At 41.9% G+C, this 72,089-nt stretch overlaps 1 pseudogene; it reads right to left on the reverse strand.

The window, feature by feature from the left end:
- Positions 1-26,275: 26,275 nt before the first annotated feature.
- On the reverse strand, positions 26,276-32,794 carry LOC144752487 (uncharacterized; annotated as a pseudogene).
- Between the last annotated feature and the right edge of the window lie 39,295 nt (positions 32,795-72,089).

A 72,089-nucleotide genomic window follows, 5' to 3' on the forward strand; every position in this document is an offset into this window, starting at 1 on the left:
CTTCACAAGTCTACGGAAATTGTGCTTGGAGCGGGCTTTGCAGCATACATATTAAGCATGGGCTGAAAATTCGTTCCGCTCGCGGAATTTGTGGATTTTCTACGATTTTGCGATCCGCGAATCTCGCGAAATCGCGGTAAAATCCGCAAATCAGCGGGGACGACTTTTCAGCCAAGCACTTACAGGATTACAGCAGCAGGTGCAAAAATTGAAGCTAATTTTTTGTAACCTTTTACAAAAGGGTTACAAAGAAAATAACTTCAACTTGGGCAGCTGCTGCTGTAAGCCTGTAAGTGCTTCCTGGCGCCTCGTTGCCTAATGCAACTATTCTCTGACCCTGCTCTGACCCTTGAAGCAGGGTCAGAGAATAGTTACAAGTAGGCAATGAGGCGCCTGTCACAAAAATTAAACCTCAACAGGAAGCACTGACAGATATAAAAACAAGCATTTGCAATGCAATAGGTCTCGCATTAGGAAAGTTTGAGCTATTGGTCTTGTAAATGACAATTTTTTTTATTTATTTGTTGGTTTTGAAAATATCTAAATTAATAGCTTTGTCATTTACAATGCCAATAGTTATAACTTTCGCAAATGTGACACCTATAGCATTTGTAATGCAACATGTTTTGTATTTACGTGACTTAGCTGTATTGATATTACAAATTACAATGGCTTTTAATTTTTTAAAATAATTAATACTTAAATAAAAGTGATTTTAATTTATAATGGCAATAGCTTAAACTTTTGTAAATAACTTTTGTGAAGATTATGTTCAGTGTATTTTATTGTGACGAAAATCCAAGAACAGAAGTGAAATATTAACATCTTTTTGTGACATTTGTAATAAAGTTTGAAACATTGAGAGAACATATTTGAACCAGTTGTTGTTGAATGGTTGTGCAGATTGAAGCTGGGGTGGTGCTGAGTGGTGCTGTGGTGGTGCTGAGTGGTGCTGTGGTGATGCTGAGTGGTGCTGTGGTAGTGCTGTGTGATACTGGGATGGTGCTGAGTCATGCTGGGGTGGTGCTGAGTGGTGCTGTGGTGGTGCTGAGTGATGCTGTGGTGGTGCTGAGTGATGCTGTGGTGGTGCTGAGTGGTGCTGTGGTGGTGCTGAGTGATAATGTGGTGGTGCTGAGTGATGCTGTCGTGGTGCTGAGTGATGCTGTGGTGGCGCTGAGTGGTGCTGGGGTGGTGCTAATTGGTGCTGTGGTGGTGCTGAGTGATGCTGTGGTGGTGCTGAGTGATGCTGTGGTGGTGCTGAGTGGTGCTGTGGTGGTGCTGAGTGATAATGTGGTGGCGCTGAGTGATGCTGTGGTGGCGCTGAGTGATGCTGTGGTGGCGCTAAGTGGCACTGTGGTGGTGCTGAGTGGTGCTGTGGTGGTGCTGAGTGATGCTGTGGTGGTGCTGAGTGATGCTGTGGTGCTGAGTGATAATGTTGTGGTGCTAAGGGATGCTGTGGTGGTGCTGAATGATGCTGTGGTGGTGCTGAATGGTGCTATGGTGGTGCTGAGTGATAATGTGGTGGTGCTGAGTGATAATGTGGTGGTGCTGAGTGATGCTGGGATTGCGCTGAGTGATGATGTGGTGATGCAGAGGGCAGAAAGGCACAAAAAGCTGTCTAACAAAGGGCAGAATGGCAGAAAAACAAGGGAAAAACAAGTCTAACAGAGGGCAGAAGGGCACAAAAAACCAGTCTAACAGGACAGAAGGGCAGAAGAACAAGGGAAAAACGAGTCTAACAGAGGGCAGAAGGGCACAAAAACGAGTCTAACGGGGCAGAAAGGCACAAAAACGAGTCTAACAGAGGGCAGAAGGGCAAAAAAAACGAGTCTAACAGAAGGCAGAAGGACACAAAAACAAGGGAATAACAGAGGGCAGAAGGGCACAAAAAACGAATCTAACAGAGGGCAGTTGGGCAGAAAAACAAGGGAAATATGAGTCTAACAGAGGGCACAAGGGCACAAAAAACGAATCTAACAGACGGCAGAAGGGCAGAAAACAAGGGGAAAACGAGTCTAACAGAGGGCAGAAGGGCACAAAAAAATAGTCTAACAGGGGGCAGAATGAATCCCGCCCTGCGTGTTTGTCCCCGAAGATGCCACCTTTTTGTGCAATACCTCTACTCAACTGGAGTACTTTCTACTGTCTAATCAGTAAGTGCTCCCTCGTTGGCTAAATGTATTGGGGCAGATTTACAATAACTGGCGCATCCCCAGGGATGCGCCAGTTATTGTGCGCCGCAGCTCCGCCACCCATGGTGCGCCGCATTTACAATGCGGCGCACCATGTGGCAAAAACGGCACAGAAGCGTCATGCATCTGTGCCGTAAAAGCAGCGCATTGCTGGAGCTGCATCGCGCTTGCGACGCAGCTCCAGCAATGCTCTGGGGGGCCCTATCTCCCCAATGCTGCATCAACCCCTGCGCCTGCTTCAAGCAGGCGCAGGGTTTTGACGCAGCATTGGCCTAAAAGTGACTGAGTGAAATCTTGTAGATTTCACTCAGCCACTTTTAGGAGGCGTTCCTGCGCAGGAACACCCTCCCCTGCTCCGGAACGCCTCCTGATGGCGCAGGGCTTTACAACGTGACGCATCTCTCAGATGCATCACGTTGTTAATACCCAGCACAATGGCGCATCTTTTGTGCTGCCGCTGCGTCACAAAAGGTATCGGTAGAGGGTGGCAGTGGTGAACCAGAGGGTGGCAGTGATGAACCAGAGGGTGACAGTGATGAACCAGAGGGTGGCAGGGATGAACCAGAGGGTGGCAGGGATGAACCAGAGGGTGGCAGTGGTGAACCAGAGGGTGGCATGGGTGAATCAGAGGGTGGCAGTAGTGAACCAGAGAGCGGCAGTGGTGAACCAGAGGGTGGCAGTGCTGAACCAGAGGGTGACAGTGGTTAACCAGAGGGTGGCAGTGGTGAACCAGAGGTGCTGTGATGAACCAGAGGGTGGCAGTCGTGAACCAGAGGGTGGCAGTGGTGAACCAGAGGGTGACAGTGCTGAACCAGGGGGTGGCAGGGGTGAACCAGAGGGTGCTGTGATGAACCAGAGGGTGGCAGTGGTGAACAAGAGGGTGGCAGGGGTGAACCAGAGGGTGGCAGTGGTGAACCAGAGGGTGACAGTGCTGAACCAGAGGGTGACAGTGGTTAACCAGAGGGTGGCAGTGGTGAACCAGAGGTGCTGTGATGAACCAGAGGGTGGCAGTCGTGAACCAGAGGGTGGCAGTGGTGAACCAGAGGGTGACAGTGCTGAACCAGAGGGTGGCAGGGGTGAACCAGAGAGTGGCAGTGCTGAACCAGAGGGTGGCAGTGGTGAACCAGAGGGTGGCAGGGGTGAACCAGAGGGTGGCAGGGGTGAACCAGAGGGTGGCAGTGATGAACCAGAGGGTGGCAGTGGTGAACTAGAGGGTGCTGTGCCCATACACGACCGCATGGGTAACTTCACCATGCAAGCGGCCCGCGAACACGCAAAAAGCCCCGCGAACACGCAAAAAGCCCCGCGAACACGCAAAAAAACCCACAAGCACGCAAAAAACAAAAATTCGCACGAATTCGCGGATTTTGCGGATTTCGAATTCAAATTCGCGAATTTCGCCCATACTTAATACATATACATATATGCATATATATGCATGTTATGTACATGAAAGTTTGAAAACACTAATACAAGCAAAGCTAAAAAGCCACCTGATTACAAACAGAATTGCTATAACTTAAACAAGGGTGAGACCTATTGCATTTTCAATGCTTGTTTACTTTGGTTCCATCAAGAAGGCATGCAGATGTGTCACACATTTGCCATAAATTCTGAATGTTAGCACTCTAACTGCTCATTAGATCACTGTAGTCAATCTACTGCTCACCAGGGAACTCTAATACTCACTCTCTACTACTCACTCTCTACTACTCACTCTCTACTACTCACTCTCCACTACTCACTCTCTACTACTCACTCTCTACTACTCTACTACTCTCTACTACTCTCTCTGCTACTCACTCTCTACTACTCACTCTCTACTACTCTACTACCCTCCTACTCTACTACTCTCTCTACTACTCACTCTCTACTACTCTACTAATCACTCTTCTACTCTTCACTACTCTCTACCACTCACTGTCTACTACTCTGCTACTCACTCTCTACTACTCTCTCTACTACTCACTCTACCGCTCTTTACTACTCTCCCAACTACTCACTCTATACTACTCTCTACTCCTCACTCTCTACTACTCACTCTCTACTACTCACTGTACTATTCACTCTCTACTACTCTCTCTACTACTCGCTCTCTACTACTCTCTACTACTCACTCTACTACTCCACTACTCTCTACTACTCACTCTCTACTACTCTACTACTCTCTACTACTCTCTGTCTACTACTCACTCTCTACTACTCTACTACTCTCTACTACTCACTCTCTACTACTCTCTACTACTCACTCTCTCCTACTCTCTCTCTCTACTACTCACTCTATACTACTCTCTACTACTCACTCTCTACTGCTCTCTGTCTACTACTCCCTGCTACTCTCTACCACTCACTCTACTACTCACTCTACTACTCACTCTCTACTACTCACTCTACTACTCTCTAATACTCACTCTCTACTACTCTCTACTATTGTCTACTACTCACCATAGTACTCACTCTCTACTACTTTCTATTACTCTCTCTCTGCTACTCACTCTCTATTACTTACTCAACTACTCACTCTCTACTACTCTCTACTACTCACCCTCTACTACTCACTCTCTATTACTCACTATCTACTACTCTCTACTACTCACTCTCTACTACTCACTCTACTACTCTCTACTACTCACTCTCTGCTACTCTCTCTACTACTCCCTACTACTCACTCACTATTCTGTATACACCTCTACCTCTCTCTACCTCTCTCTCTACTACTCTCTACCTCTCTATCTCTACCTCTCTACCTCTACCTCTACCTCTCTACCTCTACCTCTCTACCTCTCTACCTCTACACCTCTACCTCTATCTATCTATACCTCTCTCTACACGCACACATACGCACATATATGCAAATGCATTTATATATATATGTATGTGTATATATATTACCTACTGGCGGTCGCCAGTAGGTATATATAGTTAGGATGTTTTCTCTATGGGATTTTTGAAAATTCTATGTCTAATAACTTTGGCGTTTGTGGACGGAATTGGCTGAAACTTTCAGGAAAATGGCACATTTTGTTTCTGAGCAGCCCTTGAAAATTTGGGGGGGGTTCGTCAAGGGGGGGCCGAGAAAAAAGGGGGGTCCCAAAACGTGTTTTTAACATTGAGTTTTCCATAGGGCGGTTGGCCTCACTTTTAGCCCGAACGGCTGAATGGATTTGCACGAAACTTGGCAAAATTGTAGGGACTGGTAGCCCGATGTGCCTTTGCTAGGTCTCAATATATGTGCTCCAGTGGATTTTGAGAAATTAACGTTCAAAAAAGATATATATCTGTAACAGCGGACCGGGCAGCGCTCCGGTTCGCGGACTTTTCGCGGTACGGAGCTTTGTGAAGCGAAGCTGATTGGTTCTCCGGCGTCTGTGAACATTCCAAACAGTCCGTAGCGGCCGCCATCTTGTCTCTCGGTAGAGACAAGAGGAGGCCAAAGCGAAGGGGCAAATGACCATAAGGGGGCATAGTAGATCCTCGCTGACCCCCTAGGTTTGATGTGGAGGTTTTAAAAGGGTCCCGCGGGGCAAAAAAAAAAAAATTATAATAATAATCGAACGGCTGAATGGATTTGCATGAAACTTGGTAAAATATTAGGGACTGGTAGCCCGATGTGCCTTTGCTAGGTCTCAATATATGTGCTCCAGTGGATTTTGAGAAATTAACGTTCAAAAAAAGATATATATCTGTAACAGCGCTCCGCTTCGCGTAACGGAGGTTTGCGAAGCTGATTGGTTCTCCGGCGTCTGTAAACATTGCAAACAGTCCGTAGCGGCCGCCATCTTGTCTCTCGGTAGGATCGAGAGACAAGAGGAGGCCAAAGCGAAGGGGCAAATGACCATAAGGGGGCATAGTAGATCCTCCTTGACCTCTTAGGTTTGATGTGGAGGTTTTAAAAGGGCCCCGCGGGGCAAAAAAAATAATAATAATAATAATCGAACGGCTGAATGGATTTGCACGAAACTTGGCAAAATTGTAGGGCCTGGTAGCTCGATGTGCCTTTGCTAGGTCTCAATATATGTGCTTCAGTGGATTTTGAGAAATTAACGTTCAAAAACAAGATATATATCTGTAACAGCGCTCCGCTTCGCGGAGATAAAATTATATCTGTATTACCTAGCTGTTGCTAACACCAGTTAGCGACGGCTAGTAGGAGATAGCGACCATCTTGGGCCCCACTTTGCATGTGAGTGATATTTATCACTAATGACATGCAAAGTGGGCATGCCAAGATGTTAGCGACTGGAAACAGTCGCTAACATTGCTATCTCCTATTATCAACTTTTGGAAATATTCGCGATAAGCGCGAATATCTCCAAAAGCTAGCACCTGCCCTGAGCAGTTCTTAGCCATGTTATCCAATGGGAGGTGGATAACATGGCTAAGAGCATTAGCTCGGTAATGCATGAATATCGCTGAGTTTTCAGCGATATTAATGCATTGCGGTCGTTTTTTATCGTATTTGCGATAAACCTTGATAATAGCAAGGTTTATCTGCGATAATTTCTGACGATGCTTAGCGGTAAAAAAATCGTTGCTAAGCATCGTTAGGGATAAATATCGCTTAACTTTGGTAATATGCCCCAACGTCTGTTAACGTTCGATTCGAAGGAAATCAGGAAGTGTTGAAAAACATTGTCTGCGCCATCTTGTCTTTTTTCAAATGCCACACTTTTGTCGTGCACGGCAGTCATTTTAGATGCCTTGACCAGACCCACTCTGTGCACGCTGTCGATCCTTAGCATGGCTCCCCACCCTCGCAAGCATCTCCCCCAGGCAGTGGTCACCCCCGCTCTCTGTCTTATGCATGGGTAATAAACCTCCCCCCATCTGCGCTGCTCTTCCCTGAGAATCACACCCTGTGCCCGCCCGACACCTCCCTTTCGCCCTATTCACTACCGCACCCTCTGACACTCCTTTTCCTCTGTGTCCGATTGTCCAGGCCGGTCCTAGGGTATCAGCTAGCCCTGCAGATGTAGTTTATGGCCCCAGCTGTAAAGATTCTCCCCTCTTCAAAGGAGTTATAGTAGATCAAGGCCCACACTCGATGAGATCCGTCACAGCAGACGCGTTCCTATTATCTGAAAACCATCCTGTATTGTGATTGGGGAGGGGACCGAGCCTGAAGCGGAAGATTCCAGGGATGACTCTTTGTACATCAAAGTTTTTACAATTATGTGTCACATTAAAAATATATAGCACTCCGACAAAGTAGTAAGATTATAAAACTTTAATAACTTATAAATATATACAAGAAAACAAAAACAGTAATGACATATAAACATTTTTAGGGAAAAACAACGAAGTAGCGGTCGGCTGTGCGAATAGTCCCAACGCAGCACAACGTCCAGATTTCTGGCGTGGGGCGTCGCGGGGGGTGGGTCATCAGTAGCAAACTGTTGTGCAAATAGTTCCAAGGCAGCAGAACGATGGCACCAAGGTGATGTCCAGTAAGTTGCCGCACTGGTTTTGGTATCCTACAATGCTGCTCCGAATAATGGCGTGGGGCGCCCCGGGGGAGGCGGCGTGAAAGGGCCTCTCCAGGTGGAGTCTCATCTGTTGTAGTGGGGCGCCCCTTTACCGTTTGAGTTGCCATTCCGTCCGTTTTTGGTCCACTGTGTCAAAAGCCGCAATTCAGCTGAGTTGCGCCCACTCTTGCGGTGCAGCGATAGGCTGCTGTCACAGGACTCTCAAAATGGCGGCAGGCTGTTTCCTTTTTGGGCCTGGTCCACTGAAATGGCCCTGGGACACCTTGGAAATCGGACGCTTGTCTGCTAGGTCTTGGACCCCATTCTCAAAAGCGTCCCCTCCGCCTTGAGGATTCATCAAAAGATTTGGGGGCCCCCGACTCCTGTAGGCTTCTGGTGGGGAGCGGCTGCCATGATTGCTCGTGGAATGACCACGACGGAGCTACGAGATGGTGGTGCTCTCATGCTGACGCCAGCTTCAGTCTGAAACATCCAGAAACAAGGTGGGGCTTTCATCGTTTGGGAAAAAAAAAAGTTTTCATCCAATGAAAAGTGTTGTTTTTAGGTCATATGATCAAGCCTTCCATCATTAGGAAACCAAAAGTAAAATGAACCAATGAAAAGTTTTATAAACAAGTCACATGACCTTTTATGCGGCATAGGGTATAAAATGCGGAGAAAATACGTTGGCACGTGAGGTGGCGTCAGTAGCGGACCGATGTGCGAATAGGCCGAAGGCAACACAACGCGCCAAGATCCGGATGGCACCGAGGTGGTGTCCAGCAAGTTGCAGCACTGGTGTGGCCATCCTACAATGCTGAAAGTCGGCGTGGGGCGCCCCGTTGGCCTGTGAGTTTGCGTCAGTAGCGGACCGATGTGCGAATAGGCCGAAGGCAGCACAACGCGCCAAGATCCAGATGGCACCGAGGTGGTGTCTAGTAAGTTGCCGCACTGGTGTGGCCATCCTACAATGTTGAAAGTCGGCGTGGGGCGCCCCGTTGGCCTGTGAGATGGCGTCAGTAGCGGACCGATGTGCGAATGGGGCCAAAGGCAGCGCAACAATATTTTCGGAATAGAAGACACCACAAGGCGCTGAGATGCCAAGATCCGGATGGCACCGAGGTGGTGTCTAGCAAGTTGTGGCACTGGTGTGGCCATCCTACAATGGTAAAAGTCGGCGTGGGGCGCCCTGTTGGCCTGTGAGATGGTGTCAGTAGCGGACTGATGTGCGAATGGGGCCAAAGGCAGCGCAACAATATTTTCTGACTGACACCACAAGGCGCTGAGATGCCAAGATCCGGATGGCACCGAGGTGATGTCTAGGAAGTTGATGTACTGGTGTGGCCATCCTACAATGGTAAAAGTCGGCGTGGGGCGCCCTGTTGGCCTGTGAGATGGTGTCAGTTGCGGACCGATGTGCGAATGGGGCCAAAGGCAGCGCAACAATATTTTCTGTATGGAAGATACCACTAGGCGTTGAGATGCCAAGATCCGGATGGCACCGAGGTGATGTCTAGCAAGTTGCTGTACTGGTGTGGTCATCCTACAATGCTGAAACTCGGCGTGGGGCGCTCCATTAGCCTGTGAGATGGCGTCAGTAGCGGACCGATGTGTGAATAGGCCGGAACCAGCACAAGGCGCCAAGATCCGGATGTCACCGTGGTGGTTTCATAGTTGAGAGGCACTTCATCTGCAGTGGGGCGCCGAGATCCGGATGGCACCGAGGTGATGTCTAGCAAGTTGCTGTACTGGTGTGGTCATCCTACAATGCTGAAACTCGGCGTGGGGCGCCCCATTAGTCTGTGAGATGGCGTCAGTAGTGGACCGATGTGCGAATAGGCCGAAGGCAGCACAACGCGCCAAGATCCAGATGTCACCGTGGTGGTTTCATAGTTGAGAGGCACTTCATCTGCAGTGGGGCGCCGAGATCCGGATGGCACCGAGGTGATGTCTAGCAAGTTGCTGTACTGGTGTGGTCATCCTACAATGCTGAAACTCGGCGTGGGGCGCCCCATTAGCCTGTGAGATGGCGTCAGTAGCGGACCGATGTGCGAATAGGCCGAAGGCAGCACAACGCGCCAAGATCCGGATGTCACCGTGGTGGTTTCATAGTTGAGAGGCACTTCATCTGCAGTGGGGCGCCGAGATCCGGATGGCACCGAGGTGATGTCTAGCAAGTTGCTGTACTGGTGTGGTCATCCTACAATGCTGAAACTCGGCGTGGGGCGCCCCATTAGCCTGTGAGATGGCGTCAGTAGCGGACCGATGTGCGAATGGGGCCAAAGGCAGCGCAACAATGTTTTCTGAATAGAAGACACCACAAGGCGCTGAGATTCGGTTACCACCGAGGTGATGTGTAGCAAGTTGCCGCACTGGTGTGGCCATCCTACAATACTGCTCCGAATAACGGCGTGGGGTGTCCGAAGGGGGGGGGGGGCGGCGTGAACGGGCCTTCCTAGGTGGAGGCTCGTCTGCTGTAGTGGGGCGCCCCTTTACCGTTTCAGTTGCCATTCAGCTGAGTTTCGGCTGCTCTTGATGCTACAGCGACAGGCGGCTGCAACAGGACTCTCAAAATGGCGGCCTGTTCTTTGGATTTGGGCCTGGTCCACTAAAATGGCCCTGGGATACCTTAGAACTCGGACGCTCGATTTTTTTTCCTTTCCTGTACATGCAAAAAAAGGTAAATGCCCGGTACGTTACACGCTTCATCTGCCACGATGAACTCTCCAGAGGAACCGAAAAAAAATATAGTTATGGTAACTATACCATGCATCGTCATATGGAGAGGTGGCACCAATTAATTATAGTGCTGCATAAAAGAGAGATTTGGAGGAGAACCCCTGACCTGCTAGTACATTCATCAAAGAAGTGGCACTGACAGCATCAGAGGCAAGGGAAACGGTCCCAAATATTTAGAAGAACTTTGGAAAGATTAAAATGACATGTTTAGATTGTGGCAAATTAATTTCATGTGGACAGATGAGTGTTACTCTAATAAATACAGCATATGAACATCATCATAGTCGATGGTTGGTAGAGACATTTTGACTATATCCTGGACCTGCCCGTCCTCGCCCAAAATGGCGCCGGAATAAATGGGACTCGTAACTCCTTGTTGTGTACTGGTTGCAGAACCTTGAAATCACGAGATACGTATGCAGTTTTGAAGCACATGGCGGGCGGGGACGAGAATTGATTGAATATTTCGACATCCCTATTGATATTAAGTTCTGATGTGTTATTGATTACTGTACTATTGAAAGTTCGAATTAACGTCACCCATGGTACTTGCCCGCAAATGTATATCTAGATAATTTTATTGTAACTGGCCCTGTCGTATTTTAATTATAAAATGTACGTCCACCGATTCCGTAACTGTTAGACACCTTAGTTCTTGCAACCTAATGGCCCGCCCGTTACGTTCCTCTACAGTGTAAATGTCTACTCATCATATACGATTACAGTTTGCTCCGTGGCCGGCCCACGTGGTTATAGGCTCGTATTTGTATAATGAAATTTTCACAATAAAGGTTTTTAAAAGAAAACATGGTAGTAGTATATACATTGGTAAAGTTTTTAATAATAGTCACTGTTTTAGAATCATTAAAAGGCAAGTGAAATAAAGCAGACCAATTACATGAAGGGTAAAAGGTATAATACGAAGGAACGCAGTAAAGATAAATGGTCAAGGGCTGTTGTGTTTTCTATTCCTGCAACATAAAGTGATCGATAAGAATCTCATATTCAGGCGTATCGGCGACTAAGACAGCAGGTCGACCCTCTTTTGCTCAACGGCTCCGTCATGGGACGAAGAAACGCTCTTTTTCTCGAAAAAAGAATATATTTTACTTGCAGGACAGTTGTAAATTTTCCGGGAAAGTACATTAGCCTGGAACATTATAACATATATTTAAGAAAAAATAATGTTCGGAAGTAATAAAAAGCGTAATTTTTAGGTCATATGACCAAGCCTTTCATCATTAGAATAAGAAAAGTAAAATGAACCAATGAAAAGTTTTATTAACAAGTCACATGACTTGTTATGATTACGTTACGCGCTGCGCGCCCCGGATGACTTCCGGATGCGCTAACGCGGCGCGTCATATGACGCATTACGCGACAACGCAGGTCCAGAATATAGTCAAAATGTCTCCACCAACCAGCGGACGGAACACAACCCCTTTCAGCAGGCTAAATAGTTCTGTTAAATGACAACAGAAGGGACAGGCAACAAGAACCATTAGTCAAAGAGGGGAGGGCTAGTTCTTCTCTACCGGGTTACATTGGGGCGCTACCGGAACTGATCGAATTGGTAGTCTACAGTGTTTCTGGATGTTTCAGACTGAAGCTGGGGTTAGCATGAGAGCAGCACCATTTCGTAGCTCCGTCGTGGCCATTCCGCAACCAATCATGGCAGCCGCTCTTTATCGTTATTTTGGGCGGGGTGGGTGGCGGAGCCGAACTGTTTTGCAGCCATCATTGTGTGGAGTTCAGTTCATTTCACTAGTTTTGTATTTGTCATGAGGGGTTGTTCCTAATGTTTCTATTTTAGCGAGGTCAAAAAGAGATCCCATTAGTGGCCTACTGATTTTGCTCGATTCCTTTTCTTTTTTTTTTACACGATTTTTCGTTATCTGCAAAGACTAAACAGAGTATTGCGACTCTGTGTTTGTTTGTAAATAGAGAATGAACCAAAGAGAACCAATTCTAAAACAGTAAATACTTGGATAACAATCAATCAAATGGAGAGAGAAGCAGGCACGACGTATTACAACGGGGGCAAAGGCCTGCGTTAACTACCCTTCACTATGTGCAAAGAGAGAGTACTCCTAATAGAAATGAGGGGGGGGGGCACCATTCAAAGCAGATCAGTGTGCATAAACACGAAAAAATTTTCACTTACCACGTACTTGACATTCGACAGCTTATGATATTTGCTATTAAAAAACCATTGAAATTCACTGAAAAAACCATAGGTTATAGACCATATATAGTTAGGAATTAGCATTTACAAAACCTTGAAAATTCACTGAAAAAACCATAGGTTATAGACCATATATAGTTAGGAATTAGCATTTAAAAAACCTTATTTTACTCACACAAAACCATTGAAATTCCATATATAGTTAGTTGCACTAACTATATATCGCGCACCCGCAATCCACTGCTGATGATGTCACATATTACATCATTCATGACATGGTCAGTGACATCACTGATGACATCACTGATGACATCTCAAATGACATCACTGATGACATCTCATTTGACATCAATGACCACATCACTGATGATATAATTCATGTGACAATACAATGCATCTCCTCACATTTTAATATAACCTCTGTTTCACCCAGTGTTAAATACAGAGTATAATTTTTGAAACCATTGACACACCAATACTAGTTACTACATATGTACTCACTGATTCCTACGTCTACACACACATTCACTCATTCACCCATACAATCATTCATACATACAATCACTCATCTTTACAACACTATCATATGCACTCATACACCTATACAGACACTCACACTCCGCCACTCATCCATGGAGTTACTCACACACCTAGTCAGTCCTGTAAAGAATCAATCACACTTCCATTTTCTTGTCTATACAGTTAAACATAGAGCACCTTACATTTTCAAACATATACTAACACATACTTACCTTGTTATACAATCATTGATATAAGTACACATTGATCTGCACAGAGTCACACACCTCCCAGCCAGCCACACACACACTCAGTCTCCCATACAAATACTTGGACAATCAATCAGTAACCCATATAGTTAATCATATAGCTACTGATCAACACATGCAGCAGTTTACAGAACAACAGACATAATGATGCACAAATTAAGACACTTTAGTCACTAACCCATGCACTCAGTGAGACACATTTAATCACTCACTCATACATTCAGTCATGCACCTACTAAATCCTTTGTCCAGACACTTATACTTCCACTCATTCTTCAATATGTAAGACACATTTTAACTTTACAGAAACATACAGTCACTGGATGTTGTCATCAGTGATGTCATCAGTGATGTCATTTGAGATGTCATCAGTGATGTCATCAGTGATGTCACTGACCATGTCATGAATGATGTAATATGTGACATCATCAGCAGTGGATTGCGGGTGCGCGATATATAGTTAGTGCAACTAACTATATATGGAATTTCAATGGTTTTGTGTGAGTAAAATAAGGTTTTTTAAATGCTAATTCCTAACTATATATGGTCTATAACCTATGGTTTTTTCAGTGAATATATATATACATACATATATAAACATATATATAAAATGCATAGATATATTAATACAAATATAAATGCATGCATACGTATACATATACATATACATATATGCATATATATGCATGTTATGTACATGAAAGTTTGAAAAACACAAATACAAGCAAAACTAAAAAAGCCACCTAATTACAAACAGAATTGCTTTAACTTAAACAAGGGCAAGACCTATTGCATTTTCAGTGCTTGTTTACTTTGGTTCCATCAAGAAGGCATTCAGATGTGTCACACATTTGCCATAAATTCTAAATGTTAGCACTCTAGTTGCTCATTAGATCACTGTAGTAATGCTACTGCTCAGCAGGGAAGTCTGCTGCTGGTATTCAAAGTGCATGTTTCAGTCTGCATGTCAGAGTTTTTAATGAAATAGAAGAGGATTTGAGAAGTCAAAGTGTGCCCTAATTTCTCTTTTTCCAGCACCAATCATAATTTATATGGCAAAATTAACCCTCTAATTTTGTTCCTTTGCAAATTAAATGTTTTAAGTGTTACCACTTTATTCCAAACAAGATGGCTTCAGGTGTGCCATACTTTTGTCATAAGTAAGACTGTTAGTGCTCTAGTTGTTCTTTAGAACACTCTGGGAGGCTTCAGTAGAACACAAAGGAATCAACTGACAGTCTCTGCCCTTGTTGGATGTACATTTTTTACTGAGAATGTCAGAAATCATTCTCACATGACTGAGAAAGATAATGTGTATTTACAGACTATATGCTCTCAGTTTAGCCTATAGATCACCTTCCAAACTTCTGTGGGAAAAGCATGAGAAAATAGTTTCTCTCAAACATGATTCATGATATCCCAGCAGAAGGCTTTTTCACATGGTAAAATCATCTTAGAACACATCACAATTCCTAAAATGAGTATGGTACCATTAACAAATGATTTATAATGTAACTAAAGTCTTAAAACCTGCTATTAACTGCAACGCTTTTTAATGAGGTGCTATCATGTATATTGGTCCCAAGATGGCTGCTAACACTTCTTGGATGAAGTGCTGACAGCCAATCAGATCTCACAATGAGATGTGTGGTTTGGCTCTGCCCAGATATATATGTATTTTTTTCCTTTAAATATCTATAAAACTACTGAACAGAATTACACCATTTAACATAAAGAGACGACTCTGAACCAAGGTCTACCTTTCTGCCAAATTTGGTGTAATTCCGTTCAGCAGTTTGGGCTGTAGCTGCGATTAAAGCTTTCTATGGAAAATTGCATGGGGAAAACACGTTTTGGGTCCCCCCTTTTTTCTTGGCCCCCGCTTGACGAATCACCCCGAGACTTTTCAGGATAGGAGCGGAGCAGAGCGCCTCACCAGTTTTGAAAATTTCGCATAGATTCGTCAACCGGCACCAAAGTTATTCCAAATACAATGTTGCGGATTTCCTATGGAAAATAGGTCCTAACTATAACTACCTACTGTTCTCTGTTACAGTTAGTTGTACTAACTGTAACAAACTAACTAACTATCTAACTGTAACTCTGATGCCCGCAATCCACTGGTGATTATGTCACATATTACATCATCCATGACATGGTCAGTGACATCACTGATGACATCAACTAACAACTAACTATAAGTAACCTACTATAACGGAGGAATTTCAATGGTTTTGTATGAGTGAAATATCCGGCTAACTATAACACCTCTAAAACCTATTGTTTTTCAGTGAATTTCTAAGGTTTTATAAAGTATAATTCCTAACTATAACCTGCCTGAAACCTATGGTTTTTTTCAGTGAATTTCGAAGATTTTTTAAAGATAATTCCAAAGTATAGCCTGCCTGAAACTCTAGTTTTTTCTGGGATTTCAAAAGATGTTTTCAATAACATTTTTTAAATGTATTAATTGTTATATTTATTTCTTTGATACTGATTTACATTGTTTTTTAAATATATTTATTTTTAGATATCTTATTTATTAGATTACATTATACATTTTTAATATATATATTTTTAAATATAATATATGTATATTTATAAAAATAATTTTATAATATTTTCAGTTGTCTTTTTTTTACAATTGTTTGAGCAGTCCTGCATCGAAAGCGCACCTCTCTCGATTATTGTGCAGAACGTAGCCACCAGTTTACAATTGTTCTATAGGATCCCCGTAGGGTGTGCGTTGGGTGCGTATTTTAATGCGCGATTGCTATGCGACCTGTATGTGGCTTCAAGCGCATACGTTACATATACGTATCACACCACACCACACACGCGTGTTTCCGCATGACATCATCTATGTGTTCAACGTGGTGGGCGCACAACTTCATTTATATTCTTTTACTTTAAATAAACGTATTTTACTTTTAAATGCAATTTGGAGAAGTTGCCCTAGATGCGTGCTGCATGTAAGCACTCAACGCGGATCCCATATGTCCAAAAAAGAGATTTCACACTTACTGTTCTAACTATTGAAGAACCCCACCCATTTCAATTACTCTTGTTAGACCTATCCTGAAAAGAACGTCACTTTTTGTTCATTGGAAACCTGAACTTTTTTTGGAGTAAAAAATAGCTAAACCACTGCAAGAATCATCGGATTCTGATGATTTTGTTACTGAGCAATCCATTCCATCGTATGGAAATTTTTTACTTTTCCAGAGGGGCAAAAGAAATGTAATGCCACCATGCAAGATTTGCCAGGCAGTACTGTCCAGAGGAGATCCAAACAAGAAATACTCCTGTGGCACTGCTAGTATGCACAAGCACCTCCAATCCCTGCATCCTGTGAACTATGCTCATGAAGAATGTAGAAAACTGCACCAAAATGCACCTCCACCACCGGCAATACCAACTACCTCTGGAGCATCACCTTCTACATCACAACCAGACATATGTCCCCAATTCGTGAAAGTTAGATGGCACTGCGTGAAGTGCAATTGTTTAATTTGTTATGGGGAGCAATCAGTAGACCTAGTTTTCAGAGCAATTGATAACCATCAATGCTAGTTTTTTTTTGTATTCCCTCAAAGCTCATGGTTTTGTTCATCCTGTTGACTTTTTTTTCTTTTAAAAAAAAAAAAAGAAAAAAAAGTCAAAAAAATATAAAAGTACAAGAAACAAAAAAAAAGTTATTTTCAGAACTAACTACTCTGGTTAAAGAAAGAGATACATTTATATGCTAGTGTGTGAAAGTTTACATAAATGTATACGTACTGCATAATTGGCTAAAGAATGCATTTGTGGTATATGGTGAATTTATAACTGCAGAACTATAAGGAAGTGCTGTAGCATGACACTGTAAACTCTTTAGCTACAGCGTGCTGAGCTACTTCCGAAGCACAGAGATGCAACATATGTACATAAATATGTTGGAAGTCTGTACTTCCCTCTGCACTGCTGCTTAAACTGCAAGCATGTGGTGATACAGGCACCCTTGCACCATGGTGCAGGAATATCTGTGTCGTGTGGAGTTTGGGTTGGTGCAGGAAGACACATCTTGCTGTACAAAAACAATCAGTGAAGGCATTTTTCTCCTACAATGTATGCTGTGCATTGTAGCATATATTGGAAGAAAAAAATGAGGAGAAATGAAAACAATTCTGCGGCAGATTTACAAGCTCTCTGCACCACCAGTATGTCACTTTTTGTGACGTACTGGTTGCGCAGGTGGCTCCTCCATAATTATAAGGAGAGAAAAAGTTACTCTGCGTGACTTTTCCTTTCCTTCTAAATACGGCCCCTTCATACGCAGCTCTTTACATATATATATTACATCATTCATGACATTGTTAGTGACACCACTGACCAGAACACTGATGACATCTCATATGACATCACTAATGACATCACTGATGACAGCATCCAGTGAATATGGTAGCAATCTGCATTGAAGAATGAGTGGATATAAAAAAAATCTGGATAAAGGATTTAGTAGCAGTGTCATTGATTGTTTACTTGAGTCATTTATAGTGTCTCACTAAATATATTGGATAGTGACTAAACTGTGTGAATATCTGTATCATTTTGTCAGTTGTTCTGTAAACTGCTGCACCAGTTGGTTACTAGCTACGTAAAAGTCTACATTACTTATTGATTAGTTAACTGAGTATTTGTTTGGGAGAGTGAATGAGTGTATGGTTCAGTGAGGGGTTTCTAACTGCCCAAAGATGTGTGAATAGTTGATTCAGTAGATATATGACGTTAAGACTACATGTTATAACAATTGCTTGGGTGAGTTAGTATCTTTATGGGTGTGGTGATAAGCAAATATATCTCTCAATTGTACATGTGCAGTAAAGTACAGAAATAAAAGGCAGTGTATGTGACATTTGTTGTATATAAAGAAGTATACATATGACTAAGTGATTGCATGACTAACTGTATGGATAACTGTAGACTTGTAATAGTGATTTTATAACACTAACTATGAGTTACTATCTATATGAGTAAATGAAGTGCTGTTTGTTTAAGTGTTATGGGTAGTGTTTTAGGGTTTATTGTAGTGTAGTGGTGTTTGTGTAGTGAACGGGTTGCGCTGGGGATAGATTTAGGGTTTAAGGTAGTGCATTGGTCTTTGTGTAGAGCAGGGAGTCATGTTGGTGGTAGATTTAGGGTTTAGGGTAGTACAGTGTTGTTTGTGTAGTGTAGGGGGTCGTGCTAGGGGTAGTGTTTTAGGGTTTAGGATAGTGCAGTGGTGTTCGTCTACTGTAGGGGGTAGTGTTTTAGGGTTTAGTGTAGTGCAGTGGTGTTTATGTAGTGTAGAGGTTCATGCTGGGGTAGTGTTTTAGGGTTTAGGGTAGTGTAGTGGTGTTTGTGAAATGTCGGGGTTGTGCTGGGGGTATGTATTAACATGTAAATGTGTGTATACTTGTAAAGCGCACTGCCGCCCCATCTCGGGGCATCCTGGCGCTGTATACCGCTGTGGAACCCATCCTGGCTTTCCCTGTGAGATGCCCCCTCCAGGGCACCCCCAAGGTGAAGCCAGGCATCCCAGCGCTGTTGGGGCCATTGTGGAGATTAAGCAAGCTATTGCCCAGAGTTGCAGAGTGGGACCCATGATTAGAGTAGGCACTGAGGAGAGAATTATCGAGTCCGCGGACATTGAGCCCAAGACCCTGCCGCTTCGGGAATTTAACCCTGGTCCCGGGCCTGACCTCTGCTTTAGGGTCTGCCACTTCTAACCAGTGAGCCACACTTCTCCAAATAACACTATGACCACCCTAAGCACAATTATCAGTAGTAACCACTAAAAAATTCCAGATGAAGTTATCAGCAGAATGCTAGGAAAACGTTTATCAATATTAAATGCTTCTAATCAAGTACAATTCAAATCATCACATGCAGTGTGCCACAAATGGTATTACCACAGCAGTAAGTCTCCCCAACTTAGATTTAAAGTGGATAAACATGTTTCATGTGACAGACCCATAGGCCAATGCTGCAGCTTCCACATGCTTGAACACCCTCCACATACTGAGCAAGACCTTCAAATAGACCCACCCCCCAAATCAAGGAAGACCATCACCCAAGCACTCATCAACAGCAGGTTGGACTATGGGAACACCCTCTATGCCGGAATCAACAAATCTCTACTCCACAAACTTCTGACTGTCCAGAACACCGCAGCCAGACTCATCTTCAGCATCCTACGAAAAGACCACATTACTAAATATAAACGAGCACTCTACTTGCTCCCCGTCGAAAAAAGAGTGACCTTCAAGCTGCTCACACACACCTATAAAGCCCTCCACAACACCGGACTCCAATACCTCAATCTACTTCTACACCCCAAAAGAAACCTCCACTCTACTGACCAGGCCTTGGCCAAAATCCTCTGTATCCACAGAACCAGACAGGATGCACACCCTTCTCCTACATCATGGCCAAGACCTGGAATGAACTCCCCCTCAGCATCAGATGAAGCCCCACACTGAAGCATTCAGGAAGAGCCATAAGACCTGGCTTTTCGAATGACCAAAGCTACACAAATCCCCCCCCACATATGCACCTAGCAACTGGAAACCCTCACAGCTGAGTAGTGCGCTCTATACATCCCTAATTGATTAATTGATACATCACCGCAGTGTGTGTTTGAGTGTTATCAACAGACCCTGCAATTGGTTTGGCTGTCTGTAACTCTTAAGGGTAGTGAAATGAGCAGAGCTACCTTCTTAATTATACACAAAATCTCTGAGATTGGTTTGGTTTGGCTTCACCTCTGAGAGCTACTTTCAGGGTGCTTGTGACTTACCAGTAGCTCCCGAGTTACTGGTTGGAGACCGCTGGTATGTATAGTGAGTGGGGAATTGTAGTCCTGAAGCACAAATGTGAAGGTTATTACACCACTACATGCATAATACATAGCACTTTGAATCACTCCATTCCCTAAAGCCTGGCTTACAGCATGAGTACATGCTTACTGACTGAATGATTACATTAATGTAAGTAAAGACACTGGGTGAATTCTAGACAAATACCAGTATCCCTTGCAGTGTATAAAGAAAGATTAAAAATATTAGATAAATAAATGTATTAAAACTCGGAGTAATGGAATAAAATAAAATAATACTCGGATATAAATTAGAATACTCTAAGTTTAATGGAGAGTATCTCTGGCACGGGATGCAGGGAAAATAGGGGTTTTGGGTACTGAAGAATAATAAAAAAAGTTTTTTTTAAAAGGTAGGTTACTAGAATATTTAGTAAAAAAAAAAGGGGGAATGAATGTTAATACTTGTATTAAAAGAAAAGTAACCTATAGAAAGGCTTTAATAAGAAAAACGAGTTTAAATAAAACATTTTAGAAATTAAACGAAAGTTACAAAGTATTGAAAAAGGAACGTTTACATAAACATGTGACGTACTAAAACAGTGGAAATAAGAACACCTGTCAACTGAAAAACGTGAGTTAAAAGTGGGAGGAGCAATACATTGATCCCATAGACTGTTAATAACCAAAAAGTATATAAACACTACCGTGGGATGATTCATTTCGTTTCAGAGAATCAATACGGGCTAAGAAACTTTGAGCAAGGTAATGATTCGGGGCTGCAGAAGCATCTTGAAAATATCTTTCATTTCCTCAGAGGGAACATATTGTTAATGTATATTTAAAACTACATAAAACATTATGTCTCCTCCAGAGGAGTTGGATGAATTTCGACGGAGGAAGGAAAGAATATTGAAGAGAGGTAAATTATCTGAATGTGTATATGTTTGATATTTTAAAAAAAGAAAGCAAAAATATTTAAATGATTATAAAATGGGGTATGATTAAGTTTAAATGGAATATAATAACGGGTTGACGAAAGAACCATTACAAGAAATCTAGGTTAATTATGGAATTACTATGTGCAAAGTAATGATTAGGAGCGATGCCATCATTTTGAGTTTATCTTTCATTTCCACAGAGGGATCATATTGTTAATGTATATTTTAATTTACATTCATCTTTATGATCCTTCAAATGGAGTTGGATGACTTTCAACAGAGAATTTAAAACAATTATAAATAATATTTTTTTTGGATGCAAGTATTTTTTAATGATTGAGGATTATCTTCGCAAGCACTTGTTTTTCAAAAAAATAATATATTTCTGTCTTCAAATGTTAATGTTAATGCTTTCAATTTTTAAAAATTATTGTAAAATGTATTAATGACATGAAATGTACATAAAAAAAAGAAAGATGAAGTAGTGAGGGAGTGTTTGTCGTAGCACTCCTATTCTACTTTATCTGAAAGTAAAAAAAAGCCCTAACATTAAAATAAAGATGATGGGGCAACACTCATATAATGTAAGGAATGAGTGCTTATGATAAAATTAAAAAAATGTGGTCCAACGCGTGATACCAATGAATGAAAAAAAGATTTTGAATTTCACCCATATGATGAATATAAAAGACTCAATAAAAATATTTTGAAAACATGAGCATTTTTCTTTTAAGGATGGTTTGAACAATTATACATTTAATAAAAGAACATAGTACTCCACGCTAACGGAGAAAAGTCAGCACAGTTATGATAGAATAGAAAATAGAATAATATTTTTAAATACCTTTACAGTCAACAAACTTGTAAGCAGAGTACACAGTTTAAGTTAAAAACACCCTACCAGAACTAGTTTTTGAAACGCATTGTAAAATAAAGTGCGTCACAAAATGGGCTACGTACATGGTAAGAGTATCGTAACGTCACATAGAAAAACCAAGCCAATCAATATTAGGATCAGGAAGGTAGAGTTAACCGCACAACAGCCAATCAAATGTTTTTCACAATCTGCTCAAGGAAAGGTATTGGTCGGTAATACGTCTTCTTACAATGCTTCACAGCCAATGAAAAAGAGGTGTAGAAAGTTTCTGTTTTTAACCTTTTCCATGCTAATGACAAGGTGAACTCGTCATGAGGTACACTGGAGCTGTGCTCATGACAAGGTCAACTCGTCATGTAGAATGGGATCTTGGAAATTTCAGCACCCAGCGGGAATTGCCTTAGCAGCCAAGGTGTTAACATACAAGAAAATCAGATGACCTTGCAAGTACACACAGCGGGAGGCAATTATTGAAGATGACTTGCTTTCGCAAGACCCCGAAAGGCTTCTTGCAGAATAAGTACGCACTTATCTGCCAGACCAAATTTAATGATTAATCAGGCTCTCAAGCCTAAACACGTCGGAAATCATCTCTCATCACGTTCTCTTCTTCCAAGTTCGTACCTATTTAAATGGAAGACAAGATTGTCCACATTACAAAACTTAGTGGTATATTTATAAAAATTGTCGTCACTTTAACACCTGCAAACTACAATAAAAAGGCCGAAAATGGACTTCAAAATCCTTTGTTATCTTACCGGAAGATTTTCTCAACATTGCTGTATCCTATACAAGAGTGAGAGCAAACCCCCCGGGGCTATACAATAAATGGTTGGGGGGTGACGCCAAGGCCCTACTGCAAAATTAGAAGTGTGTGGGCCTCAACGACCCCCCTCAAACCCCAGGAACAACCACTCCGGGGCTTTGTGTATTGTGGGAGGCAGGCTGCCTGGCCCTCCGCCTGGAGCCCTCGTGGACCCTGGGGACCACCATGCCCCAGGGCCGGCTCCTGCAGTGTCCCGGGGTGCCTAACCCTGGGACACTGCTGTTTGCTATGAGAAGGCGGGAGTCTCGCGGCTCCTGTCCTCCCATGGCAAACTTAGTTTGCATTTTGACACAGCAATGAAATCTATTCTCACTTTCAAAATCCAAACCAGATTACTTTTCCACATCCAAGTTAGCATCTCCCCAAGTGGAAAACCAATGCCGGCTCCCGAAGGACGTGGGGAGCCGGCGGGACTGTGGGGGCATTGTGGCTCCCCCCATGGTCCCCAACATTTTTTATAAGACCCGGGTGATAGGGTCCCCAAGGATATTTGTAATTACTGATAAGGGCTATTTTTTTACGGTAAAATTCAAAGTCGCGCACCCAGCGCAGTGCTCAGTGCCACCCCCTGGTGTGCACGCGCTGGATACACAACTCATAATCTTTAGGGTGCGTGACTCCAGCGCCTTTGGTGCACAACTTCTACGCGTTTGGGAGCCGGCATTGCATTGCTTTTCCACATGGGGAACTACTAACATTCTGCTCCCCATGTGGAAAAGCAATCTGATTTAGATTTTGAAAGAGAAAACAGATTTCCTTGCTATGGGAGGGCGGGATGGATACCCCGGGACACTGCAAGAGCTGGCCCTCCCACAATACATAAAGCCCCGGAGAGTGATAGTCCCCGGGGCTTTGGAGACCTTCTAGCCCCCCAACCATTTTGTTTGTAGCCCTGGGGGGTAACGGGGCCCTCGAGTGCTCCAGGAGGGGGCCAAACAGTCCCCCTCCCACAATACATAAAGGCCCGGGGGGTGTTGGTCCCCGCGGCTTTGGGGACCTTGGACCCCTCCCCCATTATTATTTTTTTTAGCCCTGGGGGTGAAGATCCCGGGGCTGAGGGGCCCCTTTGCCCCCGGTATTTAGCCCCCCTCAGAGTCCGCGCACCCTACACAAACTTGCTGGGTCTTTTAAAAAAAAAATTGTGGGCCCTGGGGTCCTTCTGGGACCCCCTAAGCAGGTCTAGAGGGTACAATTATTTCTACCCTGTCCCCTTTCTACGTTTTGCACACATATTCCACTGACTTCCTCAGCCTCGCTTCTACCGAGGCACAAAATGGCTGCCAACAGTTCCTGCTTTAGAATGTTGACAACCACTTGACAGCCAATTAGCCTTCAGCACATGATCGGAAGGGTGCGCTTATGGTACGATGAAAATGCACGCAGACTCCGCGGATCCACCGCGCCCATAGATATATAAATGATTTTAACTGTAATTTTCTCAGGAACTACTGAACAGATTGACACCATTTAAGCAAAAGGCACAAGTCTGAACTGAGGGCAACCTCTTTGCCAAATTTGGTGTCATTCCGTTCAGCAGTTCAAGCTGTAGCTGTGGCTAAAGGTCCTATGGGAAATTGCATGGGGAAAACACGTTTTGGGACCCCCCTTTTTTCTCGGCCCCCACTTGACGAATCACCGTGAAACTTTCAGGATAGGAGCGGACCAGAGCTGGTAAAAAGTTTGAAAAATTTCACAAAGATTCATCAATCGGCGCCAACGTTATTGGGAATAGAATATTGCTGATTTCCTATGAATTAATAATTATTATTTTAGTATAGGAAAAAATTATTCTGAGTTTTCGAAAATGTTCACCATTTTCCCTACTATTGCTAATGTTGGAGTAGGAATAGTATATTTGATGCCTCGAAATCCCAATACTTCCCCTACTGTTGCTCACATTGGAATAGAGTAGTAAATCTGGCCCCTTCAAAGTTCAGCACTTTCCCTACTGTTACTTACACTCAAGTGGCAATAATAAATCTTACCCCTCCACAGTCCAGCTCCTTCCCTACTGTTGCTTATATCTGAATAGAAATTGTAAATCTAACTCTTCCTAAATCCAGCACTTTGCCTACTGAAGACCAGATTACTGTGGGAATAGTAACTCTACCCATAAAAGTCCAACACTTTCCCTAGTGTTGCTTACACTAGTGTGGGAAGAATAAATCTGGCACCTCCAAAGTCCAACACTTTCCCTACTGTTGGTCAGGTTGAAGTGGGAGTAGTGAAGTCAAATTTTGTGCCTGAATTATAAGTGTATTACTATTTCTTATTTCATTTTAAAAGTTAAATGTGAATAATATTTAATATATATGTTGCAGTAATATTCATTTTATTATTTTAATATTGTATTTTTCTAAACAGTGTTTGTAATTATAATTAAGAACTATTCCTAATACTATTTTTAGTTATGTTTAAATACAAATTTTTTAAATGTATGTTTATACTTTTTTGTGGTTATTTCAAATTAGATATTTGTATTTTATATTTTTAAGTTATAACTTCTATATATTTTTGATTTTATAAGTATATATGTGTAATGCAATATTATTTTTAAAGTTAATATTTATTTTAACATTATTATTATACATAATTGTTCAAATTTACTATTTTATAATGATATGGTGGTTTTCTATATTTTTGTAGATGGTATTTTTAACTTTACATACAATGCATTTAGAGTTGATATTTGTGTCCTTGATATGCTTTGGATGATATTTTTGTCACATAGGTTTTGGCTGGCGGTATTATTATTTTTTTAATCACATTTAGATTTCATTCACAATATCACATTTTGAAGGGAAGCCAAGCATGAACATAAAAAATATTTTGGAAACACAGTAATGAGAGGAGAAAAGGGTTGTTAAATTTAAGGGATTTAAAAAAATAACATATACTTTTAGCAATATAGACTAAAATGGTCTTTGTTCCTCAAAATACAAATGGCAAGAGAGGCTTGCTTCATGGAGTTGGGTGTTTATGTGCTCAAATTGATCTGTGTGTAACGCAGATATAAAGCATTGCTTCGCTTTTCATCCTCCTGAAGTTACGAAAAGCAAGGGAAACATCATGCATATATTATTACAACTTCCTTGGGTAAAAATGAAAAAAAACGAGCATAGCAATGTGCTTTAAATGGCTGACCTAGAAATATGTTAGGCCATTTACGTTTATTTATTGGAAATATTACCTGCGCCATTACCCTTAAGATTTTTTGCCTCATATACAGATAGTTAAAAGTATAACAAAAGTAACCAAGAATCCAACCAAGAGTTACAACTCACATTTCTCAAATTCATATATTAAAAAATACAATTCAAATAAATTCAACTGTTTCTCTCTCCACCTTGACACAAGATATATTAACCTCAAACAGTAAATCTTGTAATAAATACAAAGAATGAAAACATTACACTTTGAGAGTCTACTATTTGACTTTTGTTCGGAAACATCTCACACGCTGCTCTACGGGTGGTAACTGGAGTTCCAAAAGTTCCATCTCCTCCTCTGCATCACAGGCAGATGCTAAGTTGTTCCACATCAAGGTTGAAGATGTTGTTATACATTCACCTTTCTGGAGAGAGTTTCATTTAGCTGCAGGAAAGTTGAAGTCATAGCAGCAGTGTGTGGGTTTTCAACTACTAAGTATGTCACTTGACTGCATCGAGCATCGGTAGAGGCTTCCAGAGTCTCAACTCAAAAAATTGTGGGTTAGTCCCCCAGTAAAATGTCTCTTTAGGTCTTCTTTAAGAGCATCAGACAATACAATTCTTGGGAGTTTTCCTTTACAGTTTTCGATTACAGTTTCCACTTCGTCATCACAAGTTAAGGTGTCGTCTGTCTCATGGAGTCTTCTTTGAGCACTTACAGACTGATGTTCCCAGATAGCATGCTCCATTTCTTCATACATGGTGACTGACGAAAGATTACCACCAGCGCAGAGACTCAAAGGGTTTGCCACTTCTCCACCTACACATTGGCACCAATCATTAACTTTGGTAGTGTTAGAAACAGTTGTGTAGTCTGTAAATATTCTTTCCTAGGAGGAAAATCACCCCCCTCGTGAGTTACAACTTCTAGCTTAACTTTCTTGCCATGATGGAGGAGGTTCTTTTAATCTGTTGTGCAGAAAACCTTAGGCTTTCTTCAGAATTTGTAAATGTACCCAACGTTACACGAGGAACCAATGGATTCGTGGGTTCATCAATAGAGGCAAGATTCTGATTGCCATGCACATCAATATAGCTATGCAGAACATTTTTGTGCCCCAGCTTGGCTGTTCCATTTAAGCCAACACCAGCAGCAACAAATTGGGATTGGTGCTCAATGATTTCAGTAGGACGAGACCGTTAGTCAAAAGTGGTAGCAGAGTTAAGCAAAACCAGTGGCCATATTTCAGACACTCCAATTATGTTTCTGTTCACAGTCACAGTTCCAGATTTCACCTTGACCACCGCTGCATGAGGAAGGTCTCGAGTCCCTAGTCCTCACTAACCAAGCCATTGACAAAGGTTCTGGCCAGCCTTCCTTCGCAGCTGCCAAGTGGTTGGGGATATTTCATCATACTTCAAAACAAAAAAGGAGGTACCCTCTGAACCAATAAGGGACAGGGTGAACACGATTAAAAAGATATGAAGTCCCTGAACAAAAGGATGCTTTCTAAGTTGTGATACCGCCAGCTACAGTAATACCATAGGAGGCAGTAATCGACCTACAAATAACCTTGAAGCCAAATTAGAACTACCCTCACTGTAGATATATAAGGGGTATATAGGTAGCGTCAGTTTGGAAACTCTGTGTAAGTCACAATAAATCAAAAAAACAATTAAAAACAATATACTATAAAGAACAGTTAAAACCATCAGTTTATTTCTTTAAAAAAGTTTTTAACAAATCAAGGCTTAGCCTTGGAGTCAATACATAATTCAATCATTTCATCCAAATACTTATACAAAATACACATTAAAAAAACTAAAGGTCGACGCAGCATTTCGGTGCTTTGTGAGGATGAGAACACCTTCTTCAGGACGGTTTTTATCTCTAAAAAGAAATACAACAATTAAAATCTACATTACACAGAGTCCTAATATTTCCTGACATTATTAGTTACATTTTTGATTATAATATATCTCCCTATGTGGACACATGCCACAGAGCCCTTTAGTTGCGGTTGTTGAAACTAAAAAGACAATGTCTTTGATCAATTATTAGACTAAGGGGTGAAACAATTCAAAACATATCTATACACATGGAACACCTATGTGTTTTCGATGCCCCATAGCATACCTTACACAACAATTTTACAGTATATTGTATATGTAATCCTTACAATTGCCCTACACAAAGCATACCTTTAGAATTGAGAGAAAAAGGTGGTAGCTATTATAAGCATACTTGCACATATATCATTCTTATATTTTTTCTTTCGGTACCACACAGAGTGCCTTGAATAACCAATTTGTCGTGCATTGTGTATGTACTCATTACAATTCCCCCATGAAGAGACATACCTGAAATTTTGAGAAATTAGTATGAAAGTTTGCACATGATGACGAAACGATACGGCTACTTGATCATTTAGCGGCGTATCTTGCTGTTTGGTGAGAGTTATTTATGAACCTCCACCTAGGGCATAAAGTGTATCAAGGCACTTGTTTAGACACATGTTCATACCTGCTATTTTTAACATTATTAACTCCTATATCGAGGGGTCAAATAAAAATCATACCTGTGGATAAGTGTTTCATTAGTGTAGATAAATGCTGTACCAAGGGTGACCACCGTATGAATAAATGGAAATCGGATCAACACAATAGTGCTAAAATAGACAGAAATACACGTTGTTCGTTTTTAGTAACAAAGGTTCTTAGGAGTATCCTGGAGTCTTTAGATAGAGTTAAAGAATAAATCAATACCTCTTATTAGATTAATATATACGATCCCATCATGGAGTCATGTGGTTGCGAAATCATAAAACTGCTGGATAGTTTAGTAGAGGGAACGCCTTGATGTTTGTTGCCTCTGCCGCTATTTGTATCTTCGCATAATGGCATTTAGTCTAAGAGTGGAAAATAGCCTCATATTAATACTAATGTCTCATACCAGTACTTAGAGATCCTCTAGAGTCCGATCCTACGATAGTTATTCCAAGACATTATATCTATAATTTGGATAAAACAATATTAGAGGGCTGTGTTTATACTCAGCGATTGTATTTAATTTTTTATTTTTTATGCGCGACTGTCTCCGTTAAGTTTGAAAGGTAATGGGTTCAATTAATACAATGCTGCAAAACCCGTTGTGGCTTAGCTCGCGGTTCAATTGCGCACCATTCTTGGTAACAACACATTCTAATAGGGCTGGTTAAACAGACTCGATAGAGTTTGGTTTTGACCATAGTGGAAGAAGTTAACCGAAAGCCCGCGTAGCATATGTTCTACATACCTTATTAAAAATCAGCGGCCTCCCTGTCACCGGGTCTTGGTACAGCTTCCTGGTGTGCAAAAGGCTTTCTGTTACCGCTGGTTATAAACGCCTAGGGGTCACTGGAATTAACCCGATCACGTGATATTGAGGTTGTCGGCCATCTTGAGACGGGTAGTCTGTGTGATATTGCGATAGGATTCATACCCGCATGTTTACAATGATATTTATCTTACGGTATTACTAAACTAAATTATAGTTATTATAAACTAGCTAAATCGAAAATCTAAATGAAAAGGTTCTTTAGCAAGGTCATTATGATCTCATAGATTCTTAATTAGAATTATGCGCAATATTCGTGTTAAAATAGTGTTACTAATGTTATCGGCCATCTTGGAACAGGTCAATTATAGAGTTAAGAGTTATACCTACATGGATAACGCAATTATTATACTTGTTCACTCACTGAATAGGCAATCTAAATAAGAAGATGTGACAAAAATATAGTGAACACTCGGATTCTAAATTGAATTTGTTCGAACCGTTCGTGTTAGAATAATGTTACACACATGATGTAATGTGGAAACAAAGAATAGGTTTCTTATATATTAGAATATACATGCGGAACCAAGATTGCCGTTATAGAGGCTCTACCCTAAAAACTACAAATTCTACCAATACTGTACGGATACGGGGTCTTAACGGGGAAAGGAGACATCACAGTGTCCTAAGTATTTCTAGAGAAACAGAGTCTACTCATACTAATCTTTCCCAATCTTCTTTGTTATTCAGTCCTTTACGGACTGAATTGAATTGAGACATATAAAATTGTTTTCTTTTCTTTCGTTTTGAGGTGATATCGCCTCCTCTCATATTCATTTTTACTGACTCCAACACGCACCAACTAAGATCTTGTTTGGTGTGTTTTGCTGTTATCCAGTGATCCACTAGGGGTGCTGTGCTCTTCAGGGTTCTGATGGCATACCTATGCTCATTGAGTCCTATTCTTACTTCCCTGGCTGTTTCCCATACATATATTAAATCACAGGGGCACTTGATCAAATATATTAAGTTCTTTGACCTGCAGTTATGGAAGTCTACAAATCTTTGAATTTTATTATTTACCATGATTTCTGGGCCTTTGATGATATCTTTGCAATTGACACACCAAGGAAAAGTGCCCTTAGGGAGCGGGGCCTTGTCTATGGTGGATTGTGTTATAGAATCATTTTCTCTGTATGTTTTTACCAGACTGTTTCTGATTGTTTTGTTCCATCTGTATGAGAACATCGGTTTAGGAAGAGTAATGTCATTTTGATTAGCACAAAATGCCAATTACGGATTATTATATTTTTTATTTGGTTGTTAATGCTACTATGGTTAGTAACGAAAATCAATGGTGTGATTTTTTCTTTCATCGTTGTCTTTTTGTCGAAGAAATTGTCCCTATTAAAATATTTGGCCCTTTTATATGATTGTCTTATCAGTCTTTTAGAATATCCTCTTTCTAAGAATTTTTCTGTGGGGATTTGCGCATGTTTGTCATAATCTATACTTTTAGTGCAATTTCTCCTAAGTCTGAGGAATTGACCATAGGGTATGTTATTCTTTTGACAGGCAGGATGGTAGCTATCAAAATGTAACATAGTATTCCTGTCTGTTGGTTTTGTGAACAATTCCACCATCAAGGTCCCTTCACTGTATTTAATTACTATATCTAAAAATTCACATCTGTGGTTACTTATGCAGTGAGTAAATTTTAAGTTTGGGTCACCTAGGTTTAACCAATTGATAAAGTCACTTAGACTTTCCTCTGGGCCTCTCCAAATGAAGAAGACATCTTCTATATAGCGTGTCCATTGGGAGAAATTTTCAAAAAAAGGTGCTATAGAGTTAAAAATATGTTTCTCTTCAAATCTTGACACGTATAGGCATGCTAAACTTGGGGCACAAGTGGCCCCCATACTGGTGCCCTTGATTTGTTTTTTAAAATCAGGGTAACACATTCCACAATAAAAGTTGCGTGTGGGGACAGGTCTAAGTCATCAATTTGTAGTAAATCTGCTATCATACTGATAGTGTCATACTGGGGAATGTTAGTGTACAAGGCTTATATGTCTAACGTCACTAAAAATTGATTGTCAGGGTTAAAATTAAGATTTTCCACTTTTTCAATCATTAACGTTGTGTCCTTTATATAGGCTTTTTGTTTCGTGACTAGAGGCTGAAGAAATACATCCGTATATTTGCTCAAAGAGTCAGTTAGTGAGTTTATGCTGGACACTATGGGTCTCATAGGGGGGTCAAGAGTATTTTTGTGGATCTTAGGGAGTCCGTATAGTGCCGGTATGGTAGGATTTTTATTATGTAGAAAAAAGAATTCATCTTGGCAAATGATACCATCTTCCTTGGCTAATAGCAATAGTCTTTTAATTTTGTCAGATAGAGAACTAAGTTCATCCTTGTTAGAGAGGCAGTAATGCTCAGCATTATTGAGAAGGGAGTACATACGTGCATTGTAATCAGTGGTGTCCATAATCACGATACTGCCTCCCTTATCTGCTGGCTTTATTGTAATAGCAGTATCCTCCTCTAGGGATTTTAGTGCTTGTTTTTCTACTATGGTGAAGTTGTGATCTATCCAGTTTTTTTTTATCTAAAAGGTCTGCTATACCCTTCTCTACACAGGGCTCAAAAATCTCTATATCCCTTTTAACCATATTAGAATGAGGTGTCCATTTTGATCTAGCTTTAAGGCCAGATTTATTATCACTGGGGGCTCTGGGTTTGCCTTCAAAGTAGGCATTTAACTTTACTTTTCTGAAAAAACTTTGAAGATCTCGTTCAAGACTGTACCTATCAATGGGACTAGCAATCGCGAACCCCAAGCCTTTTTCTAATACTTTCCTATCGTTTTCTGAGATTAATCTAGATGACAGATTCATAATGGGGGCTTTATTACTCAATCCCAATTCTTTTGGCTCCTTGTGTTGTAATGACGTGGTTGGTACTGTTTCTGAGGAATGTATCCACCCCTCCCTCTCCCTCTACCTCTCGGGGGGCCAAATGATTTCTGGCGCTGTTCTAAAAAAAGGAGACTCTCTCTTGTGTTGTTAGTGGCTGGTTCTTTTTCTTTATTGTTGGGTTCATGATGTGACTCATTGTCAGAATCAGAGCTGGTATATGAGGTGTCAAAAAATCGCACCTTTTTCTTAGGGAAATTACGGCCAGGTTGGGTCCATTGTCGTCTATTTTGATATTCCTCTTGTGTTCTCTCATAATAATCTTTTTGGAGATATGGATAGACTTTTTCTGTGTCATATTGGGCCACATCCTTTCTAAACTTATTGGATTTTTTATTCACCATATAGTCCCGATAACCGGCTATATCAGCCTGTATTGCATCCAATTTTTGTTTAGCCTCATCTAAAACATCACTATCTTTCAATTTTGCTTCTAGTTCCTCTATCTCAGCTCTTTCTATGATTAAAACGTCTTGGGCTGTTTCTATAATGAGGAGCATCCAGTCTCTGCTGCATCTATTGGCTATCAAAGTCCAATTGTCTATGAATTTTTTAACTTTAACAAAGACTCCAGGTTCATTTGTTATCTGCAGTCCCTTAGGGATTATGCCTTTTTTGCAATAGTCAATTAGAAAATCTGCATGCGACGCGGCGTTTCAGTGCTTTGTGAGGATGAGAACACCTTCTTCATGACGGTTTTTATCTCTCAAATTTTTAGAAATTAGTATGAAAGTTTGCACATGATGACGAAACGATACGGCTACTTGATCATTTAGCGGCGTATCTTGCTGTTTGGTGAGAGTTATTTATAAACCTCCACCTGTGGATAAGCGTTTCATTAGTGTAGATAAATGCTGTACCAAGGGTGACCACCGTATGAATAAATGGAAATCGGATCAACACAATAGTGCTCTTATTAGATTAATATATACGATCCCATCATGGAGTCACGTGGTTGCGAAATCATAAAACTGCTGAATAGTTTAGAGAGGGAACACCTTGATGCTTGTTGCCTCTGCCGCTATTTGTATCTTCGCATAATGGCATTTAGTCTTATTAAAGATCAGCGGCCTCCCTGTCACCGGGTCTTGGTACAGCTTCCTGTTATTCTTCCAAAGTCAATTAATTCCATCGAGCACTCAAAAGTCCACAAAATACTTTTTCATGTGAAAAGATTTAGGTTTTTATTCTTGATATGTTTCAATTCTCTTCTTCATTGAAATACAATCTTCAGTGTAATCTTCAAACCATGTGCAGCCAACACGTGTTTCGTCTGGTCTAATTCGACCAGTGACTTCCTCAGGGCTGCAACCCAAAACAAAGTGTAATAACCATTACAATTCTGATTTAGCCTTCGGTGTACCAAAGTTATCTCTAAATTTAACCTTAATTCAAAGGGATACATCCCAAAACCAAACAGGTGCTCCAGTAGAAATATGGGTCATAGTATGTTGCTCACCACCAAGAAATAGCATAGAATCACCAAAGTGTAAATCGTAAAATTACCAAAATGTAAAGCGTTAATAGAATTGTGTAGCTTCACCTAATCTCATTATAGATCCGGTAGATATACTCATTTAAGGGGATTAGTATAAAATAGAGTTTGCGACCATGCTGCAGGGCTTCATACCTATATGCCTCAACGTTGCGCAAATCAAAATCCAAAGTAGTCCAGTAGTCGTTTCATACTTCAATCTATAGAAGTTTATATAGTTAGTAGTTGTTTATTTTGATAGTTGTCTCAACCGATATTCTATCGGCATATCACAACAAAATAATTAAAAGAGCAGTCGGCTCTCTTACCTATATCTCGTCGCACTTATCCCCAGTGCAAAGTGCTGTATTATCAGGGTGCCGTTTTCCGTCACCTAAAAAATCAAGAGCCCATCGTTTAGGAATACTAATCCTAACGTTAACCGCACAGTCTTATTTTACCGTATTTTAACTTCAAAGGATTCTCACCTCTTGAAAAGTATCCCACGCGTCGGATCGCGTATCTCCGTGTCAGCGTCCTAGTATGGCGCCATCTTGCTAATCCTATTTGTACGCGAGTGAAGGAGGGACACGCCATTTTAGTAATACTCGTAACTGATAAATAAACTAATGTTATAATGATACGCTAGTTCTCATTTCTCTATTCTATATGTCTCTACCTCCCAAAGTCATATATATAAAATCTAGGCGGGTATGGTTCTAAAATTCGTTATTTAACACATTTATCGATCCGTTTTTAAATCAAGTAGTTGGTCATAATATAGTATCCTCGGTCGACTATTATCAATAGTTTTTCTCTGACACAACTAGGAATAAACTGGATCTAGTCGTAATCACGGGTGAAACTAGTATTAAAGTCTTACCATGCTCTAAGCATGTTATATCGGAATAGAGTCCGCCATCTTAAGATGGTCAAAGTAAAAAGCGGTTACTAATGAAATTACCGTTTAGTTAACTCCACAGATTAGAGATTCTACTATCTTCTACTTTTAGTGTATCCATTTAATAAACTATACTTCAGTCAGGTAGATGTTACATAATATTATGTTATTTCCTATTAGATGTATATACTAGATTGGGCATCCCATATTTTCATTAACGTAATTGTGGTTTTATCAATTGATTAGTATCACTGATACATTTTATTGTATAGATTTGTGCAAAGCGAGGGACACTAGTAATCTGCCCCTTTGTACAGTCGCAAAGATCAAGTTAGCGAATACATGCAAGAATGTAGGGGATTCCAGTTTGGAAATAGAGAGTTCGGTATGTTATCAGTTGCTAAATCATTTTGTTTCATATTTTCGACATCTTAGATACAATAAATTCAATTGATATTTCAATATTGTAAAGTTGAAAAAACACCATTAAACAGCATTTAAAGGACACATTTAGAACAAAAAATCTACCATTTGTACGTATAGAACCATCTTACACGTTACAGTCAGTGATTACATACAATGCAGATTCAAATGGTTACTATTAGTTATTGAGCATTACAGTAGAGCTAGTCATCTCATGTAAAGTGTACAGTTACTCATTCCCTAAGAAGAATTCATACTCGTTATCAACATTAGGTCCCTTTTCTACAGCTTTAAGTTTTATTAACCATGTCACTTCCTTTCTCCGAAGCGTAAGGATCCTATTCCCCCCTCTGGGATCAGGATCTACATGGTCAATACCATGGTAGCTGAATGTGTGTTTTACTCTTTCATGTGAATTCCTTATCAGATGAGCCGCGGTAGGATAGCTGGTATCCCCCTGCTTGATTGCTCTAAAGTGCTCTGACATCCTATCTTTAAGTCTCCTCTTAGTACTTTCAAAATATATCATTCCACAGCTGCATACAATAATGTAAACGACAAAGGTTGTGTCACAGTTAATAAACTTATCTATAGTATATTCCCCTGTGCCATTATAGTTGAAGGTAACTACCTTATTCTTATTTAGATTGCCTATTCAGTGAGTGAACAAGTATAATAATTGCGTTATCCATGTAGGTATAACTCTTAACTCTATAATTGACCTGTTCAAAGATGGCCGATAACATTAGTAATACTATTTTAACACGAATATTGCGCATAATTCTAATTACGAATCTATGAGATCATAATGACCTTGATAAAGAATTTTTTCATTTAGATTTTCGATTTAGCTAGTTTATAATAACTATAATTAATTTAGTAATACCGTAAGATAAATATCATTGTAAACATGCGGGTATGAATCCTATCGCAATATCACACAGACTACCCGTCTCAAGATGGCCGACAACCTCAATATCACGTGATCGGGTTAATTCCAGTGACCCCTGACCCCTAGGCGTTTATAACCAGCGGTAACAGAAAGCCTTTTGCACACCAAGAAGCTGTACCAAGACCCGGTGACAGGGAGGCTGCTGATTTTTAATAAGGTATGTAGAACATATGCTACGTGGGCTTTCAGTTAATTTCTTCCACTATGGTCATAACCAAACTCTATCGAGTCTGTTTAACCGGCCCTATTAGAATGTGTTGTTACCAAGAATTCTGCGCAATTGAACCGCGAGCTAAGCCACAACGGGTTTTGCAGCATTGTATTCATTGAACCCATTACCTTTCAAACTTACCAGAGACAGTCGCGCATAAAAAATAAAAAATTAAATACAAGCGCTGAGTATAAACACAGCCCTGTTATATTGTTTTATCCAAATTATAGATATAATGTCTTGAGATAACTATCGTAGGATCGGACTCTAGAGGATCTCTAAGTACTGGTATGAGACATTAGTATTAATATGAGGCTATTTTCCACTCTTAGACTAAATGCCATTATGCAAAGATACAAATAGCGGCAGAGGCAACAAGCATCAAGGCGTTCCCTCTACTAAACTATCCAGCAGTTTTATGATTTCGCAACCACGTGACTCCATGATGGGATCGTATATATTAATCTAATAAGAGGTATTGATTTATTCTTTAACTCTATCTAAAGACTCCAGGATACTCCTAAAAAACGTTGTTACTAAAAACGAACAACGTGTATTTCTGTCTATTTTAGCACTATTGTGTTGATCCGATTTTCATTTATTCATACGATGGTCACCCTTGGTACAGCATTTATCTACACTAATGAAACGCTTATTCACAGGTATGATTTTTATTTGACCCCTCGATATAGGAGTTAATAATGTTAAAAATAGCAGGTATGAACATGTGTCTAAACAAGTGCCTTGATACACTTTATGCCCTAGGTGGAGGTTTATAAATAACTCTCACCAAACAGCAAGATACGCCGCTAAATGATCAAGTAGCCGTATCGTTTCGTCATCATGTGCAAACTTTCATACTAATTTCTCAAAATTTGAGGTATGTCTCTTCATGGGGGAATTGTAATGAGTACATACACAATGCACGACAAATTGGTTATTCAAGGCACTCTGTGTGGTACCGAAAGAAAAAATATAAGAATGATATATGTGCAAGTATGCTTATAATAGCTACCACCTTTTTCTCTCAATTCTAAAGGTATGCTTTGTGTAGGGCAATTGTAAGGATTACATATACAATATACTGTAAAATTGTTGTGTAAGGTATGCTATGGGGCATCGAAAACACATAGGTGTTCCATGTGTATAGATATGTTTGTTTTGAATTGTTTCACCCCTTAGTCTAATTATTGATCAAAGACATTGTCTTTTTAGTTTCAACAACCGCAACTAAAGGGCTCTGTGGCATGTGTCCACATAGGGAGATATATTATACGCAAGAATGTAACTAATAACGTCAGGAAATATTAGGACTCTGTGTAATGTAGATTTTAATTGTTGTTTTTCTTTTAAGAGATAAAAACCGTCCTGAAGACGGTGTTCTCATCCTCACAAAGCACCGAAACGCTGCGTCAACCTTTAGTTTTTTTAATGTGTATTTTGTATAAGTATTTGGATGAAATGATTGAATTATGTATTGACTCCAAGGCTAAGCCTTGATTTGTTAAAAACTTTTTTTAAGAAATAAACTGATGGTTTTAACTGTTCTTTATAGTATATTGTTTTTAATTGTTTTTTTGATTTATTGTGACTTACACAGAGTTTCCAAACTGACGCTACCTATATACCCCTTATATATCTACAGTGAGGGTAGTTCTAATTTGGCTTCAAGGATATTTGTAGGTCGATTACTGCCTCCTATGGTATTACTGTGGCTGGCGGTATCACGACTTAGAAAGCATCCTTTTGTTCAGGGACTTCATTTCTTTTTATAGATATTTCATCATACAACAGTCAAAGCTATGTTGTGTGCACCCAGAATATTAATTACCATAATCTTCATTTTAAAGTGAATGCAAGGAAGGATAGGGTGTTTATTCTTTTGATGCCACTGGTATACTGAGAAACGTGCTTGGAATTCACCAGGTAAAGCCACAGGTGGAAGTTATGTGGGTGATATGGATGTGCAAGAAGGTGAGATGAGATGATGAGAAGGTGACTGGCATCTGTAGAATGAAAGAATAAGAGATCTCAGGGTTGGAGCTGCAACGACAAAGTGACCATAACTCTAGCGTTCCATGTATATGTTTTGACTCCTATATGTCATTGGAATAATATCAGTGGCGGCTAGCAATATAAAATATGGTGAGGCGAGATGGCTCACGACTCACCATAAACGCAGCTCCCACCTATTGTGGCACTTCTCTGCCAGCAATCCTTTTGTCCACGAGCAGGAAAGGAAAGGACTTCTTCCTGCCCAGTGGAACACGGATCTAAAAAAATACTAGAGCTGCTCATTTGCTGTTTACAGCACCAGAAAAGCTCCAGTATTGATTGAAAAGGCTAACCCAGCACTAATTTTGAGGCTGGGACCCTGTGCCAGCAATCCCCAGGCAGTTTTACAGCCATTGGAATGCTGGTTCTACAATGTGTGTGTTAAGTTGGTCATCGCAAGACAGCTGGCCAATCCGACATGGTTACTGGCAGGGGTAGCAGTCATCCTGCAATCACAGGATTCAGCCACGCGTCCACCCTTGCACTGTACACAGCACGAGCTGTGGCTAAATAGACCGGGCAAACACAAATAAATAAAATGGGCTTGACATACCATTTTATTTATTTGTGTTTGCCTGCTGTTCTCACAGGGGGGGGGGGGGCGACGCTCCTCCGTTTTTTAAGAGGTGCCACCCCTGATAATACTGTAGGTCTATTTTTTATATTGTATCCACACACTGTGTTTCTTTTTATTAAATATTTGTTGGCCCTCCATATATTGAACTGTTATGAGTTGCACTTTACAGCCAGTGCCTATTTGTATAGAGGGAGGATTCATTGTGTGTTTTATTGTTGCATTAGTGTGCGTTAGTGTGTGGGTGTATGTGGAGTGTTGTGTTATTGTGAGGGTACATGGTGAGTGCATTGTGGGCATGGAGTGAAAGGCTGAATGTGTGAACGTTAGTTAAGGATATCGCTGTGCATTATGTGACAAAGTAGTCTTCGAAGGTTTATACAAACTGGTTGATTTCTATGTGCTTCCTGGAACTCAACATTTATTATACATCAGTTTAGGCAAATGGCTACGCTACAGGATCCATTTAGACCAAAATAATTAACCTCTCTGTTTTGAGAGAAAAGTTTTACCTATACCAATAAAGGAGCCAAAATAATGCACCATACTCGACTTCCCAATTCTGGTTAGTGAAAGTGCAACAAGAGCACAGTCCTTTCTATTTAGAGAAATGTATATGAATATTCAAAGAATATTCTCATTATATTCTCATTTTCGGATGTTTTTGGGCAAATCCACAAAGTGATTTGAGAGTACATGAAACATGACAACAGGAATACTATTTTACATACTTCAAAATGCCTATGTAGGGATGGTAAGCATGTGGGGGTAACATCTTCCTTTATTCAGATGAAGGAACGTACGCCTGCTCTGCTGTATTTAGCAAAGGTTCATTTCCTCGACTGGTTTCAGCGATGGAGAACAAAAGAAGTATGCTGGATAATTGACAGTTTTTATATAGCCACTGCAAACCACAAACGGAATGTCTTCGTGCCCTTTCACCATAGATGTTCTTCCTTTTATCGACCTGGCTGCTGAGAGTGCCTTTTGAGTTCAGCCTGTGACAAGTAAACAAATACATCAGCATCGGACGTTCACCTCACCGCGCTGTTCAACCATCTGGGAAATGAGTTGATAAGAAAGGAAATAGGAGACCTGACTTCCTGTTTGTGAAATGTTGTCAATGACCAGAATAGATAAATGAAATCATTCACAACGAGTTTCCTGATTAGTTTAAAGGACATATTCATGTGTAACTTGCAAAACCTTTTACCCAGTGTGCAAGGCATCGTTTCATCCAACACTGCAGCTAAGCGCTTGGTTTCCCAAAATGTGCCTCCTGCTTATTGAACGCATAGGTACGACCAGGAGCCTAGCTAGCAGTGGTGCAACCTGTGCAATGCACCGGGGCGCAGAGGTGGGAAGCGGCCAATCATAACAGCCCCATGAACCCTTCGAGGGCACATTCAAAACCATGCTATGTTACCAAAGTGAACGAGCATTACAAGTTTCAATTAACTGAACAATAAAGTGTACTTCTACGACTCTACTTCTACTACCAAGTTTAAATACGAAGATACATTCAGAAAAATTAAAACAAAAAAACATGAACAACTGTATTCAAGGGTTATGGAATTGTATAATACACCCGAAAGGAAAATAAAATCAAGTGGGTCATTTGCAAATACAAATGGTTAGATAAAAGTTGCTGGTTGGGAGCCCATAATGACTGTAGATGTTTGATTGCTGAGCTACTCATCTTCTGCGGGATTACACACTCGCCCGGTTCAAAGTTTGAGCTCTGACAAGGCAATCCAGAAGCCCATCTTGGCCCGCAGGCAGATGGGGCATTAGATTCAATCACCCAGAAATGCATATATAATGGTAGGCTAGAGAGAGCCCTTGAACAGTTGCAGAAAACAAACACTGATGGAATGGGTTTATTGCTGGACACTTGGAATGATATATAAGGCCTCCTAGCATGCATGGACAGACGTGCCTGGAAAAGGAACAAGTGGCCAAAATGTGCTAGAATACTCGCAGCAGCAGTTTAAATCGAACTTTAGTATAGCCTTGTAAAATTCTCTGCATCAGGTTGGGTGTAAGGTGCCACTGCCAACACCGGTAAACCCTTGGTTACATTTTGATTCGAGGAGACATTGGGGTGGTGTTTGTTGATGATTCTTTATGTTTATTGTTGGGAAAAGGTGAATGAGAGGGGGCAATGTTTCGCACTTTGTTAGGGATGATGGCTTAGTGGAAAGTTGGGGTTGGGTATTGGTTTGTGGAAATGGATTCGGGATAAGGAGGTGAGCCGGGCCCATGAAACTGAAAGCTCGCCAACAACAATATAGAGATCACAATTTTAGTACAAAAAGATTAGGGCAGGCAGAATTGGACTTGACATTCTAAAAACACGATTGATTTCATTGTAATCTTATACAGTGTGAAAGGCCTCATGGTGCATCTAAATGGATAGGCTTACTACATGAACTGTAACAGCTAGGCTCTGATAGTGGCTTCTTACATAAAACTCATCAGGTTGAAGTGGACCAGTGGCTGCTGAGGTCAAAGGAACTGCCAGGGCAATGTCATTGGCACAGAGGACAACAGCTGGCGTGGCAATCCTTCTCTGATGAAATTTGGTGCAGGCAAAATCAAAGCTCACCACTAATAGCAGCCTCCACTTATGTCACCAACTAGGGTCTACAAGCCTTCCTTATGGACACATAATACAAGTGATGGCTTGGGCTTAGTGTCCCTTAGTGGTAGGTGGTGATCCGGTCCAGGAATGGTACCATCGGTAGAACACAAAATCATTATGGAGGTACAGCAGTGCTAGTACAAGGAAAATGTCTAGAGGATATAGGCTTGATAGATACTTGGAGACAAGACACTCGATTAAGGTCAGCTTTTTGCATTATGCAGAAGTTCACAAGATTTGTGCCAGGTTGGACCAAATCTTGGTGTGAAAATGTTTTCTGTCCACTATTACCAGATTTGTGTAAGAACCTATAAATCGTTCTGATCATGGGTCAATATGTTATAAACTTCATTGGCCCATAGCCCCAGTGGAAAAAAGAAATTGGTACCTGGAGACTTAACTTCCCTTTATAAAGACCCATTAGTGTTGCATAATATACAGCAAGGACATGTTACTAGTTAATTCCAATATTAAAAGAGACTCCTTCATGCCAACTAGTTATGCGATCCCCAGGGACTGCCCTGATCATTTTAATTAAACAAAGTTTCTTCCATAATTACTTAATAAGTGTGACCACCTGCAGTGAGACTTCATGACTACTTTTGTAACTTGTTCTATGTGTGCTCCAACCTCTTTCTCATGTTTAGAGTGGACCCTTAATATTTAGCAATCCCACTGTGCTACAGTTCATACTATGGGGGTCATTATGATGGCGGATTTTCCGCATACTCCGGGCCGGCGGAAGCCACCGCCGGCCCGGAGTATGCGGGAAATCCGCGAGGAGGCCTGAAAGACCCACCGCCAAATCAGGATGGCTGGTGGGTCTCACAATGTGTCTGCCGCTTTTCCGCTGCGGTCGGAAGGCGACCACGGCGGAAAAGCACTAACATGGCTGGCGGTGTCTATCAGACACCGCCAGCCATATTAGGATATAGGGAAAGTAATGCTTTTCCGCTGCGGCTTTTCCGCCGTGGAAAAGCATACGGACAATCACTTTGGGGGCCCGTTGCGGGCCCCCTGGGTGAAGGTTGCGTGGGGGGTGCACATAGGGGGTACCCTTTGCGTGCACGAAGCGGCAGGCACCGCGCGGTGCCTGCCGCTTTGTGCATGCAAATGCACAGCTTTCGTTTTTTACATTGCGGCGGGTGCTGCTTCAAGCAGCACCCGCCGCAATGTAAAACATACAGGATGTGACCGCCAGGGTGGCGGTCACATCCTAATTGCCATGGAGGGACCGCCGCTGCCCATGCGGACGGTCCCTCCTACTCAGGGTTGGCGGACGGACGCAAGTCCGTCCGCCATCCTAATCGGCCCCTATATCAGTAAGAATGTGCATTTGGACCACATAAACGTCAATACTGTGCGAGACTGAGTCAACGCACACCAGCAGGATAAGTTGGCCTTAGTCCTGGCTAGTTCACAGTGCACTATCTGATACAAGGTACCAAATGGTATTTGCAACCTCAAAACATGACAACTCTGAATCCCCAGGGAAATCGTGGAAACTGATCTCACCCTTTCATTAGTAACTTATGCATGCCCAAAGGGAGACACAAGAATCACTTCTATTGGCATTTTTCTGAAGTAATTTGATTCTTATGTAAAATATGTGAGCTGCAATGATTAATAGAAGGAAACAGAACAAAGTAATCAGCATTACTAGAATGGTAAAGAAGATAAACAATTCAACCATTGTGCCCTTACATTGATTATATTCATACATATATATGATCATATCTATACTCCTACATAGCACACCTAACCTTATGAGTTTAAGGGGTGCAAATCTACCAGAATACCCTGAGGTGAGCTAATACCCCAGTTACCTGTGGGAATGTTTCATCTGGAAGCGTGTTCTTGTGAAGAGTAAGCCATCGTCCTTCTCACGAAGGTAACAGTACTTAGCTGGGATGGATTACAGCATGGGGCAACCTCGACAGTGACAGGAAAATGCTCCTCTGTTAAAACGAAGGATTGGTGTTATTTATAAAATAAACATCACCCATTTTACCATGCCAGAGCTCTAGTAAGGCCGTCAATATTGATTCTACCCTTCACGAGCTGTTGCCGGAAAACAACAAACACCAACATTTTGCGCAGTGAACTTAAGCCTGGTGCAGAATGTTTAAGCTCCTCATAATATGTATAAGAAGAAGTGTAAATGTAAGCAAATCAATTTCAGGGAATACTGGCCCATACGAACACGCATGCAAATGTGTGTCAAGAGAAAGCATTTAGAAAAGATGCCAACTTTAAACGTGAACATGTAAAATGGTGGTGTTCCTCATCTGAGGCCTATGTAACCACATGACTCCAACTCATTGGACATAAGGCAGCTAAAAGCTTCCTAAAACATGTTCTAAAAAATAAGTTCAAATCTGTCATTTAAACCTAAAATCTCAAAATCAATGTGCTCTTTAAAATTAAAGGCACAAATAACACAAAAAATGTATTTAAAAGGGAATATAAAAAAGCGCATGAAAATACTGCATTAAAAGCAACTTTGCTAGGAAAAACATTGCGAAATCTTCATTACTCAAAACTGCCAGTTTGTTTAAATGTTCTGAGTACCAGACAAAACAATACTGTTGCCAGCTGTCAAAGATGGCTTTTCCGTTGGCACCCCTTTCGCAAGTTCCAATGAACAAACATGGTCAAATCCACCACCTCAGAAGCCACTGAAGGTGTGACAGCCAGTATGCTGTTAGCGCCAAGACTGACTCTTAGAGGCAAGACAGACGCTTAAAGAGGCTCTCCGTGTTAATTTGTTGGCTCGAACACCTCTACTAAAGTACTGTGTATAAAAGTTATTTGAGTTCCCACTCTCTCGGTATCTCACACTGTGGAGCAATATCTTGAATTCTGAGGTTCTAGCAAGTTTTGATGAGTCTCAGAAGGATAACCATTTCTACTTCTGGTTTTAATATGAAGTAGTGAGCATTAGTGGCCCCAAGAAGATGTTTAATGTTACCTGTGCATTACTTTTTTATCATAAGATTAAAAAACAATGCTCAAATCAATAATTTTCCCAGTTACAGTACTCTATTTGAAGTAAATGTTTATTCTTTCATTAACTGCCATCACCTGCCCTCTACTCATCAGCCTGAATGCAGTGATTACTGTGACTTTCTTATTTTCAGAAGCCACACAGCAGCATGGGCATAGCTTCTTCTTTGACATCTGCTGGTGAGATAATGCCAGGTTGAATGGTATATCTACCTTTACAAAAGTGAGGTTTGCACTGCTCAGTCATTTGGTGTGTGCAATAAGGTCCTCGCAGTGCCCCCACAGATGCTTTGGTAGATTGTGCTGCTCAGTATCTGACTCCTGCAGCTGAGGGAATCAGATGGAGCTAACAGCAAGCTCCTAAAGCAGTCAGCGCACTTCTGGCCTTAGGAGGGACTAATGTTAAAACAATTTTCAGACCAATGGTGCTGACTTCAACGTTACATCATTGAACTCATAGGGAGTATGATAAATCCAAACAACAAACAAAGAATAAGTGTTGCCAATGAGCCACCCCTATTCAGCAGGAGAGTGGTATGGGTGACATATGTAACTGGTGTTGTATTTTGGAGCACCCTGTCACCAGTGGCAGCTCCTCGGCTATGGCAGAGCAGTATCACCGCAGTGCGAGAAGCAAAACCATAAAATGGTAATAACGTTTAGTAATTACCATTTTATGTTTTCCTTTGCCGGCTGGCGGGTAGGCGGGGCAGCTCTGCTTATGGAGCAGGCGAGCAGGAGCAGAGAAGACGCAGGACCCGGCCTCAAGGTAAGTTTTTTTTTATCATGACCCCCATGCGCAAACCCCCTCCCCCCACAGCCTTCCTCTCCCCTGCGTCCACCACCCCAGCAAGAATGATGATGGATTCAACCCAGATCAGTTGACTGTTGGTGAGTGTTTGTTTTGCTCCAACGCTCCGTCCATCATCCCCCTTGATATCGCTTTGTTCGCCCTAAGTTGGCAGGGTATACCCAGACGTGGGTCCCTTGCTCATTTTGCCACTGGATTCAAGCTAGCCTGGCTGATGACAGCTGATTAGCCAGAAACCGGTCCCAGGATGCTTGTTTCCGGTCCAGGGAAGACATGGCTTGGCAGTTTGGGCTGGACTGTTCCCATGAGGGACAGGGTCAGACTGATTTGCATATGACCATGTCTGCACTGGGGTGGTGGAGTGAGCTAAATAATGATGATGGATTAAACCAGGATCAGTTGACTGGGGGTGAGTGTTTGATTGGCTCCAACACTCCGTCCATCATCCCCTTTGATATCGCTTTCTTCACCCTAAATTGGCAGGGTATGCCCAGACGTGGGTCCCTTGCTCACTTTGCCACTGGATTCAAGATAGCCTGGCTGTTGACGGCTGATTAGCCAGAAACCGGTCTCAGGATGCTTGTTTCTAGTCCAGGGAAGATGTCTTGGCAGTTCGGGCTGGACTGTTCCCATGAGGCACACGGTCAGACTGATTTGCATATGGCCATGTCTGAACTGGGGTGGTGGAGTGAGCTAAAGAATGATGATGGATTAAACCCAGATCAGTTGACTGGGGGTGAGTGTTTGATTTGCTCCAAGGCTTCGTCCATCATCCCCTTTGGTATCGCTTTTTTCAATTATTATAGCTTTGGCACCAGTGTAATGGAATGAGTCTAGTTTGTTAATTTAGTTAGCAGACGTTTTGCAAAATATTTTGCTTTACCATCATTTAGAGCAATTAACCTATAATTAGACAGTAGGGAGGTTTGACCAGCTCTATAAATTGGGGCCAATATTGACCTCCACAAGCTGCCTCAAATTCTTTCATTTTGGAGGATATCCTCAAAAAGGGTGACCAGTTTATCTACCCAGAATTGTGGATTCTGCTTGTAAATCGACTGTGGAAGTTTGGTAGGGCCCCGGGCCCCTTCACCTGCTCTTGGAGATAATTTTCTATACTTCGCCCAATGAGATAAATTAGAGTGAGGCTTTCCCCTCCAATTTTGAGGAAGCAGTTTTTGGGGGACACTTTGTTTTATCAGCACCCCAGTACATTTCCTCTAAATAAGTAGACCAGGAGGCTTCTGAGATAAACAATGTGGATGGAGACATCCTTGGACCAACTGGTTGATTCACCAACCTACAAAGTTCTCTGGCATCATTTTGCTTGGAGGCAAAGATGATTTTACATCAGTATATGTCTACTATAGAGACTCATGCAGCTTTTGTTATATAACGATCTTAATTTGGGAAGGAACTCACTCTGTATGCTCAAATTCTTATTACTTCTCAGCACCCTAAAAGCGTGGTGCAGCTTTTTTCTTGCTATTATGAGTTGAGCGTATGTTCTTCTGGGCCGGAATGGAACGGAGGCGGAAGTTGTTACCAACTTATGGATACCAGCTTGATTCTCCAGTAGAAGCTTAGGAAATTGAACCCACTGTAACAGAGGGTTTGTGGTTGATTCACATATGTTTTCCCATTGCAGTCTAGACTGATGTTCTATGTTGTCAATGGAATCTATATTCCACCGCTACTTCTTATATTTGGTTGTTGAAAAATAAGCAACATCAGGTCAGGCTTGTTTGTGGAAGGAGACTTTCAAATTCAATTGAATTATCTGTGGTTGCTGGTCTCTTTCCAGCCTACTTCCGAGCTCATAATTAGTCACCATGTGAAATAAAGGGAGTGACACTAGGGTGTAATCAATGTCTTATCATGAGTACACTGAATGATGAGTTGCATGCGCCTGGATATCAAGGACCACCCAGCCATTCAGAACTCGCAAACCCAAGTGTTCCACATTGCTTATGAGTTGCCTCACACATGCATCCTTCCTCTGTTTATGAGGTTGAAACATTGGAATATGCCAAATCTGGTCTATTGTTTCCACTATTTGATCCCTGGACACTGCCTGGAGCAGGTTCCTGTTAAATCACCAGTCATCAAAATATAGGGATCCGGATTTGTTGTAGATTGGGTGGTCATAAAATCCAGTAAGATTTCAATGGTTTCTTCCTTTTTTGCCAGTGAACGGTGAATATAAGCATCTATAATCAGCAAAGGGAAAGCAATTGGTAAGGCATAATCCCAAACGTACTTGCAGATTTAGATTGTCATTGTTGATCTCCTCTATTCTGGCATTAAGATCAACCGCTACCTACAACAGCGCTTTCCCTGGGGCTGCCCCCAGAATCTGTAACTTGCTGCTGCCTTACAGCAGAAGAATACCTGCTCTATCAAGTTTCAAAAAGGAAGCCAACCCTTTCCCAATGGGCAAACTCTTACCCTAAACTCTCTCAGTGCTTCTACAGTTTCAGCAGCCCAGCGATTTTCTAGTGTTCTGTAGTTGAACTGTACTGGGGTTGCCGACTTTGTTCTCATGTATGTAAACCTTGTGATTCCTTTTTCATTGACGCTGCTTACCACTCGCCATCTTTTTCACCTCATTGCAATTTTAGGGGCAAAGGTTGATGCTGTGCAGTCTCCCTCTTCTCCTGCCAACGTCCTCTTGCTATCTTCCCCACTTGCACTCTTGATCGCCACTCCTACTCCCTGTAAATATTCACTGCACTGTTTTCTCATGCTCGCCTGCTCTAATTTGTATTTAACTTGTTTTTATTAACTCTTGTAGAGAACTTGCTTTTGCTGTAAAGCACTCTGATACCCTAACCTGTCATGTCCGTGCCATACAAAACATTAAATAAATGAATAAATAATATAAGGCCATGCCTCTTGTAGAGCCCCCTTTATTTTTGTTTTAACCATTGGTTCGCTGAAACATAAGTATGCTGGAAGATTTATGATATTTTGGGCCCACGTTTCTTGCAGTATAACCACGTAGAAAGTTTTGATGAAATTTAAGAAATCTTCATCTCTGTTTTACCCACAAGACTATCTATAATCCAGACAGCAAATGAAAGAGACTCATTTAATTGTCCAGCAGCCGAATGTTTGTTCTGTCACTTGCTCAGGTTCCTATGTCAAGCAGGTAGAAGGGCACCCAGAAACCAAGACCAATCCGTTAGTAAGGGTGTGATTGACATGGGGTCTGGGCCACAGTGCTTTGACCATTTATGTTGCCCGCAGGGACACTTGATCGCATCGCAGACTGGCTCTGGGCTCCTCTTAGACTTGAAGCTGGCATGTGCTACGACCACCCCTCCCCCCCGCACCCTGCAAGGCTTTCTTCATTCTCCCAAGAGATTTTAATACCCCAGTTTAAAAATACTTGCTACTCTGCCTACACCTGTTTAGCTAACAACACTGTAAAACTGTTGCCCAGGCAATAATGTGCAGAAGTACCTGAATGAATCAGGTTGTTTAATGTGACCTAAGAAAGGAATTTCTTTTACAATTCAGAGCACTGTCCCTCTTGATGTTAACAAAGCCCCCCCTTGATTTATACTTCGGTGTAAAAATCCCATTACAGAGTTTGTTACGGGGCAGATAATGTTCGCTGCTGGTCTCATAAATGACGCTAATTTGAGCTACTGAGCTGGCTGTTGAGCAATGGAACCCTGTAAGTTAGGTCTTGTGCCATTAATGGTCGTTGGAGAGGCTACAAGTACAGGCTGTTGAATCCAAACCTGGATTTCTCTGCAACTATCATGATAAAAGCTTAACTTGTCGCCACTGGGAAGGTGTTCTCCCTCTGCAGGGGAACATTGATCCCAGGGGTTGGCTTCCATGTTTACTAAACGAATTACTTTTGAGGTGTGGTTATTTGTTAAACCAATTCCACCTCCTGTAATCCAGTCACATCTTACTAAGGCTTGCTCTTTTTGTGTCCCCAGGGCATTAAGGCCTACCTCACCCTGTGGATATCAGTCTGAAAATGTAAACTTGGTGTAGACTGTTAGTTGCATTTCATTAACGAATGTTTTGTTTGGTTTGTTTCTTATACCACTCACACATTTTCTCTGAGGATTGCATTTCAGCTCAGGCATAGCTCCAGGGTGGACTCCGATTGGCTTCATTGAACCATTTTTAACTTTGCATGATCCTCGATTTGGTCTTAATGAGTCTATGGCTTCTGTGCCCCACTCTCCATTCTAAATCTTTCATTGTATTGTGAAGTGTGAAGATGGTGTTTGTTGTGAGTAATATTTAGTCATTGTACTCAAAACTAATATTTTTGACTTCTTGATGGCTCGTCATATGGGTGAACTTTTACTGCTGCTCCATGTTCTGAAAAATAACCTCACAGTCACCTCAGTAAATATGAACACTTTCTCTTGCACTGCTGCAGTAATCAACACTAACTGGCGCTATACATGTGCAATGGCACAGTTGCAAGACCACTACAATATGATAAGAACGCCTCTGATTATCGTGCATGACACCAAAACATAGGGGCAGATTTACAAGAAAATGACGCATCTGTAGAGATGTGTAACGTTCCCTGCGCCACCCTGAGAAACCCTTGCGCCACCATGGATGTGCCGTATTTACAATACAGAGCACCATGGCACAAGGACTAACAGATGCGTCAGAAATTCTGACACATGTGTTGGGGCAAAAGTCGCGCATTGCTGGATTCATGTCGCAAGCATGATGCAACTCCAGCAATGCATTTGGAGGCCTATTCACACTACACTGCATCACTCCTTACTGCTGCTTCAAGCAGGCGTAAGGTTTTGACGCAGTGGTGTCCTAGAAGTGGCGCAGTGACATTTTGTAGATTTCATGGCATCACTTTTACGAGGCTTTCCTGCGTGGGAACACCCACTCTGCATACATTATTCCTGACGCAGGTATAATGTGACGCAGGGCTTTACAACGTGACGCACATGCCTAGATGTTTCAAGTTGCAAATTGGCTACATTTTTTACACCTCTGTTGCATCACAAAAGTGATGCAATGGCATTGCAAAAGTGTCGAAAGGAGCTCGTAAATCTGCCCCATAGTCTTTAAGGGGATTAGTTGGGGTACCAATGACAATACAAATGTGGTTATTATGTAATACAGCCAAAAGCAGGATAACGTTCCAGACTAAGATGCCTTTGTAGCATGAGGCATTGAAACTGGCTGTTGTATAGTGTGCTTTCTTAGTGTAGTCCCTATATTAGCAGCATTTGATGCAGTATCCTGTGCCAGCTCCAGGTGTCTTTCAGTGGCTGATGTGCAGTGAAGTGTATTTAGTTGTATGTGTGTGCACGTGCATGCATTGAATGGTGGAGAGTGAAATAGAATGTGTAATGTTTGGGAAGGTTGGAGAGGGAACAGTTGAGAGGAGGGACCTAGAGACGTCACTTGCCTGTATGGTTCTTCAGGTATTGCTTCAGCATTTTTAATAATAAGAAAAATAAATGTACTTGTTACAAAAAAAAACCCTTGTCTATTTCACACAACCATAACAGCCTTCTCTCGAATAGTAGAATAGTAATAAATATTTCCCATTGATGCTCTCTGTTTTGTTCCTTAACCCCTTCGGGGCTGATGACGAGCTCAGCTCGTCATGAGCGTAACCTGCCGTGCGCTGATGACGAGCTGAGCTCGTCATGTAACGCAGCTTTTTGCAAAACGCAGCGCGCAGCGGGAAAACCGCTAGCGCGCATGCTGTTAATCCAGCTCTTGTTGTTCTATGAGGGGAACAACTCTTTCCAAGTAGTCTTTCAATGCAATCTTTCCAGGGCTGTAAGTGGTTTTCATTACGCAAGCATAACCTGATGCAATTCCTGAATTTGGTGCCATGTAAAATGGGTGAAAATCTTGTTATTTCGAAAATGCAACAATTTCTCCTGATTTATGCCAGTGGGATCTGCTAGAAATAATCTACTCTTGGTATTTTGAGAAACATTTCTATGTGAGGTATGTCCTCAGCTGGAAAAGTCAAGCAAAAATATTGTCAAAAAACTGTCCATAAATTGCAAAATGTTCCTGAAATTTTGCATAATCTCAGGGAAAAAAAGCAAGTTACATATAATCCTAGGTCTCATAGTCAAATCTGGAACGCCTACCTGCATATATTTTACTTTCTCACCAATGTCTTTTTAAATCTTTTATCTCCAATTCTGTTACCTCACACAACCACAACTTTGAAACGTTTAGCGACCCAGCCACTGTCCTAGAACACAGCATGCCTGCATTTCTACCAAATATCTATTTCATAATCGTGTTTTAAATGTGACTCACTCTGTTGTATCGCACAATCTTTGCCTACCTGACAGTCAAATATCTCTTTCTTTCCAATCACTCCTAATGTCTCGTTATTTGTATTGTGATTCTTCACTCAGCTCTGACATAGCACATATGTTTTTAATAATCGGTGCTCTTGAAATGTGGCTTCCTATTGCAACTAACAGTCATAAAGCTGTTGCTTCAAAAAAAGAAAAAAACATTCGAAAAACGTACAAAGGACCTCATTACTATGTCGGTCGAAAAGCCTCCGACCGACAGTCCGATTCCCCTAGACCGTGTCCGAACCCATCAGCCCTACTCGGTCAGGAGCAATTCCGACTGACCAATTACGATGCTCGCGGTCGGAAGGGGAAACGTTTTGTCATTCTGATTTGGAGAATCCAAATTGGTTTGAGCCTATTCGTACACCTCAAAGGACAGTGTTTCCGACTGACCAAATAGGATGTTGGATAACAACAGCCTTTCCAACTCGGTCTGTCCTACACAAAAAGGCTGATGGAAAATGACTTTAAGGGCCACTAGCAGGCCCCCCTTCATCCTGAGTCCTCCAGTTTGGGGTACCCAATGGACCTCCCTGCTAGACCATGCACAGTGTGGCAGGCGCCACGGGGTGCCAGCAACAGGGTGCAAGGTTTTCCGCAGACACCCATTTTTCCCCATAGGAGCCTGTGTTATCGGTCAGAACACAGGCTTCCATTGAAATCAATGGGAGTCCTTCTCAACGGTGTTCGGAAGCATGGCAATCGGTTGGGAGGAACTGCAGACCGTGAATCGGTCAGAACCGAATCTGACAAGGAGTTGGAGAGTTTAGTTTCCTACCGACACCAAAATGAGGCCCTAAGTTTTTAAAAAGTGAAGTTGTTCATTATTCAGTTTTTCAACTTTGCACACAACTTTATGATGAAAAGTCGGTTAACCATAATGGTTGTTATAGTCAATCATCTTTATTTACCTCTTCACTTTTTGACTGATAACTTGATATTACGCATGGATCGGAATGCAGGCACAACTTCTCTTTATATGCTTATGAGATATTATGAGACAAATGTATGTGCCATTTATGTTGAACAAGAGCGAGATAGAGAGTGAGGAAGTCAGAAAGAGGTTCGCAGATAGAGTAAGTAGGACAGGTAGAATTAGAGTAAAAGACCACAAAATGGTGCAAAGCAGAGGGAATAGAGGAGGGAAAAATGTATATTTTGAATGTGAGATAAAGAGAGACATATAGAACGTCATAGAAGTACAGAATGAAAGAGAATGGGGTTGAACATTAAAGAAAAAAAATTGATGTCTGTAGGAGCGAGAGAGAAAAGAACAAAATAGGCATCCATATATAAATATATTCTTTGAAAAAACCATAGGTTTCAGGTACATTATAGTTAGAAATTAGCCTTTAAAAAACCTTTGAAATTCACTGAAAAAAACATAGGTTTTACGGATGTTATAGTTAGGAATTAGCAGTAAAAAAACTTTAGAAATTCACAGAAAAAACCATAGGTTTTAGGGACATTATAGTTAGTTGGACATTTCACTCATACAAAACGATAGAAATTCCGCTGTTATAGTTAGTTGAGCTAACTATAACTTACTCCCCTGCAATGCACTGCTGATGACATCTCATAATATATCATTCATGACAAGGTCAGTGACATCACTGATGACATCTCAAATGACATCACTGATGATATCACTGATGACATCATCCACGTGAAAATCAGATGCACCTCCTCACCCCTTAATTAAACCTTTGATACACCCACTCTAAAATATAGACTACAATTTTCAAAATAATAGAGACACCAATGACTATGTACACACTCACTGATTCCCAGGTCTACAAACACATCCACTCGTTCACCTATACAATCACTCTTACATGCAGTGACTCATCAATACAACACTATTATAGGCACTCATACACCTAAACAAACGCTCACACACCGCCACTCAGCCAGAGTTACTCACCTATGGTTTTTTCAGTGAATTTCAAAGGTTTTTTAAATGCTAATTTCTAAATATAATGTTCATTAAACATATGCTTTGTTCTGTGTTTTTAAACTATCATCCCATTCTCAACCTGGTGAAAACTGCAAATCTAACCACCCTTCCATTGATACCTTTCGCCAACGAAATCGCCACAAACAAGAGCTACAATGCTAATGATATGTTTCCCCGCAAAAAACACGAAAACACTGCTTCCCCATATTTTCAACAACAAGCCAAATCTGCAATGTGATCCAAAAAGCAGCCGACTTACAAATTAACATCAACCTTTAACTGGTATAAGGAGGTCGACTATCTACTGCGCGAATTAGACCCAACTCACTGCCACATCTAAAGACCAACACGTGAAAGAGCTACTGATCATTCAGCTCCGACACCCAACAAGGCCACAACACCCAGCGCTACCACCACCACGACCACTTCCCTTACTACCGCCAAGGCAGCGCAAAACCGGACAACGGACTTTCCCAAAATATCATGGCCACACAATAGCTGAATGTTGGAAGATGTGGCAACCAACTATATATGAAGAGGGCAAGTCACCCATCAATAATAATGCACACAATGCCAAGTGTAACGCTGATGTGCTGCACAAACCTCACTATGCAAACCACAAACCTCTCCATGTGGAGATAAACTATTGAAACTTGTACTGTACTGCACAGTGGACGCAACCATGTTACCTCAAGCAGTAGGGAAGATCTCGGTCATGTAGCTGTGATGTCCCCCCCTAAAAGCGGAAGCGGAGTGGGCTGGTCCAACGTACACCACTCCAGCGTAGGAGTATGAATAAATAGGCCAGGCCCTGGGCGTGGTTCACTTCTGGGAAGACCAAAGAGTCTGCAGAGTGGAGGCACGTGGCACGTGGCTGCCACCATGACTGTTGCCTCCTCCACACAAACCCCCAGCGAACCCAGTGGCACAGCACCGCAGAGTTATGTCTGTACTGACTACTGCCTTCGATCTACACTGCGGAAAGCACGGTTCATAATTTGAATTCAGCCTTGATTTATTAATTGCACAGAGAACTGTACTCAATGTCCTCGGATTTTGTCAAGAAGAAGTGACAAAAAGCATTCCTCGATGTCTATGCTAACTACTGCCTTCGATCTACACGGCGGACAGCAGGGTTCACAACTTGAATTCAGCCTTGATTTATTAATTGCACAGAGAACTGTACTCTATGCCCTCGGATTTTGTCAAGAAGAAGTGACAAAAAGCATTCCTCGATGTCTATGCCTGTGGGCCTTTCCTCATCGCTACCTCTGGCCTACACTACAGTCAGCAGGCCTCACAATTCAGATACAGTCCCGATTCCACATGACGCAGTCCAGTAGGCAAGACACATTGCTCCCAGTGCGATCCGTCCACATTAATCATCATCACAGGCTCATACAGTCTCAATGCTTCTAGTACCACTAACCCTATTTAACATAAACCAATCCCACATGTGTAACTGTGTCCTGAGTCCTGAATGACAGTGACCCCAACTTCGTGGCAGCGACCACAGCACCAGGCTCCCTTCAGTCTTATTTGTTGTTCTTTCCTTTAAACACATTTTTTTTATATGTAAATCTATACTTGTCTAAGATTCTTCTTTCTCCAACCTCACAGGGACACTTCCAGGCCCAAGAAGGTTGTTGGGGGTATGTTGATAATGTGGGAAGAGGGTACGTTACCGGCTAATGTGAGGCGAGGGAGCGTCAAAGAGGTATCACTCACAGAAATAACTCCGATATGGTTTCACAAATGCCTCGGACAGATGCCAGCTGATGGACTGAATCACAAAATGGTTTTTCAATACTTATATAGTGTGAATTATGAACAATTTGGACCCAGGCTTGCAGAGGGACAGTTGTGGCCCGCCCGCTTGACTCACAGACGCAGTACTACAAGTCGTCCGCGTCATTGTGGCTATCCCTGCCCTGTTCCATTGTATGCCACGCCACACCACTCGGATTACGTACCAACGTTGACCCCACATAGCTACCTGTCGCAGGCATACTCGCTGTTGGTGTGCAGGTCAGTGGTCTAGTTCTCAACATCTCACGGCCACTCCCTGAGGGCAGGTTTGCACACACAACACACCCATCCGGCACATGCGGTACAGGCCATGTGACCATGCAAATATAATAGATCGACACCGCCACACCCTTTATTGCCGGTGCTGACTAGCTGGCGATCGCTCCACGGGTCTCAACCATAAAGAGTCCATAAAAAGTTGCTCAGAAGGTTAGTCACACCTTCAGCTGTATTGCTGTCAGCGGCCTACCATCCCCTTGGTGTGGACTTCATATGCATAGGTTTAGTGCACGAACTTGAGTTCCACAGGCTTAGCGCCACCTAACCCTGAGATGGTCTCCGCCATTGACGACTGAGGACTCAGCGAAATGTGAGAGATCTGCTGGGCCTTGGAGAAGCTATAGTGGTCTCCACCATTCAGGACTCAGCGACATCTGGGAGATCCGCAAATAAGCTGATGTGGTCTCTGCCATTAAGGACTCAGTGACATCAGTAAGTTCTGCACAGAATCTGATGTGGTCTCCGCCATTCATGACTCAAGACTCAACAACACATCTGAGATCGGCGGAGTATCTGATGTGGACTCCGCCATTCGGAAATCAGGAATCGGCAACACATCTGAGATCGGCGGGGTTTTGATGGGCACGTGGACCTGGCCCACTGCTGCACACTCCGCTGGCACCAGGTAAATATTTGCTCATGGTTGCGCAGAGGCAGCAGTCTCTCTCTATCTCTCTCTCTCTCAATTCCCTCTCTTCTCTCTCTCTCTCACTCTCTTCATTCCTTTCCTACTATCTCTCTCTCTCCCTTCTCCTTTTCTCACTTCCTTTCTTTCCTTACCTCTCTTTTTCTATCTCTGGCTTGTTTTTCCTTCTCTGTTTCTCTCACTCAGTCCTTTGATATGCGCATTACACACGTCCTTATTTTGTGCTTTATTTTCCAAGCTCTGTCGTCAACATCCCTGGTCCCCACAGCAGTCTTCCACCTTGTTCTTTTCTATTATGTTTGTTAAATTTAGTTTATTGGTTTATTTTTTATATATATATTAATAAAAAAATAAAATGTAAAAATAGTTTATGGTTTATATATGTTTATAAAAAAATAAAGTTTGACAAAAAAAACGATTTACCTTTTCTGTTGTTTTCTTAACTGCTGTGTGACTCTTTCTTGTTCTTATTATTGTTATTTGCTGGTATCCACCATGGTGTTAAACTTTGGAGCACGTATCGCGGGAATACTGGTGATCTCTGCAGTTTGCACCAACTTCTGCATACTGTGTCTGATTTATCTCAACTTTAGTTGCATTAAAGTGCTGATAATTAAATGCAGAATAGCTGTCCCGTGCAAAAACACACGAGGTGCACCTTTGCGATTTATTCAAAATACTAACATCCTGTAATGAATTGCACATAGTTAGTGCCTCCACTTACAGTGGACACACAACATCAATGAAGAAATCTCATTGTATTTATCATGATTAGGAATAGTGCGTCAGGTGCTGCATCTTGTCGGGATACACTGCTCAGTTCGTATGTTGTTCTGCACACGAAAAAATGACATCACAACTTTCACAACTGCAATGCAAATTTAATTCCTGCGATAACCCACGTTACCACCAGGAATTTTACACCTGCTTTCTCCTGGTGTTAAGCAGGATGACTAGCTGCAGCATGAAAGGAAACACAGCGAAGAGACACACTAGAACACCTTAAGGTGCCATTGAGTCAATGAGCACGATACAGGGATACCCATGAGGGCCACAAGACTCATCAACAACACCAGGACCACCAATGCCCCCCAAACCCGCATCTATGCAAGTGTGTCCGTGTGGTCATTGTGTTAGCATGATAGGCACGGGCCCTGCAACATCACAGTGAGCTGTCTTCAGCAGACGTTACCATGTCACCTCAGTGTTGGAAGTGACCCTGGACATGTAGCTACGCATGCATCCTCCTACAACCACAACACACGTGTGCTGGTCCAAGGTACACAGGTCACCACAGGGGTGTGTCTAAACGGCAAGTGAAACAGGGTGTCTCAGACATGTCCGTGTGCAGGAAGTGTGGTAAGTGTGTCTCTGTGTTCTGGTGTGGCCTGCCACAAGGGGCGCAGCAGGTGATGTTTCAACACAATAGGGACATTGTATACACCTAGGCAGCACACTTTGTTTAAAGATATAAGGCAGATTAATTTCAATCAAAATTAAGGAGTGCCCCTCCCCATTCAGCTAATAGTAAAGTGGGATACACCACCACCAAAAGGCACTCTCATGGTGTAGTTCGAATGCCGCAGGACATGCCGGAATAGACATTACAATGCTGTGCCGTACGATTGCACGGGATACAAAAGCGCACTGCACAAAAAGTATGGGGGCTCGTGGGTGAGAAGAGCAGCTGTTTGGAAACGTAACACACAGTGAACCCGCCCATGTGCCACAGGCGGGGCATCTCATCCATGATGACCACAGTCTCAGACATCCCACAACACCCATGACCGGCCTTTCTACACATCCTGTATGAATGCAGTGTGGTTTCCACTTCTATGCTCGTTCAGTGGTGAGATGTTCCCAGGTTGTGTGACTTATGCTCCTTGTTGGTGTGTTTCATTTTGACCATTACTTGTGCTGTACTTCATTATACATGTGTGCCATAGTGCCTATCTCCCCCCGTCCCCCCACTCACTGCTTCTTCCTCTTCCTGGTGCTGTTTCTATAATTTTGTTCCTCTACACATAAATACAAGTAAAAAACAAATTAGAATACTTCTTCATTCTTTTATGTTTCAAAACTTCTCTCTATAAGTTTCTTTTTAATTTTCCATATAAACTGTTTTTTTCATATTCAACGACACATCGAAGTCAGCAGTGCAACATATTCTATCAACACACTTTCTAGAACATTCTACAACATGTGCAGGTTAAAAGTTCATCAATTTTTTAAACCTATCGATATTTTTTTACGACATTTTCTCGAACATTTAACGGCACGTGCAGGTTAAAAGTTCACGATTGTTTTAAGTTCGAACAGTGCCTTCCAAATGCAAGTAGCAGGTGTGGTTGAGTTGAGCACATTTTATCCTATAATATGTACTCCACGTTCAAACTGCTTTTTCTTAACAAATCACAAACATGCTTTTCCACAAAACGAATGTGCACTACTCTTTCAAAAAACAATTCTTGTCATCTCCCAATCAGGTATCGTTTTGAATGTGAAAAAAAACGAGTTCCCCATCTTTAAACATATCTCTTATTCTACTAAGGAACTGCATGAGCTACAGACATCTTTCCATACCTTTCAGCCATACCTTCAAAATGCTAGTGTGGATCGTTGGACATAGCTATGTTTTCTGGTGCAAGAGCTATGCAGAACAGAGACATATTGACTTAGACCTAGGTTTACAAAATGTGGAGATTACATGGTTTCCACAGAGAGGATTAAAGTGGCACCAATTGTTCCCTTTAGTTAAAAAATGTTTGCATCTGCAACACCCTGACCTCATGATTGTGCACTGTGGTGCAAACGACCTAGCACATTGACTGGAGTACGTTTGGAAATGCTTATGAAGGACACCTTTGGACAACTGATGTTACTTTTGCCTCAAACTGTCTTTGAATATTCCAATATATGCCAAAGACAGAAGTGGAATTGGTCAAAACAAGTTTGTCCTTAGATTGAAAAATCTAGGAAGAAAGTCAACAAAGCTGTGTCTGCATACCTCAGAGACACCAAAATGCGGTCCATCTACAACAACAACATACCTTTTGATATGGCTGATATCTACAGAAGTGATGGAGTACACTTCACAGATCAGGGAAATTGAGTTTTTCCTGAATACCTTCAAGCTGTGCATCCGCACTTATATGTAGCTCCAACTAACGAACACAAGGGCTCTTTTTAGAGCTACCCTTTAACTTGCAACTTAGCCCCGATATTATAGGGCCAGGTAACGGCAATTCCTGGACCCTCGCTAAAATGTATTCTCCACACAGCTGTGGCGCAGTGGTCACACCATCTTACTTTGCAGCACAGAGATCTCGCCTTAATCACCGGCTCTACTCACCCATACGGTTCAATAGTTTGCGCTTTACAAAATACTGTAATGATTTACCTTCGCACTCCCTATACAACACTGTCTAAGCACCATATACTAGTTGGACAGGTGTGGCACAGTGCCTAGAGCACATGACTTCACAGCATAGGACACACAGTTTGGGCTCAAGGTTTCATTCCCGAGTCCAGCAGCAGCTCAATTTACCAGCATGACACTCTAGACAATACCTCACTTAATTTCCGTAGCCAGTACTTTCAGACTGGTAGGGGTCAGTAGTTCAGCGACTTTACCCCAAACTCCTTTAGCAGCTCAGCTTACGCCCAGCGCCATCACACCCGTAGGAGTGATTAGTTTGTACTTCACAAATACTGAATTAATTTGATACGTGCAAATGTACCTTCGCACTCCCTGTATAACACCCCCTAAGCACCATACACAAGCTACAAAGTTCCAAACAAAAGATCCTCCAAGTAGTTATAACTACATGCTGACACTACTTGGACAGATGTGGCACAGCAGCCAGAGCACATGACTTCACAGCATATGACACACAGTTTGGACTCATGCTTTCATCCCCGAGTCCGGCAGCAGCCCAGCGTAGCAGCATGACACTCTAGATAGCACCTCACATATTTTCCGTACCCCAGGGCTTTCAGACCTGTACGGGTCAGTAGTTCGTCCTAGTAGTTATAAACACATGCTGACACTACTTCCACAAGTGTAGTGCAGTGGCCACGGCACATGATTTCACAGCATAAGTCACACAATTTGGGCTCACGCTTTAATCCCTGAGTCCCGCACCAGCTCACCTTCGCAGCATCAGACTCTAGGCAATACCTCACTTCATTTCTGTAGCCTACCACTTTCACACCGGTAGGGGTGAATACTTCACTTCGCACCCCCTCTATAGCACACCCTAAACACCCCACAGAGTTACAGCGCTCCGACCCTTCTCTTTCCCACATTTCCCCCCCTTTTTCCCCTTACTTTCTTCAATACAATCACAAAATGGCGGCCAACACTTCCTAGTTACAACTGCTCGCACTGCTTGCAGCCAGTCAGCAGCAAGCTCGTGCTCGTAACACCCAAATATCAATATCTTTAAAATTCGATATTTCTCCAAAAGAAATTTACACCAAATAACAAAAGCGTGCTTTGTAGACCAAGACCCTTCTCCCTGCCAAATTTGGAGTAATTCTGTTCACCCGTTTGACCTGTAGACTTGTCTAAAGTTTCCCATGGAAATTAACATGCAGAAAACACGTTTTGGGACCCCCTTTTCTCTCGGCCCCCCCTGACGAATCACCCCAAACTTTCAACATAGGAGCTGATATTAACAAACAATTAGTTTTGAAAATTTCGCAAAGATTCGTAAAACGGCGCCAACGTTATTGGGAATAGAATGTCACCATTTTCCTATGGTAACTAGGGCCTAACTATAACTACCTACTGACGACCGCCATTAGGTAATATATATATATATTTTTACTGAAAAAAACATAGGTTTCAGGCACGGTATAGTTAGAAATTAGCATTTGAAAACCTTAGAAAATCACTGAAAAAACCATAGGTTTCAGGGGAGTTATAGTTAATTGGACATTTCACTCTAACAAAACCATTGAAATTCCCCTGTTATAGTTAGTTCAGCTAACTATAACTTGCGCACCCGCAATGCACTGCTGATGACGTCACATATTACATCACTCATGACATGGTCAGTGACATCACAGATGACATCTCAAATGACATCACTGATTACATCACTGATGACATCATCCTTGTGATGTCATCAGACTAACTAACATGTCATCAGACAAACTAACATTTTCAAAACAATGGACATACCAATACCAGTTACAACACATCTATTCAGTAATTCCAAGATCTACACACACATCCACTCATTCACCAACAGTCCTATACAGTCACTCATACATGTACTCACACACATAGTCACACATGCATACAAAGTATCAAACATCCATTTACTCGCATAAACAGATATACACACACCACCACATTTACTTCTACAGAAACGTACACATACTTATTCTCTTAAACCCTCACTTATAAAACCACATACTTATTTATACAGGAACTCTTCTAATCTCTCACTCTCACATATACTCACTTATATACACAAATACTGACATATACTAGCTTAAAACATATGTAGTTACTCATAAAGACACTATTGAGACAGTCATTCACTCACAAACACACCCATACACACACTCATCCACCCATACAGTCCTGCACATATACTGTCTTCAACACATACAAACAGTAACTCACTCATTCATGCAACTATGTACTAAGTAATACACCCGGCAAACCAAACAGACACTCACACACTCATGCTGATACTCTTAAAAATGACTAATAACCCATATAGACACTCATGTAGCTACTCACCAACCCATGCAGTCATTTATACACAAAGTGAGAGACTGATACAGATATTTACATATGTAAACATTACTCGCTTGCCCATGTATTCACTAAGATACACTTAATCAGTCAGTTATACTATCAATTTTTGATCCATTTAGACACTTATTTACCAATATATTCTTCCATCGAACTTAAGATATACAGACATAAAACATATTTAATTTTCAGAAAAACACACATTCACTGGATGATGTCATCAGTGATGTCATTTGAGATGTCATCAGTGATGTCATGAGTGATGTCACTGACCATGTCATGAGTGATGTAATATGTGACGTCATCAGCAGTGCATTGTGGGTGCGCGAGTTATAGTTAGCTGAACTAACTATAATGGTGGAATTTCTATGGTTTTGTATGAGTGAAATGTCCAACTAACTATAACGCGCCTGAAACATTTGGTTTTTTTCATTGAATTTCTAAGGTTTTTTAATTGCTAATTTCTAACTATAACATGCCTGAAACCTATGGGTTTTTTCAGTGAATTTCTAAGGTTTTTTAAATGCTAGTTTCTAATCATAACGTGCCTGAAACCTATGGTTTTTTCAGTGAATTTCAAAGGTTTTTTAAATGCTAGTTTCTAATTATGCCTACAGACATAGGAAATGTGATGAAAGAAGAAACAGTGCACAGAAAGAAAAAAAAAGAAATGCAGGAAGAATCAACAGAAGTCCACAAAGATGAAGAAAAGTGCAGGAAGAACAAGAGATGTGCAAAAAGAACCAACAGAGGAGCAGAACGTCCTCCTGTGTCCACAACTTTTTCATACGGGTACTGGTGGTAACTGAATCTGACTAATCAGGCCTAGAGCCAGTGCTATGCTAAAAGACACTTAGAATACAGTGAAAACACCTACATAGACTAGGGAACACTTTCGTTGGGTTACCCCTGTGATTAGCATGACCTCCTCTGTAAGACCCTAGTACATATTAGGGCAGGGGGATTAAAACTACCTCTTAAAACGCGTCACAGGGCGCGTTTGCACACTGGTGAAGGGAGGGGGGCCTGAGGTGACATGTGTGCAAACACGCCCTGTGGCCGTTTTAAGTTGGGGGATAAAGTCCCCTTGAATCCTGAGGGTCCATTGGGTACAACTAGTATACCAGGTATATCGAGTAAGCACCACAGAGCTGTGTTGCAGAGAGGTGTAAAAAGGGGCACGGCCTGGACCACCTCTCTGCAACGCAGCACAGTGGCGCTTACTGGAAGCACCTGGTGAGCTAGTTGGCCCCCAGGGGCTCTCAGGATTGAAGGGGAATTATTTCCCCAACTTAAAACGCGCCACAGGGCGTGTTTGCACACGTCACCTCAGGCCCGTCCCCTCCCTTCACCACTGTGTAAACACGCCCTGTGGCCATTTTAAGTTGGGATATTATGTCCCCTTGAATCCTGAGGGTCCCTAGGGTCCAACTAGCCCACTAGGTACCTCCAGTAAGCACCACAGAGCTGCGTTGCAGAGAGGTGTAAAAAGGGGCAAGCCCTCTGAACACCTGTCTGCAACGCAGCTCCCTGGCGCATACTGTAGGTACCTGGTGGGCTAGTTGGCCCCCAGGGACCCACAGTATTTAACGGGAATTAATTCCCCAACTTACAACTCGCCAGGGGTTGCGTTAGCACAGTGGTGAAGGATGGGGGCGGGGCCTGAGGTGACATGTGTGCAAACATGCCCTGTGGCGCGTTTTAAGTTGGGGAATTAATTCCTCTTCATTCCTGAGGGTCCCTGGAGAAAAAAATAGGGGTTTTTGGGACCCCCTTATTTCTCGGCCCCCACTTGACGAATCACCGCAAAACTTTCAAAGATATGAGGCCCATAGGAATCAATGACAATTACCGAATCGGTAAATACCGATTCTGTAAAATTACCGAATTTGCAAGGAGGACAGGGTGTCACTTTGACACCCTGTTGCACCCCTCAATTGTGCATGGGTGCACATGTTGCTGACATACATGCCCTTAGGGCATGTATGTCTGCAACATGGCACACATTTTAAAGCAAAAAAAATGCTTTTGAAAGGGTTTTCATTATTTACCACCAACTTCTAGTTGGTGGTAAATAACAAATTCTTAAACCCTTGTAGCACTGATTACAGTGCTACCTACACGTTAAATTACAGATTCGGTAAATTTACCGATTCAGTTTTTTACAGAATCGGTAAAATTACCGATTCTGTAATTTGACATGCCCCTACATCTCAATATACAAATACCGGTCGGAAATGGCCCAAAATCGGTATTTTCGGCCGTTTCCGACCGGTATTTGCCTACCTACATCGGGCCCTAGATGTTCTGTATGGCCCGATTTAAATAGCCCAAGAGGAACGTAGAATGAAAGCAGAATATGTTAGCCAGCGCATGCGCTCTCTGGAACGCACCATTCACGCATGCGCGGTGATGCACACACTACAGCATTCGCGCATGCACACTTGTGCATAAACTACGAGCTTCGCGCTGCCCCACCCGAATAAGCTGAGATGAAGGGCGCCATGACAAGTAAACCGGATAGACCATATAAGGGCCTTCCTTCCAGGTGGGGCACTAATTAACGCCTAATTGACTTCCCGGTTTACTTTAAAACACCCCGACCCCCGGCGATAACCCGCACACACAGCGGAGCCGCGTGGGGGATAGCAAGGTGGAGACTTTCTCCTGGTAATCGTGAGTAGAAACCTTAGGCCACAAGGAGTTGAAACATCAAAACCTGTAAGTAACTGTATCTAAGAAAGAACGTTTTACTTTCCAGGATGCAAATTGGCTCAAAAGACCCCCTCGTTCTGAGGCTCATGAGGCTCAACAGATTGTGTCAATATGTAAGCTTTTACATTATACTTTAGACTTTCACCATCTTTCCTTCAGTCCATCTGAACTACATAGGACTATCAAAATAGAGCGTGTCATTTATGTTTTGTGTATTGTCTGTCATGTCCATGTCCCCATTTTTTTACACGGCACACCATCACTAATAGAATTACAATAGTATGTCTTATGGCAGCTGCCCCGCACTTTTTCCTTAGGTCACTGTACCTGGAATAAGATGTCTAAAACCACAGGAGTGATACATGTATTGCTTTATTTCTTTCTCTGTGTTTCTGTCTCAACAGGTTTGCGAATACGCAGAAACCTTCTTGAAAATTCATTTAGGTACACAATAGCCTTTATTTTTTTCACCCACTTTTCTGTAAGTTACAGATTTTGTTATAAATACGTGAGTAAGGTGGGGATTTGTGCCCCCAGTCCTGAAGAAGGAGTCCCGACTCCGAAACATGTTGACGCACACAAGAGGTGATGTACATTGTAATCATAAGAACCTTTCTAACACACCTTTTTAACAGTGCCAGCTTGGAGGATCATTAAAGATTTTTTGGTTTACCTCACTAGCCAGGCACTTTGTAACATTCACTTTGGATCACTACAAACCTCACTACTCACTTAAAATGTACATACCCCTACACACACCACACATAGTCTGATTAAAAGTGCTCCCGCATAGACGTAGGTCGTAGCACGCCGCATCCCGTAGAGGGGTGCGAAGACCCCGATGATGAAGCATGACACCAAGGGGCCTGTTGTTGTGTGAGGGGTATTTTAAGAACACCTCGTGCTCCCCACCACTGTAGGGTCCACGCTTACCCATTAGTGGATTTCTTTTGTTTATCTATACTCGACCAGGGAGAACGAATCACGGTTTCTCTCTCTCCCCTATTTGTTGTTGTTCTTCTCCTTCCTTTCCATTAAGTAAGTAGAACTTGCAATCTGGCATTTTATTTCCTCGGTTTGTTTTTCTGGTGAATTCTTGGTGTTATTGTGCAAGAGCATAACTAGTTATTATGAATGGTATCTATCCTATGACAAACTTTTTTTGAATAGCATACCAAGAGAATAGATGTGGTTTACCTATCGAGTAAGTTATCCCTTTGGTGGTTTGCATGACCTTTGCGGTTGAAACTGCAATAGTGTGTGTGAGTATGATTAGCCAGTACATAATGATATCTCATGGTAAACTTTTATAGCAATATAGGTAACAATTCGGGATGGCTCACTTATAGATCAGGTGCCCCTCCCCCTTTCTTTGTCTTTCTTGACTTCTGCAGTTGCATAGAGTTGAACACCATTAAGTTGTTTCACTGTGATGCTTCCATTTCTTTAACCCCTTATATGCTGAGAAAGTAATGATTATATCTGTCAAGTACCAAAACCTGAACTTGGATTTTCCACAGGAGCAGATGGTATTTCCTCAATCCCCTACTCCACTACCGCAAACTTCAAGGCTCACGAGCAGCAAAGAGGGGGAAAGGGGATTGGGAAGAAAAGAGAGACTGCCACTGCTTCACCTCTTCTGGACTGGTCTTGAGTCCTGCTACTCAAGATATCCTGTAACCAAATACAACATGTAAAAACTACAAATGCACACTGATAACCCACTTCTAGTATCTTCCTAAATTACCTGTCCTTCCACAGTGGTTCGCTGCTCTCTATGTGTGACTAGTTGGAAATAAGTATGTGTCCTGCACCTCCCTGTATGGTTGCACATTAGCTGATGCAGGATGTGCGCAGGATATGCCCATCCTGCTGATAAAAAAAAGAAACGCGGTCTCCCGCGCTAAATATGCTAATTTGCACCCGGGGGTCCAAATCCCGGGGACATCATCCTAAAAATAGTGTGGGGGGGTCCCAATCCCCCCCACACTACCCCGGGGGCTCTAACTTAATATATGCGGGGGGCTCACGGGGGCCCCCGCAGCCTCGGGGACTGCAACCCCTGGGGCTTTTTTTAAAATGGATGGGGGGCTCTCAGGCCTCCCCATCCCCGGGAACCGCCAACCTCCCAGGCTTCAAAACATTAAGTGAGGGGGGCTCTGAGGCACCCCAGCTCCGGGGACCGCCACCCCCCGGGGCTTCTTCAAATTGTGGGAGGGGGGGCGTGCAGCCCCACTCCTGGACTCTTGTCTAGGGCCTGGGGACCGCCACCCCTCAGGGCTGGCTCCTGCAGTGTCCCAAGGTGCCAACCCTCGGGACACTGTAGTTTGCAATGACAGAGCGGGAGCCTCGCGGCTCCCACCCTGTCATTGAAAACTGCTTTCCCATTTGGAAGAGAGAGCAGAAAACCTGACAGATTGCTTTTCCACAGGGGAGCAGCATGTTAGCTGCTCCCCATGTAGAAAAGCAATGCCAGCTCCCGCAGGACGCGGGGAGCCGGCTGGGACCATGGGGGGATTGGAGGCCCCCTCACGGCCGGGGGATGGGTCCCCGGGCTAGTAGTGGCCCAGGAGGTGGGCAACCCGGCCAGTGAGGTTTTCAGAGGCCACGCCCCTTTTTACACCTCTCTGCAATGCAGCTCTGTGGCACTTACTGAAGGTACCTGGTGGGCTAGTTGGCCCCCAGGAACCTTCATGATTGAAGAGAAATTAATTCCTCAAATTAAAACGCACCACAGGGCGCGTTTGCACAATGGTGAAGGAAAGGGGCGGGCCTGAGGGGACATGTCTGCAAACAAGCCCTGTGGCACATTTTAAGTTGGGGAAAAAATTCCACTTCAAACCTGAGGGACCATGGGGGCCAAGTAGCCCACCATGTGCTTCCAGGAAGCGACACTGCACTGCCTTGCAGAGAGGTGGTGCAGGCCGTGCCCTTTTTACATCTTTCTGTTATGCAGCTCTGTGGCGCTTACTGGATGTACTACGAATTCCGATTTACTCACCTGTGATCAGGAAAGACCTCAGTGCAGCATCTTTGAGCCCAGTACTGATCCTGAAAAGTTATTCTAACCATACTTACCAGTAACTTGAATTTCCTTCCATAGGCTAACATTGACTGGTTTCACTTGGAACTTTTAAATATTCACCTAAAATCATCTGAACAACGAATTCCGATTTACTCACCTGTTATCAGGAGAGAACCCGGTGCGGCATCTTTTAGCCTAGCACTGACCCTGAAAAGTAATTCTAACCATACTTACCAGTAACTTGTATTTCCTTCCATAGGAATCCATTGCCTGGTTTTCACCAGAAAAGTTTCTGTGTCTATTTTCACAAACTACAAATATTCCTAAAAAATCGCCTGTGTGACTTAAACGCATTCTTTCAACTGTTTACAGGAGATGCACCAGTGCTGGATCCAGGATCCACCACTGAGTAAGAAAAAGTAACGATAAAACTACTTACTTGCTAAGTGAATTTCCTCCCATAGGATAACATTGGTGATTCTATGTGAAAAAGTTTCTGTCAACTTTTAAAATACAATAATATTCCTTAAAAATCACTACTGTAACCAAAACGCTTTTACTCAACTGTTTACAGGAGATGTTCCAGGGCTGAATCTAGGATCCAGTCCTGTGGTTAGAAAAGTAATCCATAAAGTAACTAATTGCATCTAACTAGAAATTCACATTCAGCTGAATGTTGCATTATGTTTGAAATTGTGTTGCCCATTGCAACAACTGTAACTACTGTTCTTAAAAGTCTGTTGCCTATTTGCAAAGTATTTAAACTATCGTAATTCATTCTGAGAAAGTATATTTTGTAATGTAATGTATAATGTAATTATAATGTAATTTAAAAAATAAAATATGTAAAAATACATAGTTTGAAAAAATGTAGTAAATCAGTATCAAGAAAATAAATATAACAATTAATACATTTAAAAATTGTCATTTACAAAACCTTTGAAATTCACTGAAAAAAACATAGGTTTCAGATATGTTATAGTTATGAATTAGCATATAAAAAACCTTTGAAATTCACTGAAAAAACATAGGTTTCAGGCCTGATATAGTTAGGAATTAGCATTTAAAAAACCTTTGAAATTCACTGAAAAGAACATTGGTTTCAGGCCTGATATAGTTATGAATTAGCATTTAAAAAACCTTTGAAATTCACTGAAAAAAACATAGGTTTTAAGGGTGTTATAGTTAGGAATTAGCATTTAAAAAAACCTTAGAAATTCACTGAAAAAACTATAGGTTTTAGGGGTGTTATAGTTAGCTGGACATTTCACTCGTACAAAACCATTGAAATTCTTCCGATATAGTTAGTTGTACTCACTATATCTCGCGCACCCACTATCCACTGCTGATGATGTCACATATTACATCATTCATGACATGTCTGTGACATCACGGATGACATCTCAAATGACATCACAGATTACATCACTGATGACATCATCCACGTGACAATCAGATATACCTCATCATACACTAGTATAACCTTTCATCACTCACTGTAAAATACAGAGTACCCTATTTGAATCCATTGACACACTAATACAAGTTTCTAAAAACCCACTCAGTGATTCCTAGATCTATACACATTTCTAATAACTTACCTATAGAATCACTCATACATGATGTCAATGATCAATAGAACACTATCAAATATACTTATACACCTATATCGACATTACACACCAGCACACATCCATAATCACTTATGAAGTCATCCTACCCACTTATGCAAACAATTGATCATACTTACATTTACTTATCTACACACTTATACAAACACCACTTCATCTATTCATATAGATAGTAACTCATACTTAGTGTGTTATAAAATCCCTATTACAAGTATACAGTTATCCAAACAGTGACTCATACAATCAGTGAGTCTTATGTATACTTATTTATATACAACAACTGACACATACACTTCCTTTTATTTTTCTACTTTTTTGGACATGTACCATTGAGAGATATATTTGCTCATCACCACACCCATAAAGATATTCACTCACCCAAACAACTGTCATAACATGTAGTTTTAACTTCATAGACCTACTGAATCAACTATTCACACATCTTTGGGCAGTCACACACACCCCACCGAACCACACACACATTCTTTCTCCCATACGAACACTTAGTTAACTAATCAATAACTAATATAGACTTTCACATAGCTAGTAACCAACTGGAGAAGCAGTTTACACAACAACTGACAAAGTGATACAGCTATTCACACAGTTTAACCACCATCCAATATATTTAGTGAGACACTATAAATTAGTCAAGTAAATAGTCAATCACACTGCTACTAAATTCTCCATTCAGATATTTATATTTATATATCCACTCATTCTTCAATGCAAATTGCTATATATATATAATACATATTAAAATAACGAACCAAACCACATTCACTGGATGATGTCATCAGTGATGTCATCAGTGATGTCATTTGAGATGTCATCAGTGATGACACTGACCATGTCATGAATGATGTAATATGTGACTTCATCAGCAGTGGATTGCGGGCGCGCAGGATATAGTGAGTACAACTAACTATATCGGAAGAATTTCAATGGTTTTGTACGAGTGAAATGTCCAGCTAACTATAACACCCCTAAAACCTATATTTTTTTCAGTGAATTTCTAATGTTTTTAAATGCTAATTCCAAACTATAACACCCTTAAAACTTATGTTTTTGTCAGTGAATTTCAAAGCTTTTTTAAATGCTAATTCCTAACTATATCAGGCCTGAAACCTATGGTTTTTTTTCAGTGCATATATATAAAATATAACTGTACCTAAATGCATGTATTCTTATTTGAATAATATATCGTAGCGGAAAAATCAGTTGCAATGTATCTTCCTCTTAGAGAACTTGTTATTTCAACTTGACTCTTATACAAATGTAGCCTGCTTCTGAGAGTAAGCTTCACCTTTCACTTTCTTTAACCCCTTCCATGCTCATGACAAGCTCAGCTTGTCATGCAGCACACTGCTTGTGTGCTGATGACGAGCTGAGCTCGTCATGAAAAATGGGAATATGAAGATTTCAGCACCAGGGGGAAATACCCCTAGCATTGAAGGTGTTAAGTACTCTGTAAAGTCCTTGAAATTGGTTTTCTCAGATTGCTTGTAAGTACCTTGAGCTAAATGTTCTGTGCTTAAATGAACTGTCCTTGTAGCTTATTTTACATCAAATTACTTCAGCGAGTTAAAACAATGTCGATTCAGATTGAGAATCCCTGAAGCCAACTTCCCACTGAACCACCACTGCAAGTACTCACTGACGGGAAGAGGCAAACTTCATTGTTCCCTTTAATTCTAGAATCAGCACCTTACTCTTAGACTTCTCAGTTACTGGAGCAAGTGACACAACCTCCAGAGAAATACTGCTTCCGCAGTCAAAACAAATTCCTTGGAAAGGAGAGAAAGCAGCGAAGTCAGGAAATGCTGCCTTTCTCAGCAGGACCTTCAGTTAAAGTGTGCAGCGCTATTAGGAAGCACACACGAAGGCAGCTGTGGAGAATCTTCTGCTGATACACTAGACCCGCAACCGCACCCAACATAGCGGGCGGCCATCTTGGAATTCCGTGTTTCAAACACAGTCAGCACTCGAAGAAACAAGGCCACCTGCCTCACTGGAATAGATCGACGAATTCTTGGGTACAGGTAACAGGGCTTCGAACTGCCTGCAAAGCGATCTAATAAGAGTTTCCTTGCACTGAACTGGCCAGTCCTGACAGTGTTCTTGACTTTGGCCCTGGTGTGCAGAGGATGTAACTGTTACATCCTCTGCACACCAGCCAGAAATCCCGCTGCTGTAAACAGCAGAGGGATTTCCATTTTTATTTTATTAGCCTCTGGAGCTGGGTAAGAGCTTCCCAGCCATCCAAGGCAGTTTTTCTTTCAGTGTAATGACGATCGGTGCACATGGCATGCTGACGTCATTACATTGAAAGTGAAACTGAAATGAGTCAATCAGCTCATCTCAGTTCCCCTGCTTCAGTGCTCATGGGGCTATCTCAGCCCCCGGAGCACAAAAACACACGGGAGGAGTATTGTTGGAAAGGTGAGGATCACCCCTATCTAATGGTACCTAGTGGATTTCTGCTTGGGGAATGCCACAGGAGGGCAAATCCCAAGCAGAGGTCCGTCCACTAGACATCAGGGAGGGTGAGCGGCCCCTTGGGTC

Source organism: Lissotriton helveticus, chromosome 5_1, assembly GCF_964261635.1.
Source record: "Lissotriton helveticus chromosome 5_1, aLisHel1.1, whole genome shotgun sequence".
In the NCBI taxonomy this organism is placed as follows: Eukaryota; Metazoa; Chordata; class Amphibia; order Caudata; family Salamandridae; genus Lissotriton; species Lissotriton helveticus.